Below are 72,089 nucleotides of genomic sequence, written 5' to 3'. Positions count from 1 at the left end.
GCCTTCGGCTCGGGTCATGATCACAGGGTCCTGGGATGGAGTCCCACCTCGGGCTCCCTGCTCGGCAGGAAGCCTGCTTCTCTCTCTCCCGCTCCCCCTGCTTGTGTTCCCTCTCTCGCTGTGTCTCTCTCTGTCAAAATAAATAAATAAAATCTTTAAACAAAAAGAGAGAGTACCAAAAATCACACCACCATAGATTTCTCAAAATCCATTTATTTGGTTCACAATGGAGTGGAACTTATACACATTCAGGTTTTCATCCTGTGTGTCTGTACTCTGAGGGGTGGGTGTGGGTGGAGTGCATGGGAAAGTACTCTTTTATTTATCTTTTTACCCTTTTCCCCGGGTTATGAGGCTACAGATTTAATGCAAAGAATCCCACCCTGGTGATTTAATGGCAGTGAAGGAGTTTTTCAAGGATAATTTTAAGTGTATGTGATTTTTGTATTATGTCCTTACTTTAGAATCTCACTTTCTCATTAGATGTGTGAGTCCACCCTATTCACCCTATTATGCACTTACCTCAAAGTATTCTGCTAAAATTCTTTTTTTTTAAAGATTTTATTTATTTATTTGACAGAGAGAGACACAGCGAGAGAGGGAACACAAGCAGGGGGAGTGGGAGAGGGAGAAGCAGGCTTCCCGCCGAGCAGGGAGCCCGATGCGGGGCTCGATCCCAGGACCCTGGGATCATGACCTGAGCGGAAGGCAGACGCTTAACGACTGAGCCACCCAGGCGCCCCTCTGCTAAATTCTTGCTGCTTCCATTTGCCATCTCAACTGACGCAAATTATTTTTGACCAATTGCTTAATGTTAAGATTTAGAAAATAACAAGTCTTTAAACAAAGTCTTACATTAAAGAAGCCCCTCATGTTTTAGGTTGTAACAATGTTTTAAATGTAACTCCTTTGTCAGATTCTTGGACATCAGTGTTCCCTCTGGTTTTCAGGAATCACATCACATTTTTTAAAAGATTTTATTTATTTATTGATTGATTGATTGCTTGATTGAGCGAGCATGAGCAGGGGGAGGGGCAGAGGGAGAGGGAGAAGGACAAGCAGACTCCCCGCTGAGCAAGCAGCCTGACATGGGGCTTGATCTCCTGACCCTGAGATCATGACCTGAGCCGAAACCAAGAGTTGGACCCTTAACTGACTGAGCCGCCCAGGCGCCCCTTCACATCACATTTAAAGGAACATCAGCTAGATTCTCTGTTTCAGGAGATATAGGGAGCCCAGTTTCTCTCCCACTACACAGGACAGGTGAGGTGAGAACAGTTCCTCATCAGCTTCAGTTTTTCCTCTGCTAAATTCTCTATTTTTCCCCGAGGGCCTCTTTATTCACCAAAGGATGGGATGCTGGTGAGACGTCCCATTCCTTTCTTTTCCCAATGTCCACCAACTCGAAGCCATGTGAATAGGAATTTTATACAAGGTTTAGAACAAAATAGAATGATGTTACTAGTGAAGGACAGCAAACACCTTAAAATTTAATATTAGGCATCCTTTATTTAAACTCCCAATTACTCTCTCCTCCAATGAATGCTTATACTTATGGCTTCTACTTGATTTCTAGAACATCTTCCTTTCCCCTGCTCCCCATCTGCTTCTCCAACTTGAAAATTTCTGATTTCTTATAAAAGACATTTTTTGCTGTCTCTGTGTGTATCATTCTTGGCTACCCAGCCATTTCCTGGGGTCTAATAAGCCAGAGAAATGAGAGGAGAGAGAACAGTACTTCCATAATCAAAATAGTTTGTTTCAAGATGGTTGGCTAAACATAGAGAAGTCTCTTATAAATGATCTGAATGTCTACAGGGGGCTAAACAGGAGACAAACGGGACAAATTAAGTGGGCTACAGACAACTGGAGCTTCGGCACCCCACCCAGGGGAGGCAGTGGTCTGGGTCACCAGCCCCAGCTGTTCAATTCCCTCTGAATTTTGATCCCCCTTTGCTAGTGTTTACCATTTTTCACAAAAAGGCCAAAATTTCCGAGTATTCTGTGAAGACTCCCAGTTTTTAAATATTGGAAACTAATTCTTTTAAATGTTTTAAAACACCGTACAGAGCAAATGTAATATGTTTACAGTTTATATCTAGCCTGTGGGATACTGTTTCAAGAGGCAAAGCTGTTCACTGTTATCACAAACGTACACACACATGTTAGTTGAAACTTCCTAATGAACAGAGACACTGTACTTAATATCACTTTAATTACACGTGACATTATAGATAGCTAACAAGTTTCAAGACCTCTCTTATAAATACACAATTTTACCCTCCTAGTTACACTATTTATAAACCTCTATTTCTCATCTTCTGAAAGGAAGAAGATCAATTTAAAGTAGAATTATGAGGGAGAAATACATTTCATTTGTTTTCCCCAAATCCTCTATTCTTCTGGGCTCATTTTCATAAATATCTAAATTAAATAAATCAAGTCCATGTCCCCCATGCTAAGGGACATTTCAGAATTCCAAGATTTTTCATGATTCCCCTGAGGATTACAGTCATTGTCCTCATCACCTCATGATGAATTACAACAGCTGATACTTGCTATCCTCTTTTTGGTCACTATGCCCCACACAAGGCCTTCTCCTTCATTCTCCAAGGAAACAATAAGACAAGACCATTGCATATATGCTTAATATTAAATGAGAGAGAATTCCATATACTCAAAATAGGAAAGGAGTCTAAAAAAATGTGGGACATTATTTTCCTTGGGTTCTTCTTAGACTTTGGCCTTTATCATGAGTTGGAAAGAAATTCCCTTGGCTTGTTTTGCTTCTCTCCAGTTCACCACTTCTGATATTAGCATTTTAAAACACTCATATTTTTTTACATTGATAATCTTGTCTGTGACAAAACCCATAGTAAATAGAATCCACAATAATTTAAGGAAGATATTTTGCCATGAGAAAACTTTAATAATTTTGTTTCACATGGCAAACATAGTTTCCATAAAAACTCACATCAAGACCAAACTAATACAATGTTTTAAACAACTGGATTTTTGGAGGGGGCTCACAAGTCAAATGAACCAGACTTTCAAATCTCAGCAACATGCACCTGTAGATTAAGGAAAAATGTGGATGCCATTGTTTATTATTTCTAAATAATTAAATGCTGAGGTATTATGGTTTTTAGTGAACATGAAAAGTTGTTTCTTTGGATTATTAACAGAATCATGATGCTGTATTTAGGAATGTTTTGTAAGCAAGAGAAATGAAAGGTCTCTTGCATACAAACAGAGATGAGAATGATATAGATTTAAATATTAAATTATCCCAGTAGATGGATATTAATAAATTTGGCATTGAAAATCACTGTAGCATCTCAAATTCATCTTAGATGTCAACAGATCATGAATACTGCATCACCAAAATTTCCTGGAATGTTTTCAAGATTGATCATACACATTTCTGTCCTTAGCACATCACAGGTGGAAAGAATATATGGAATGCAATTCCCTTCTCCAGATTTAAGAGGCAACTGGTCTTTGGGGTTTCTGAAGCCTCCTCACACGGAGGAGAGTCATCCTACAGCTCAATGCTGAGACTGTTCTGAAAGGGGTTTTGGCCTGGACCTCTGTGGGGGTAAAAGAGGCCTTTGCAGAAGGGTGCTCAAGAAAAAAGAGAAAGAAAATAAATCTCTTTCAGCTGCTAACTTCCCATATACTTCAAAAATCCCCATTAAAGAAAACAATGTTTTTCCAAATTGCTGTCCATAAGTGTAGGTTTATATTTGTGATGATAACCTTTCTTATCATTTGCTCTCCTGAAGCTTTGTGAGTGAACACAGGATAAGAAATGAATGATCCCAACAATTTACTTTCCTATACACCTCAGAAAGGCAAACATATGTAATCATTTGAATTTGGAATTAAACACAAAAAACAAAACTGTACAGTATGATATAAGAAGACAGGATTGGCCCACCTGCCCAAAACATCCTCCTTTTACTTGAATTGTCACTTCCATGAGTGTGCTTCCTAAAATTCCACCATATTTGCACAATGAGCACTTATTTTCAGTTGATGAGTCTAATACTTATTGTTCAGGATACACACATATACCAAGTTTGAGACTTCCTTGAACATTGCTTTCAACATTTATATAGATAAGAGTTAGTAGAAAACAGAATGATTTAATCAATCAAGAGTATTGCAAAAGTAAGACTTTTCAAACTAATTTAATGGTCTGCTTTAATCAAAGTATCAATACCAGAAAAAAATTCTTTTTGTATTCTTTGTTGAGCAGACCACACTGGAAAATTGGATTAAATTTTGAGAAACATGAATATATGTCTTGTAGATTTAATGATTTTCAAAAAATTATTTTCAATTTTATGTTCATCATAAACAAGTTTCTTGCTAAATACATCTTTCTGTAAATCTTGTCAACCATTGTTTATCATCTATTCTAGACATTTCCAACTTGGAGTGCCCAAAGGTCTAGATATTCTGGAAGGTATTAAGTTCTACCATACGACCTTGCCATTTTTGTAGCTCAAAAATGGCCAAACATCAGCAAGCAATTTCATATTGTTCAACCCAGAGTAAAAAATGACAGTAGTTAGTAAATTCAACAAAACAAATAAGTGATTTTTACTATTTTTGAGTTTTAAAAATTGGCACATTATGGGCTGACAAAAATTCTGATTATTTTATGGTGATCAGAAGCTATGAGTGTTAACTAAATTTACTTTCACTTATTAAAACTGAAAAAACTATTTAATAAATAGTTTGATAAATATGAAAACTTTATTTAGCAACCTTAAGATTTGTCATAACAGTAGTTCAAACAACTCAGATAATCAAAAATAGAACTTTATTTTCCTCTTAATAAATCCACATAATTCTCAAGTACTCATTTCTTTCAACTGGAGGCAACAATCTAGATAAGAAATATGTTCACTTCCTGTTTGTATAGAAGTTTCTTTTTGGATAGAGGGTTCTCTCCCTCTCCATTCTCCTTTTCTGGGAAGTAATCTAAGCTTCAGAGTCTTACTAGCATGACTTTGAGGAAGGAGAGTTTACTTTGTAGATTCACATTGTATGGGACAAAGAAGTTTCCCTTGACCCTCTTAGAGTCCCTGGCTAGGGCTGAAAATTAAACTAAGACAGATTAACAGGAGAAAAGTGTACAACTTTAATTGAATTTTTACAAGTACACGAGAGCCTTCACAAGAGAATGAAGACCCAAAGAGTTGACCAGTGCAGGCAACTTTTATACCTTTTAGACAAAGAAATAATAGATTTGTGAAGAACTGGCTAAACAAAGGGGTTTGGGCAAAGGGTGGTAAATGGTGAAGAAATAACTAAGAAGGTAAAGGTTAGTTTGACACGGTTTATTTGTATAGAAAGGCTTTGTGATCATTTCTTTGCTCCTCCTCATACAGAGAGGGTACCTTTCACATGGGATTTTTATCATTGGTTTCAGAGAAGAGTGAGGGGGCAAAAGTCAGAATGACTGCTTCTGCTGGTTTTTAAAATTCCTCTAGCTTATGATATTTAATATGCCCAGCCATATTTTTGGATAGTGTCCTGCCCCACCATGATCTTCAGGTAATCATTAGTAATCAATTCCTCCACTCTTTCCCCAGCCGGGGGCAGGCAGTATGACAGAGGGAGAACACCCAGCAGTCTCGTCTGATTGTCCCAGCATTCTCCTCAGCTCCCACAGCCTCCCTTCAGAAGCCAACTAGGCCTTTTGTCCCATACACTCTATTAAGGAGTCCCTCATCCCTTACTATGACACGTCCTTGGCAAGCATAACATCTTCACTCTTTCTTTTCATTCCCTATTTGGTGTTGCTATGAATATTTCCAGATCTCTTCTATATCCGGTAGAAAATTTAAATGGTGAGTGGAAACAGGGGATAGATCCCCGAACATTTTCTAGGTAGACATGCTCTGCTAACATTTTTTCTGCATTGCAATGATTCTATGTTAACGTAGAATACTCCACAATGAGAAATTTTGTCATAGTTCCAGACAGAATCTGGGGCAAGTATCACATCCATCCACAGATTCTCACATCTAGAAGTTTCCATCTTCCCCGCTGGGAGGGTAATGGTAGCAGAGAATGACAGGGAAGGGAGCTCCATGCTAGTGGTTAAATTCTGCTTTCCTTTCTCAGTCTTCTCTAAACCTCTCCCCTGAGCCCAGAAATCATTGTTATCTTTTTTTTTTTAATGTGGAAGTATAACCAAGTATGTGTATGATACAAATATTTTTCATTCATTTCTCTTCATTCTTTTGTTTATAATATATATAAATATATGATCTGAGGTGTGCAAATTTGCTTTTTTTAAAAGATTTTATTTATTTGAGAAAGTGAGAGCTCAAGCAGCCAGAGAGGCAGAGGGAGATGGATAAGCAGACTACCCGCTGAGCAGGGAGCCCGATGCCGGCCTCGGTCGCAGGACCCTGGGATCATGACCTGAGCGGAAGGCAGAAGCTTAACTGACTGAGCAACCCAGGCACCCTCCAAATTTTGCTTTTGATACTCAAAACCAAATCGAGAAAATCTTAAAAATTAGAAAAGTCAATATGGAAGCTTTCCTCTCTCCAGTTGCAGGCAATTTAAATCAAAGGCCATTTGAGGGTGCCTGGATGTCTCAGTCGGTTAAGTGTCTGCCTTTGGCCCAGCTCATGACCTCAGGGTCCTGGGATTGAGCCCCACATTGGGCTCCCTGCTGAGTGGGGAGCCTGCTTCTCCCTCTGCCTCTGTCGCTCTGCCTGCTTGTGCTCTCCCTCTCTCTCTCAAATAAATAAATAAAATCTTCAAAAAAGCCAAATAGAATTTGTGTAATTATAGTTCTGAGACAGATACACTCCTCTGCTGTAGTGAATACAACTGAGTGAATACCAGAATAGTTGTAAGGTAATATTATTAAAAACAAAATTATCTTCATAATACTCTCATTTATATGCTTTCTTTCTAATATTCTTATATAACCCTGTAAGTTATATCAAGTAGAATTAACATGTTGACTATGACTAAACACTGTGATTTATGATTGATATCATTGATGCTTACAAGAACACTATGCATACAGAATTGCCCCATTTCACACATAAGAAAGCTAAGGTGCCACGATAACTTCAGTGAGTCTTCAATTTTATCTCACACTAAATGCTAGAGCTAAAATCTAATCTAGAGCTTCCTTGCCTTTCCTATATCACCATTTTTCATGTAATACAGGAAATATAGATATAATCATTTAAATAACTATTAAAATATTTGGGAAAGAGCAAATAATATTCTGAAATGATACAACTACAGGTTTTAAATTTCAAACCATTAGACCAACAGAGATGTATATTGAAAAGAAAGATTGAAATCTCCTTTAATAACTTCTGCATCACAGGACACAATTTATGGCTTTCTGCCATTTGATAATGAAAGTTAAGTTTTCTGTGCTATTACTGGAAATGGACACAATAATTCATTCTCCAAAACCAATTTATATAGAAAACATATTCAATACTGAGATGATTGAGTTCCTGTATTTCTCTTTTGTCGTTTGGCAGCAATTTGTGTGAGACTCAAGGAGATAGAGTGAGAACTGATGGTAGTTATTTCTTCAAGATACATGGAAAAAGACCAATGGTACTGAAAGTATGTGTCAGTTAAAATCATTCATTTTAGATTAAACTCATGGTCTGTAGTGACAGAAATCCCAAAGAAGATATCTATCTTTAAGGATTAATAGAGTTTTATCTGAGGATTATTCTTGGTCAAAAAAACATGGCTTGTTGTGTTGTTACTTATTTCTTTAGTAGCTCATTTGACAGCCATTGTAACCAATGATGGCAGTAGACATTTGAATCTATTTTTTCTGAGGTATGTGAATGTTGGACTGAGTCTTTGGTAACTTTACAATTTATTTTGAAGGCACAATGGACTTTGTAATCTCTGTTTTCCAACACTCAATAAATCTGTCAGTTACCTCTATCATTGAAAATAAAAGTTTTGTGAATGCAATAATTATAAGGTGGTTGGCAACTCCATTTGTGAAACTGACAATTTCTATTTCTGAGCCTTAGTATCTTTTATAAACTTTCAGTTAAGGTCATAAAGTCATGGGGGTTTTGTATATATTTCAAACTTTTTAGAGTATTTTTTCAGTAATGGACATTGGGGTAATCTCCTCAACAATCCCTGAACATTCTTCATCATGAAGCAACTGTGAAGTCTGGGTGGGATTGGGTAGGACCTTGAGAGGTCCACATCCTTTGGGTTAATGTCACATTCCTTACTAAAACCATTGTCACAGCAACCCATACAGCAGATGGTCTGGCAATCTAAGACAAATTCAGTTAATGTGTAACAGTTTCTTGGCCACTGAAATTAGTTGAAGATTAGCCCAATCATCACTAAAATTGGTAATAATGAAAAAAACTCTGGAACTTTGCCCATCTTCTAATGATATGATTGGTGAATGTGACATCAGTCTGACAGCCTGAAGGACACCAATTTAGTCAATTATGATTGCAGAGATTAGAAAAGGAACTGTGACTCTCATAATGTCTTTCTAAAATCCTGTTATCCTAAATGTAGTGATCCAAAGGGGCACATGCACCCCAATGTTTATAGCAGCAATGTCACAATAGCCAAACTATGGAAAGAGCCTAGATGTCCATCAACAGATGAATGGATAAAGAAGATGTGGTGTGTGTGTGTGTATATATATATATATATATATGTATATATACACAATGGAATATTAGGTAGCCATCAAAAAAATGAAATCTTGCCATTTGCAACAATGTGGATGGAACTAGAGAGTATTATGCTAAGCGAAACAAGTCAATCAGAGAAAGACAAGTATCGTATGATCTCACTAATATGAGGAATTTGAGAAACAAGACAGAGGATCATAGGGGAAAGGAGGAAAAAATGAAACAAGTTGAAAAAAGAGAAGGAGACAAACCATAAGAGACTCTTAATCTCAGGAAACAAACTGAGGGTTGCTGGAGCGGTGAGGGGTGGGAGGGATGGGGTGGCTGGGTGATGGACTTTGGGGAGGGTATGTGCTATGGTGAGCACTGTGAATTGTGTAATACTGATGAATCACAGACCTGAACCCCTGAAAAAAATAATACATTATATGTTAATAAAAAAATAAAAAATAAAAATAAAAAGTAATAAGACCACAAAAAATAAAATAATAAAATAAAATCCTGTTACCCTGTTTAGAGGTCACTAAGCTTTCTGGTAGTGTAGTTAAAAGTGTTCATCAATTTTGGAAAATTCTTGGTCTTCCTCTCTTCAAATATTTTTTCTTCCCCATTCTCCCTCTGCTCTCTTCCTTCAGAGTTCATTTATAAACAAATTGAGAATTGTTACAAATCTCTTTCATTTCAACCTTTTTTCTTCTTGTTTCAGTGTATGTATTCCATCAACTTCTCTTTAAGTTCACTTATCTTTTTCTCTGCTCTTTCCATGCTCCTGTTAAGTCTGTTTAATGCATTTTCATTTCTTTTTTAAAAAACTTTATTTATTCATTTGAGAGAGAGAGAGAGAGCGTGTGTGTGTGTGAGCAGGAGTTGGGGGGAGGGACAGAGGGAGAAGGAGAAACACACTCCCCCCTGAGCAAGGAGCCAGATGCAAGTTTTGATCCCAGGACCCTGAGATCATGACCTGAGCCAAAAGCAGATGCTTAACCAAGTGAGCCACCCAGGTGGTGCCCAGAATTTTTCATTTCTGATGATGTTGTCTTCATTCTAGTATTTCCATTTTTTTCTACAGCAGTTGCTTCTTCCTCTTGCCATTCTACTAGAGGTAAAAGTGACTGTAATTTTCTCTCCTGTTAAGCATACAATACTTTTGGAGTTTAGTTCCTTTTGTTTTTCCTTGAATACTCAGATCTCTGATGGGTTTATAAAACTAGATTCTATGTAAGTTATCTGGATTGTTTTTGGTTGTTAGGGTAAATCTCCTGTCATTTCCCAAATCTGAACTAAAACCAAAAGTGCCATATGGTTTTGTTTAATTTTAAAAATCATAGAATTATGATATCCACTGATATGATTTTATTTTTAATTCAGCCAATAATTAAATCACTGGTCTTGCAGATGGAAGAGTATATCAAGAATCTAGAGGTCTAAGCTCTGAAACTTGCATTGTCACTCATTACCTGTGTGGTTTGTGGGAATACATTGAAACTCGGAGTTTCTCCATGTGTAAATATATCAGAGTGAGTTACCACTAAGAAGAGAAGGAAAGAATAGCATTCACATAAGAAATATTAGAGGGGCACATGGGTGGCTCAGTAGGCTAAGCGTCTGCCTTTGGCTCAGGTCATGATCCCAGGGCTCTGGGATCAAACCTTGCACAGGGAGCCTGCTTCTTCCTCTCCTGCTCCCCCTGCTTGTGCTTGCTCGCACTCTCTCTCTCTCTCTCACAAATAAATGAATAAAATCTTCTAAAAATAAAGAAATATTAGAGATTTCATGTTTATTTAAAGCTCAGTTTCTTTGAAAAAATAGAAAGAAGGAATATAAAACAACTATGACATAATATTAGCAATTATTATTTCTAGAAAGTCAATAATACCATTTTAGCATTCGTAATTTTCCATGTTTTTTCTATATTTTTCAAAATTAAAAAGTGTAATAGTAATACATCACTCCAACCAGTGTAGCAATAAATGATATAAAGGGGAAAATATACTGATTACAGATCAGCCAGAATAGTGGGTGTAATAAAGCAAAACTTATAAAAATCATGAAGAAATTCCTGTCAGGTATTTGACTTGTCTGATATGAAAGTTGGCAGATCCAGTTGCAAAAGTCCTAGAGAAATAAGAGAAAAAGATTTCTTTTTTTAATTGCTAAGGCTTCGTAGAATCCCAAAAGTCTCCCCCAGAAAGGGCCCATAACATGTATAGGTATATAAATAAGCACAGTGTATTGTGTTATTTGCCATCTTCCAAAGTACTTATAAACATAATTTTTTAAAGATTCTACTTGTAAGTTATATGGTATTTGTCTTTCTCTCTCTAGCTTACTTCACTTAGCATAATGTCCTGTAGTTTCACCCATGTTGTCACAAATAGCAGGATTTCTCTCTTCCACATAGTGGAATAATATCAAATTAGGTATATAAATACACCACATATTCATTTTCTATTCTCCCAATGACAGACCTTTAGGTTGTTTCTATTTCTTGGTTATTTTAAATAATGCTGCAATGAACACAGAGTTGCAGATATCTCTTTAAGATACTGATTTTGTTTCCTTCAGATATATACCCAGAAGTGGGAATGAAGGATCATATGGTAGTTATATTTATATTTTTTTCAGGAATCTCCATAGTGTTTTCCATAGTGGTTGCATCAACTTACATTTCTACCAATAGTACTGAAGGGGTCCTTGTCCTCCACATCTTCACCAACACTTGTCATTTCTTATCTCTTTGATAAATGCCATCCTCACAGGTGTGAGGTGATATCTCCCTGTGGTTCACAGTAGAATGGTGATCACTAGGAGATGGTGAGTGGGGGAAGTAGGGCGATGCTCTTCAAGTGGTGCAGGGCTTCAGTTACAAGAGTAAGTTCTGGGGATCTATTGTACAGCATGATGACTATGGTTAATAACACTGAATTGTATACTTGAAATTTGCTATAAGAGTAGACCTTAAACATTCTCACCGTGCACACACAAAAATAACTATGCGAGGTGATGAATGTACTAATTAACCTGGTTGTGGCAATTATTTCACATAGTATATGTATGTGGTCAATAGTTACATTGGTTACATTGACCGGGTGATGGGTATTAAGGAGGGCACGTGTTGTGATGAGCACTGGGTATTATACACAACTAATGAATCGTTGAACACTACATCAAAAACTAATGATGTACTATATGATGGTTACTTGAACATAATAATAAAAAAAGATTTAAAAATCATTACATTGTACAACTTAAATATATACAATTTTATCTGTCAATTATACCCCAATAAGGAAAAAAAAACTATAAGAAATGTAAGCAATGCAGCAAATATATAGAGTCCAGGAAAATAGCAGACCAAGCTGTGATATTTAGCAATCACACAGAGGCACAGAATAGTGGGACTTGAAAGGATTTAGAGTTCTGGCTCATCATATTCATTTTAAACAGGAAACTAAGATTTAGAAAGCTAACATACACAAGAGGTTATTAAAATTAGAAGCTCTATAAATCTATTTCTTCAGTCTGTTAATCTCTGCACCATTCCACTGACTTCTAGACAAGTTCCACTGGAAATTTCGTGGAGAGCTTTCATATTTCTCTTTCTCTCACTCTTGACCTACTTCTAGTCAGCAACCACGTTTTATTAGTTCTTCATTGCAAAACCCGTGTTTTCCAACTTCAAGATATATTATGTAATTGTCAAAAACATGAGAAACTAGCAAAAGTACATAAAACTATGTGAATTGTAAAACCAAAATCACCATTTAGTTTTTTCTGCTATGATAATCATAGGTTATTAAGCAATGTAGACAATAAAAACTCAACATCACAACCTCCACAAATTTGGGTTCACGCCCTCTAAACATTTTAAACATTTCATCTCTATGCTTCAACAAATCTTTGACTTTGGTCCTTTCTTGTTCTCTTTCACTAGCCCTTCAATGTGTGCACTTTCTATTCCATTTTCATGCTGCTTCCAAACTTACCAAGCTAAGACATAGATTAGATCCTGCTACTTCATTTTTCAAAGGTATTCAAAGGTATTCACTTTCCAGATAGCTACACACACACACACACACACACACACACACACACACACACACACACACACACACACACACCCTAAGATGCTCCAACAGGGCATATAAGAGTTTCCATGGGATAAAATTGAGAATCAATTCTTCTGTTTGATCCGAGATGGAGTAGGGACTTGAAAAGGAAAACAAAACAAAATGAAAAGGTGCTTAGCTTAAGATGAGAATTTTGATCTGGGATGTACTTGGACCAGAAAAAGGATATTGTGAGGGGCATTAAGTTCCCAAAAGCAGTGACTAAAATAGGAGGTTAAGCCTAACACCACAGCTTCGGGCTAACAGATCAAGGAACACGTGTTCCTTAGGTACATGTTCCACAGTGTGTCTAAAATCCTCACTCTATTTGTGCTTGAAACACACAGTCATCAGTCATTTTCACTGTTTCAGTAGAATAATTTATCTTCCTATTATTTAAGACACTGTCTACTAACCATCTCAAAAGGACATACTCCAGCAAGCCCCACCTCACTAGAAATAGCAAGTGATCATTGCAACCTACTGAAGTAGGAGGAAGGCTCAAATGGCATGTATTTTAGAGAAAGTGAAATTGATATGCCACATGTTGAATCAATGACTGTTGCCAGGGAAAATAGGGTATCCTGATTGGCCTTTTGCCATTCCTTATTAATGCATCCAATTCAGAGAAGGTAGAAGGAAGCAATTCACTGAAGCAGCAGGAAATGGGTTCCCCAAAATAAAGAGGTATTTTTATACAATAAGAAGAGAAAAACAGAAAAGAAATAGTTCTGGACACTGTATCAACTAATATAAAAGAGAATTTGATAAAAGACCTGCATTACCTACAAATTTGTTATTGCAGCCAAATGGTTAATTTTTAAATACACAGAATTGAGCATAAGTATTTTATAAAGTATACATTATGCAATGATCAGATTCTGTATCTTCACCTAAATAATTTTGGTTTTGTACTCTTGGCTTTTATTTTCTAGTTGCAACTGATTATATTCCTATTTAATAGTTAAGGTTGACACACTCCAAACTATTCCAGGTACCATGTAACTTCTCTTTACTAGGCAACCCTAAAACATAAGTTTGTGGGTTTCTTCCTCCCTCCACTGGTGATGGCAATTATAATAACATTTATTGAATACTTACTATGTACTAGGCACTGTTTTAAGTACCGTGTGTGGTTTTTCTAATTGAAGCATAACTAACATAATGTTATATTAATTTCAAGTGCACAATATAATGATTCAACAATTCTACACATTACTCAATGTTCTTCATAATAAGTGTATTCTTAATTCCCTTTATCTATATCATCCATCCTCTCTCCAATCTCACCTCTGTCAATCATCAGTTTGTTCTCTATAGTTGAGTCTGTTTTCGGAACCCCCGGTTTGTTTTTCAGAGTCCATCGTCTCTCATGGATCATCTCCCCCTCCGATTGTTTTTGTCTTTTTTTCCCTCTGTTTGCTCATTCATTTTATTTCTTAAATTCCATGTCTGAGTGAATCATATGGTATTTATTTTTCTCTGACTGACAATTTCACTTAGCATTATACCTTCTAGATCCATCCATGTTGTCGCAAATGGTGGGATTTCATTGCTTTTGATGGCTGAGTAATATCCCATTGTATACATATATACCACTTTATTCATTCATCTATGGATGGATACTTGGGTTGCTTGCATATCTTGACTATTGTAAATAATACTGCAATAAACATAGGAGCGCATATATCTTTTCAAATTAGTGTTTCCATTTTGGGGGGTAAATATCCAGTAGTGGAATTATGCAATCATATGGTATTTCTATTTTCAATTTTTTTAAAGATTTTATTTATTTATTTGACAGAGAGAGAGACAGCAAGAGAGGGAACACAAGCAGGGGGAGTGGGAGAGGGAGAAGCAGGCTTCCTGCCGAGCAGGGAGCCCAATGCAGGACTTGATCCCAGGACCCTGGGATCATGACCTGAGCCGAAGGCAGACGCTTAACCGACAGAGCCACGCAGGCGCCCTCTTTTTTCAATTTTTTAAGGAACCGCCCTACTATTTTCCACAGTGGTGCACCAATTTGCATTTCCACCAACAGTGCAAGGGTATTCCTTTTTCTCCACATCTTTGCCAACATCTGATATTTCTTTATTTTTTTCTAGTTTATTTTAGCTATTCCAACAGATACAAGGTGATATCTCATTGTGGTTTTGATTTAAATTTGCCTAATGATTAGTGATGTTGAGCATCTTTTCATTTATCTATTAGCCATTTGTTTGTCTTCTTTGGAAAAATGGCTATTCAGGTCCTCTGCCCATTTTTTAATCTAATTATTTGTGTATTATGTATATATATTATGTATATGTAATATATATAATATATAACTCAACAATTCACTGAAGCAGCAGTGAATACACACACACATATATATATATATTTCTTTATATATTTTGGATATCAACCTGTTATCAGATAAAACATTTGCAAATATCTTCTCCCATTCAGTAGGCTGCTTTTGTGTTTTGATGGTTCCCTTCACTGTGTAAAAGCTTTTTATTTTGGTGAAGTCCCAATAGTTTAATTGTGTATGTTTTAACCAGTTAGATCACATATCCTAATGCAAAGGAAAATTTGGCATAAGTTTAGAGTAATTATTTGGTTAATTAGGCATTAAGTTGCAAAATTGGCTCTCACATCTCAACACCACTTAAACTAACAGATTTTTTTCAGAAGGCTTTTTTTTAACAAGCTCATTTGCATGTGCGAAATCTTGCTGTGACGCTGCATAAGGCAGAATTAAAAATAGATTTAGGGTACATTACATCTCTATCACATAAGAAAGACCTAAATGAACTCCCCAGGTCTGTCACACCATATGGTTATTCAAAGAACAGAACTAAATTTGTGTGTTCAGCTGTGATATCTCTTGTCAGGTCATCCTACAGTGTTCAAGAATAGGTCATCTGATTATTGTGGCATATGCATGGAGTTTATCCACTTTAAAATGGTGACAAATCAAGTTAGAGTCCTGCAACAGAAAGGCAAAAGCCTTAATGTATCAATTTAATCTATAAATAATCTATTATTGAAACAAAGTGAAAAGACTTTCATTACAATGACAAGCTACAAATGCAAACCATGAAAATAAATGATGGATCCATTTCATGGTTATGGAAAACATAGACCCTCCTATCATTATTTTCTATATTAACCTAATTGAGCAACCAAAGTAATTTAGTAATAGCATTGCTTCCATTTGGATAAAGACTGTAAGTATTTCTATTCTGAAAGAGCTGGCAATTATATCATTTGAAAAGTCAGAACTTATGTTCTAATAAGTATTCATGGAAAATTATTAGACGAAGTCTTGCAATGAAAAGACAGTTACTATTTACAGACGCTACTTTTGAATTCACAATATGCTTATCTCTAAAATTTGGAGAGAAATCAATACAAAAACCTAATAAGAATATATGTTGACCATGTTTTCTGAACTAGTAATTCATAAACTTAAAATAACTATTTTATTTGTGGTTTGTGTTTGTGATTATTCTAAATGAGAAGCCATAAAAGTAAAACATGTCAACTAACCTTTTGTTTGGAGAAATATAATTATATTAAATTAAATTACATCATACAAACTATATCTAGGACCTATCAAAGCCGTACTTAGGGGATTTCTCCTTTTGGGCATCTTAGTTTAACAGGGACTGGATTCACCAAATGGCGCTAGAACATTTGAATATCCAAATGCAAATAATGAACCTCAAACCGTACCATGTACCATAGAAAATTTTAGCTGAAAGTTGATGAATAATAAACCTAAATGAAGACCTAAAACTATAAAATTTCAAAAGAAAACAATAAAATTGATGTGACCTTGGGTTAGCAAAGATGCATTAGTTGGACACAAAAAGCACTACCATAAAACAAAATATTGATATCAAAAAGTAAAGGTTATTTTTCCCCCTTTCAAAGACACTGTTAAGAAAAAATGAAGACAAGCCACAGACTGAGAGAAAATATTTGCATAGCATATGTCTAATAAAGGACTGGTATACCAAAAATACAAAGTACAACAATAAGACAAGTTACTTAAATAAGATATGGATAAAATATTTGAATAGAAAATTCACCAAATAAGGATATATAAATAGTAAATTAGCGTATTAAAAGATCTCCAATATCATTAGTCAATATGGAAATTCATAATAAAACATCATAGTACTGCAAACCCCCTAGGATGGTTAAGATTTTTTTTAAAGATTTATTTATTTATTGGAGAGAGAGAGAGAGAACATGAGTAGGAGGAGGGGCAGAGGGAGAGGGAGAGAATCCTCAAGCAGACTCCCTGCTGAGTGCAGAGCCCAACGTGGGAATCAATCCCAGGACCCCATGACCATGACCTGAGCCAAAATCAGGAGTCAGACGTTTAACCAACTGAGCCACCGAGGTGCCCCTAGGATGGTTTAAGTTTTTAAAAACTGACAAGTGCTGGTGAGGATATAGAGCACCTGGAATTCATACATTGCTAGAGGAAATTCAAAATGGTATACAATTTGAAATTTAGGGTGACACTTTCTTATCGAATTAAACTTACGCTCATACAACCCACTGATTCCACCCCTCATCATCGCCTCAGAAAATGAGAGTTTATGTTTCCAGGAAGGCTTGTCCATCAATATTTACAGGACTTTTATTCATATAGGTAAAAACTGGAGACAACCCACATGTCCATCAGTTGGAGAATGAATAAACTCAGGGTCAAAAAAAGAAGAAACTAATGATATACACTAGAACATGGATGGGTTTTAAATCATGAAGCTAAATGAAAGAGGTCAGGCAGTAAAGATAACCTACACACTACATGATTCTATTTAAATGGTATTCTAAAAAGGAAAACTATAGTGACAGAAAGCATAGTAGTTGCCAAAGGCTGGCTAAGAGTGGGAAACAGGGATTCACTGCAAAGGGGCACAGGAAGTTTTGGGGGTGATGAAATGTTCTAATATCATGATGCTGCTGATGGTTCAAACCATGTTAACTTCTACATTTAACTTATGGTACATAGATTGTAACTCACTGTTATGGACAGAATGTATGTGTCCCCCTAAAATCCACATATGGAAACGCTAACCTCCAATGTGATGATTTAGGAGGTAGGGTCTTTGGGGGTAATTAAGTTTAAATGAAGTCACGAGGGTGGAACCCCCATGTTGATATTAGTGCCTTATAAAAAGAGGAAGAGACACCAGACCTTGCACTTTCTGTCATGTGAGGATAGACCAAGAAGTTGTCCATCTAAAAGCCCAGAAAGAAGACCTTCACCAAGAGCTGAATTGACTAGCACCTTGATAGAAGAACCTCTCAGACTCTGTAACCATAAGAAATCAATGTCTATCAGAGAGGCCATCCAGTCTATGGTATTTTGTTCTGACAAACTAGAAGACTAAGACGCTCCCTGAAGCGTATATTAATAAACAAATAGACAATAACACAGTTAAGTATTGACCTAAAATTATTAAGGATGTGGAATAATATATACTTGATGTATACTTCAAGCCACTTAAATATACTTGAATCTGCCTCTGTGTGGTCAAGTGGCCAGTCAGAAGGCTACTGAGGATGAAGCTTAGAGCAGTCTACACAGGAAGCTCTGGACCATGAATGTAGAGGAATGCCTTAAAATACTAAGCCCTGGTGCTCCAGTGGTATAGGAGGAGGAGTGCTAGCGAATGGAACGTTTATGGAGGAAATAGAAGCCAAGGCTGAGGTCAATTTCCCCTTTCGTAATTCCCTCTTTGTCCATCTGCCAAGAAAAACTGAACAGCAGCAGCACCCACTGTTCTTGTTGCTCTGCAAATTGCAAGCCATGTTTCCCAAATTAACATCTCACCAACGCAGATCCATGGAGTTTACATAAGACAGGAACCGAGTCAAGATGGGATCTGGGAAGAGTGAGAAAGTAACAAGGAAGTCTGATTACAGAGCAGACCGCAAGAAGCTGTCCATCTGAAGGACCAGCAGCACAGTCTGCTGAGAAATTAGTGCAAGGTCAACTTGCGGAAGCAGGGAAGGGGGCAGGGGCTTGAGAAGTGAAAGTATGGTACTAAGACTATGATGCAGTACTTTGCCTCCCTCATTTCAGAAACACAAGTGAGAAAATGAAGAGTAAAACAGCAGAGCTTTATTAGTTCTGTCCATATGCCAAGAAATGAACTCAATGTACTGCATCCCATTAGGCAGATGTTCAAGAGTTATAGATGAAATGAATATGTCAACAGTAGGCACTACCTCAAATATTAAAATGGCAGTTCTTCATATCTCACTAAGAAAACTCCTTGTGATCATATAATAAAAGGAGTCTCGTTTATTCTGTTTGGAGAACTGTATCCCTGAACCCGCATTCCTCTGGTTCCTGGAGTAGGAATGCTTTCCTGTAGCTAGTGGCTACCCTAATAGGACCAGCGTATTCCGAAGTCACTTGCCTGATATAGGAAGTCAAAGCTCTTGAAATGGTAAATTTTCTTGGGAAAATGAAAAAAAAAGCCACTTTTTCCTCTCTTTTTCTTTTTACCTTCCTCTTCCCTCCTTACTTCCTCCATATTCCTCTAATTTCCATCTCCTCTCCACAAACCAACAAAAACGTTGGGCTTGCACTAGACACACAGAACAGGCTGAGATAATGCCCATGCTGTCTTTGGTGGCAATACAATGAGGGGGCATGCTCTCATTTGAAAAATATGTCCATTTCAACATCCTCTAAAGTAATTTGTCCTGAACACAAAACATGATGAGGACATGTGTACATCATTCTGTGTCATATCATTTGGTAGGGTGGCAAAGGGGGGGGGGATTAACCAATTTCACAATTTTAATCTTGAATATAAGAAGTTTAAAGCATCTTTTGCTGCTCCCATGGTATGTTTTCTGAAAGCTTTAGGAGAAAAAGTTTAGAATTTACTTTATTTCATTTATATCCACTATAAACAAATCAGAAACATTTATGGCTTTCTTCTGCCCACTGTGTAAAGGTTAACATTCCATTTGCCTGTGTAAAGACAAATGAAAATAACTTATAGGCATGGAAGAATAATCTAAGTGATGGCTAAGTATATTTTAAACAATATACATATGTATTTTCTTGTTTAAAACATTTTATGCATTTCTTATTTGCAAGATAAACAAATATAAACAACTAACTTCAGTTTATAGGAGGCAATAGATACTTCTTCAGTCAGCAAACAATATGTGTAATTATCATGTCACTACCCTGCTCCTAGTTTTATTGCTCAGAAGTTATTTGGGTTAAGGGGTCAGTGCGAGCTTTGATTTATTTTCTTATCTGCATTCTGAAAGGACTACATGAAGAACATATTTGTAACAACGTCTTAAGAAGTCATTACTTTTCTTTAAAAATAAAAAATAATAAATATAGGAATAAAGTTTCTATAATTAATGTCTACAAATAAAACTAAGAGATATACATAGCGCTGTGGTTCAGATGTATTGTTCCTATCCCCCCAAAAATATTGATTTCATTGGTTTTATGGTATCTGCAGTGTTACGAAGGGTTTTAAAGTGTTTACGAATTCTGCTGTTGGAGCAAATAGCAAATTCCATTTGTAAGTATTCACACCCTAAATAAATTGTGCTTGAGACATGATTATGAGAATCTTTTAAAGATTAAACTTAGGAAAACAAATTTATATCCTCCCCCAAAATCTTAATAAAATATAGGTTTCAGGTAGGTAGTACTATTGTGGTTAACAGAGTGAAATAGTGCTAAGAGTTTGATCTGTAAGATTTGGGCTATCAGAGTTTACTTCCTACTCCACTGCTTTCAAGTAATATAATCGTGAAGTATTTTGAAATCTGCATAAGTTTTCCCTTCAGCAAAATGAAGAGAAGCAGATCCACTGCTTTTATTGTGTTCTTGTGAATAATAAATGATACATGTAAAAAGCAGTTAAAAGAGTGCATAGCAGAGAAGAAACATAAATAAATGTCAGCTATTTATTTTTAAACAAATATTTATGGAGTGATGACTGTGCTCTGGACATTGTTCTGGTCGCCTGAGAGAGTAAAGAACACAGATTAGAATAGCTTCCTTCATGAAGATGACATTCTAATGGGAAAATTGACAATAACCAATATTTAAGTATATATTCTGCTGGTGAAAAAGTACTATATAGAGGAAAGACAAGATATCTCAGGGTGAGGGAAGCAATTTGAGACAGGATGGCTAGGGAAATAGCACTGAAAAGGTGCCATAGGTGAGAAAAGGCTTGAAGGAAATGAGAAAGCAAACCAAGAAGTCTTTTCAGGGTGAAAAGTTTTCTAGGCGTGTCACAAAAGTGGAGAGAAGATCTATGTTTGATCTGTTAGAGGAACAAGGAAAAGATCAGTGTGTCTGGAAGGGAGTGAGCAAGGTGGTGTGTGATACAAGAGGTCAGACAGGTGAGCTGCACATGGGGAAAATAGGGGCGTGGGAGTCGATCACGTGGGCATTGAGGGGAAGGGCCATTCAATCACCCATACTCTGAGTGATGTGGAAAGCTCTTAGAGGATTTTGAGCGGAGAAGTGGCACGACCTGACCTTCAGTTGACCAGGATTTCCATAGCTAATAATAGACGAAAGTGCCTTCCAATCTTCACACCCAAATATGCTGTCTACTCCAGTTACAGCATTGCTTCTTAGTCCTCTTCTAAAACGTCAAGGACCAATGATAAAGAGCTCTATATTCCGGTGACTATCCACGTTTTAGAGGAGAACCCCCCATCCATTCACACACACCCAGTAATTGGGACTCCTAATTTTTATCTGTGCTACATCTCTAACCACTTGGAAATCCAATTATAAAATGTTGGATTATGAAAAGTATACAGACTTTGTATTATTCAAACCTGAGAATGTGAAAGGACTCGGAGTAAATACTCTGTTAGCCTTATGTAGAACACAGGCAGCTTTGGGGACTTTTTTATTGGTAACATGCACAGCTCAGGGATAACTCAATGTCCCTGGTCCTTCAGTTAACAAGCAATGAATATTCAAAAGAACAAGGAGGGCATCGGGCAGTATGGGATTCCTAATGGCAGTCTACACCACAAGTTAGTGCCCCTCCTGCTTTTCACACGAGCTAATTCATCAGGGAAGCAGAAAAGTCAATCAGGCAAGGGTTTGTGTGGCTTTCATTACAAGCTTATGGAGCACTTAAACTTCCCAAGGAGAGATTGTCCTGGCCTTCAGCTTCTACTACTTTTACCAGCTACTCTCCATGCTCCATAAGGCACCCAGCTTAGAGAATTCCGATTCCCCGTAAAGACCAGTCACAACTGCTAAGAAAGACAAGCACTTCAAAGTAACAGAGAAGTCTGGTGAATGTTCGCATCACTTCAGGAAACACTTCCCTGCTCAGAGATAAGGGGGACGCTGCATGATTGTGAAAGCTTGCAGAATCAAAGCATTGCCCTCACCTGCTTTTCTGTTTCGCCTGGAAACTTACGTCAATCGAGAGGCATGCTTCTTGCACAGTAGAGTACAAATAGCAACTGGCTGGGAAAATAAAACAACAGTAATCTCCACTATTGTGATTTGGGGTCTTGAGCATACATGTGAAACAGATGTAATACCAAAGACTCTGACTTCTGGGTCTTGAAAATCTTAACAGTGCTTTTGACTGCCAATTCTGTAACTGTCTGGCAAGACTGAACTCCAAGGTATTTTCTCAGTTTAAGAGAGCACATTTCTCTCTACCCTTTACCTTTTCTGTGAATGAAGATTCCTCTTGTCCAGAATGAGCCTACTCCAAATTGCAGTTCAATGCTTAGAGTTACCTCTGAGAATATTCCATCAATGGGGAAAGAGATTAACTGGACCTGATGGAAATTGTCTCTGGTTAGGGGCTAGCACCACAGGAAACCAGCTGGCCCTTTTTGTTCCACAGAATAAACAAAGCTTATTTCATTTAATCTCAGATCATATAACGTAAACAATTATATACATACATTCCTTTTCCAAAGACAGTCATGAAGAAAGACATTCTAATGTTATTTGTGGGCTACTATGTTCTGGGAACATGCCTACCGAAACCAATCCACTAAGAATACACAACTGCTTTTAAGTTAGTGTGTGATAAAGTTAAGTCATCATTCCCATAAAAATACGATATCCCAAAATGAAGAAACACCTGGATTAAACAATTTCTACTCTTATTATTAAATCAATGTCATAAGCAAAACAGTTTTCTTCTAAAAATTATCTGTTCTCTATCTTTAGAATCTTCCTGACAAATCTCCTTCCCACACTTATCACCCCAAATAAATCTTACACAGCCCACATTCGCCCACATCTAAATTATTTGGGTTTGCCTGACAGGCACATGAAATGTTAATCAAAATAAATAGTCATTTCTTTCTGAAGAGAGTGACAACTGGTGTTTTTCTTTCCTCACCACCTCCTCAAAGACCTCTCCTTCACCAAACTTACTCCTTTTTTTTAATCCTTCCCATCAATGATCAGTGGCTTGCATCATTTCTGTTCATTTAGATTATTCAAAGACAAAGATGAATGTCATTTTAATATCATTATTTTATTTCAGAGACAATTCTATGTGACCTAATATAATAATACATTGACATGCAGCATTAGAACAATATGATGTAGCTTTCTGAAAAAGTACAGCCAGTTAACAAGCAAAGAGGTGATGCCCCCTTCTCTGAAGTGTCACCTCATCCCTGGCTCTATCCATATCCTCATTCTGCCCCTCAACGTCTCCTAGTTATCACATCCCAAAGTTCTACTCTACCCATCAACAGTTCTGACCCTCAACCCATCCACAGCCCCTATTCTACCCATTACCCTATCCCACATCCTCTCCTATCTGGTCAAAATGGCAATTTCCATTGAGCTAAATTCTCCACTTCTCATACATCATAGGCAAAATAATTATTAATATGCCATTTTTAAATGGGTTCCCTTATTTCATCTTAAGAAATCTTAAATTCATAATTACAGTATATATAAAAGAACTTCAAAACCAAAAAATATTTCGTCAATCATTTAACTCAGACCCCTAATTTTATTTTTATGTACTTGCCTTTTGCTGGACATCTAAGCATGAGCTCAATTAGTCAAACCCCTCAGCTCATGACATACTCTAGTTGTCCATGAAAGATATTCACATATATAATTTTATTCTTCCCTTCATTCCTGATATCACTCTCATTTTCTCAATGGGTGCCCACTATAGTATCTGTCATTGAGTATCTATGTATCTTTAAAAACACAATAGAATCCTGTGGCATTTAAATGTACATAAAACTACAGGTTTATGTTGTTTCTTTTTTCATTCAACACTGTTTGTAAGGTATAGGATGTTGTTATAAATATGTCTCAGCTATTCCTTTCAGCGATGGAATAGTATTCCATGGTCTATATCACCATGTTTTACATAGGTATTCCCCTGATGACAGACAAGTAGGTGTCCTCCATCTGTCTACTTTAATAAACATGTGTGATTATTACTCATATAAGACAATTTAAGAGCAAATATTTACAAATGGACTTTTTTTTTTAAGGTGTGGATAGGATTTAAGGGAACCACAAAGGTTATTTTAATAGCCCAAGGTTAAAAGCAGAGTTCTACAATCCCTAGGTTTAAAAGCTTGAGTGCAGGGAGTGGTTGCTGAAACCTGAAAAAAGATGACTATGTTGAAGTCTACCTCCCGACAGAAGCAGTGGCCTTGGGTAGAGGAACACAGGAGCTCAAGCCACTGTCTCATGTCTCTGAGACTCTATCCATTTTTCTTCATTCTTTTTTCTCTCTGTTCCTCAGACTGGATAATCTCCACTGATTTATCTTGAAGGTTGCTGCTGCTTCTGCCAGCTCAAATCTGCTCTTGAGCCCTCTAGTGAAATTTTCATTTCAGTTATCATAGAATTTCGACTTTTTTAACAATTTCTATCTCTTGGTTGATATTCTCTATTTGGTGAGACATTGTTCTCATGCATTCCCTTAATTATTTAGAAGTGGTTTTCTTTAGTTTTTGAACATAGTAGAAGTAGCTGATACAGAGTTTTTCCTGGTAATGCCAATATCTGGACATCCTCAAGGACAATTCTGTCCTACTGCCTGCATTTTTCCCCCAGCATATGGGCCATGCTTTCTTATTTCTTGCTACTCCTGTGATATGTTTTTATTAAAATCTAGATACTTTTTTTTAAGATTTTATTTATTCATTAGAGAGAGGGAGAAAACACAGGCAGGGGGAGAGGCAGGGGGAGAGGCAAAGGGAGAGGAAGAAGCAGACTCCCGGCTGAGGAGGGAGCCCAACGTGGGGCTTCATCCCAGAACCTGGGGATCATGACCTGAGCCGAAGGCAGATGCTTAAACATCTGAGCCACCCAGGTGCCCCTCAATCTAGATACCTTAAATAATGTAAAATAGGGATTCAGATCCCACTCACCCTCAGTGTGATTCAGTTGTCGTTTGTTGTTGCTGCTGCGGTGACTTAGTTAGTGACAGACTTAAATTCCGTAAATTATGTACTTTTTGTCGCAAGTCGTCACTGAAGACTCAGCTGGATTATTTTAGTGGTCAGCCAGTGATTCAACAGAGATTTCCTTAAATGCCTTGAAGCATTTCACCACGGGACTATGTTTGTGTGATGTGGCACACCTTCAGTGATCCCCCTGGTGGTCAAAATTCTGCTTCAGCCTTTACTTTCCGCTTGCACAGAGCTCCAAGATCCATCGAAGACTAGAGATCAGAGGCCTCTCAGCTCTTTCCTGGACACTCACATAGCCTTGCATTTGCATGTGTGTGTGTAGCCTTGTAGACTCCCAAGTTTACTTTGAAGCTCTCCAAAGCCCTTTTTGGTCCTCTCAGTACCCAGCATTTCCTTTTAAGTGTTTTGGTCAGCTTCTTGCTGATCCCAACTGTTATCACCACTTTAGGCAGCTTCATAGTTAAAACTCTGTCCCTCGATTCAGTCCAGATTTTGTAAATAGTTCCTCTATCCAATGTCCATTGAATTAAATTTTAGATGTGGTGAAATGCATTTGGTTTTTGCCTGAGGAAATCTATGCTTTAGAGATCTTGTTTAAAAACTCCTCTCCCAACCCAAATGCCAAGAGTTAGTTTCCAAATATTTCTGTCGCTAGCTTCAGTCCATTTATTGGTTTATGTATACGTTTTAATCCTTTTAACATTCATCATTATATATGGTTTAGATGTAGATGTCTGTATTAGTTTCCTGTTGCTGTTATAACAAACTATCACTAAGTTAAAGACATAAAATAATACAAACTTATCCTCTTACAGGTTTGAAGAACAGAAATCTGAAATGGGTTTCACTGGGCGAAAATCAAGATGTCAGCAAAGCTGGGCTCCTACTGGTGGTTTTAAAGGAGAATTCATTTCCTTCCTTTTCAGTTTCTAGAGCTGTATTTCTTACATTCTTTAGTTCATGGACCCTTTCTCCATTGTCAAAGCCAATAACATAACATCTTTAAGTTTCTCTGCCTTCATCTTCACACCATCTTTTCTTTTATAAGGACCCTTCCTATTACATCAGACCCATTGGATAATCCAAATTATCTCAAAATCCTGAAGATATGCACAGTCTCCTTGGACCCCTTTCAGAGGTGATATTCACAGGGTCTGTGGATTAGGACTCAGACATCTTTCGGTGAGCCATTATTCAGTACGCCAAGTATCCTGCCTTATTTTACTCTATATGGGAGCCAGTTTTCTTAATGCGATCTATTAATCTTTCCCTCCTTAGTTTATACTGCCAATTTCATCAAAAACAGGGTCTTTCATAATGCACAGCCTTATTTTTGAGCAATCTAGTCTAGTAGTTCTCAAATAGAGGTAATTTCACTTCCAAGGTTTTGCTTGTCAAAACCAGGGTAGGCTGGGTGGAGAGCGAGGGGGTCCCACTGGAATCTGGTGAGTAGAGGCCTAAACACCTTACAATGCACAGAACAGCCCAAGCCCCACCCCACCAACAGTTTGGCTCAAAATATAAATAATACTGAGGTTGAGGAACCTGGCTTTAGCCTATCGCAATGGTCATTGTGCTTACGGCTATCTCAGTGCCACATTATTTTTATTACTATGTATTTGTATAGTATATCTTCATATCATTTAGGATATAGGCTCCCGCTCTTTAAGAAAAAAAAATAGGTTGTAATAGATAAATGTTAATAATAAGTGTTCAGTCCCTCAAAATAACCTACTGGAATTTTATGTGAAATAGCATATTGATTTTTTTAGAATAAAATTGGAAGAATAAACATTTTTATAATGTTAACAATGAGAGACAACTCTGGCTGGCCCTGGAGACTCCTTTTGTGCCCTCTATCACTAGTTTATCAGAGAACTGGCAGAGCCTTCAGCTGATGTCAGTATTCTTGGCATGCAACGCTGTTCCCACGACCCTTGTCTACAGACCTTGGCCTTTCATATGCATAGTCCTTAGGGTTGCTCTTGACTAGAAAATCATTTAAATATAATTCTTGTTACTTAGAAAAGCTAGGTATTCCCTATTCTTGTTAGGATAGATTACAGATATATAATGAAGTTTAGGGGCAGAGCTTGCTCTTGCTCTTGGAGTACACTCAGTTGCACATCCAACTTATTGGCCACAGCAGGTAACTCTCTGTGGGATCATTGGCCACTGTGTACACAGACTATCTATATACACTACCTTAGGCTGTATTATCATGAAGGTTTTGCACAAGTTCTGCACTACTCAGCTGTAAGTTTTCCTCCAATACACTTTATATTGTACTTGCACCACTTGGCTCTAATAGTGTATGTCCATGACCTTCTTGAATAAACTCTTAAGTCATTCTCTCCGTAAACAAGTTGCATTTCTTTTTTTATTTCAAATATTCCTGTATGTCTTTTAAAAGAGTGGATTTTTTTTTAAAGTTCTTGTTCTTTTCATTAAGTAAAGTCCTAGGTCTTTTATGTATTTTTATTGCTAATATAACTTTATTATATTTTTTAGTTAATTTTGGCCAATGTAGAGGAATGCTTAGCTTATATAGGTTGATATTGTATTCAATTTTGTTGCATTTTATATTTGTAAAAAAGAGTATGTAAGTAAATTTTTTGTTTTATTGGTGAATGATCATATCATCTATAATAACAGTTTGCTTATCTGTCTACAAGGATATGCATTGTACTTCTTCACATGCTTTGTATCTTACTGCATTAACCACAGACTTCAGACTCCACTACTACTTTGATAGTCCTGGTGATAATAGGTACCTTTCTCTTTTTCCCACCACCCCCCTGCCCATCTTAATGATAATACATTGAATGTTTCTTGATTATAATTTGTGTAGATTTATCACACAAAGGAAACACTATTATAGCTTGTGACACCGTAAGGGAAAAGCAACAAACTATTATATAGCAGACAAAGAAAAATAAAGGACCAGAGAGAACAAGTATTTAAAATAAGCCTATCATCATCAGACAAATAAGGGAGAATCTTGAAAATAAAATCAAGGACAAAAAGTCTTAAAGAAGAACCAACTGGATGTATTCATAATAAAATATAATATATGAGAAATAAATAATTTGAAAGGCAGGTTGAATATGAGAATGGATATACCTGAAGAATAAATTAATATGCAACACTTTACTAGGAACACCTACATAAGATATCAATATAAGATTAAAAAGTGGAAAATATAAGTGGAAAACTAAGAGCTCAAAAGGATAAGAGTACAGATGCCAATATCCTTTTCAATAGAGTCCAAATAAAAGAGAGAACAAAAAAAGTAAATAAATGAATAAATTGATTAAGAAGAAATAACCCAAGTAAATGTCTAGCAAAATTCCTGAAGTTGAGAAAGATATTAAAAGGGATTATAAAGAGCCAAATTACATGGATACATTTTTAGAAAGAAGAAAAAGAACACTGGATAAATTATAATGCACTTTAAGGACATTTGAACTTGTCAAGGGACTCAATCAGGGAAGCAAAACCATTGTAGGTATTTTGAAGAAAGTAACTTATTACAAAATTAGACAATAAATAATTGTGGAAAGATCATGGAAAATAAGGTCCAAAGAAAGGAGCTGAAGAATCAGAGAAGGGTCACTAACAAGCACCTACATGAATGAATGACTCAAAGCTAGAAGAAAAATCTGGAATTTATGCATGTCCAGCTGCTAAAGAGTGACTGCAAAGTGGACTGGTCTCTGAGTCTATGAAAGCCTGTTTATTGTTTACACTTACCCTTCTGTGAATTCATAGCAAAGCATCTAGTGATGGGCTTCTGATCACTGCAGGGCAGCTGGGCAGCATTTGGAAAAGACACTTGGATCTAGAACATAATCCAAGATTGGCTTATTATTTCTAAACCAAAAATATACCCAGTTACACTTTATTACAATTACACTTTATTATATTACAATTATACACTTTATAGTAACTATATATCACTCATTTAAATGAAGTAATGACTAAGAAAAGTATGTAGATAATGAATGTCACTTGAGTCAATCAGATTTCTCCAAGTGACAACCTGACAGATGGCAAAGTTCTGAATTACCAGTGCCTTTGAAAATGTATATATATTTTTAAGTTAATAATATTTTTTCCTCTTCTCTTTTCCTCCAAAATCGCATCTTAGACTGAGACCCCTGGAAACAGATTCAGAGACACAGTTTATGCCTATAAGAGATCTGGGAGATCTGCGTATAAGGAAGTGAGGAAGGCACATTAGGAAGAGGGAGAAGCTGACCCACAATGTGGTTGCAACCAGGATATCAGCTGATCTCACAGGGAACTAGAGTGAGAGTTGTCTCCAATCAAAGCTACATGGCCAGGGCTTTGTATGCTTGCTTCGGCCAGTTTTTAGCTGAGAATTGCTTTCTGGGTGGGAGAGAAACACTGGGTGGAGCTGTTCTCAGCAACCTGGTGAAATTCCTATAAAAGATACATCTGTGAACCATCAGAAATCAATATTTCTAGCAACAGAAGGGTGAGTGTCTTTGACTGGGAAAAGTATCCACTATAGCGCGTTCCTTGGGCCACTAACAACCACTTGCTTCTGTTAGTAATTTTGCCCCATTTGGGGTAGCTTCTTTAAGATCTGTTGTTGCAGTTGATCTTGAAGGCATAACTGATACTTAGTCATCCCCCTTCTCTATCCGTGCCTAAGTCCCCTTCCTTCAGCTAACACCTCCCTTAGTCTGGGCAGAATTTTTGGTGGGGTGACCCTCATCTCTGAGTAGTCTGAGCCCCTCGTTACCATGTTCATCTCAGATGATGGCCATTCTAGCAATGAGATTCTTAACACTGGTAGCCTACAGAATGTGGATATTCCCTGGCATCCTGTGATTGTACAATGGTTACAAATTTCACTGGTTATAAATTTGGATGCATACTGGTAAAGAGGTCCCACCGGTTGCTATAACATATCTAATATTAGAAAGAAACTAGGAAAATTATAAAAATAAGGGCCTGGAATTATGTGGATACTCCTGAACTGTGTTAATTTGTTGAAGAGAGATAACGAAGGCTGTCTATGATTAATCATCAATTCAAGAAAAAAAATGAGAAAGTACTTAAAAAAAAAGTCAGCACCATCCTTACCCAACTTTATCGACTGACTCCAGGCATAGAAACATCCTTTGGCCCTCAATCTTTTTAGAAGACAATATCCCTCTAGAACTTAGTTTCTTCAGATTTCAATGCATCCACAGCTCTCCAATGACTTTATTTTTTTTCTTTTCTTTTCTTTTAATTCAATTAATTAATATAGAGTGCATTGTTAGTTTCAGAGGTCGAGTTCAGTGATCCATCAGTTGCATATAATACCCAGTGCTCATTACATCACATGCCCTCCTTAATGCCCATCACCGTTACCGTTACCCCATCCTCCCATCCCCCTCCCTTCCAGCAACCCTCAGTTTGTTTCCTAGAGTTAAGAGTTTCTTATGGTTTAAAGAAAAACGTGATTATTTTTGTCTATCCAGGATTTCTTGTTATTACAACAATTTGGTCATTTTAAAAATATTTCTACAATTACTCTGAAATTCTTTTCCCTTCAAGAGATGAAACTTCATTCCGCTCCATTTGAATGTCAGCTGGTTTCAGGACCCACTTTTTTAATAAAATATGGCAAAAGTGTTATCATGTTCCCAAATACTGCAGCTTCTAGCTTGGGGAACATATTCTCTCTGGCTCTTTCCCTTGATCAGATCAGTTGCCTTGTGAGAATTGGTTTCCATGGTTTAAGAATGTTCAGGGAGTCTGTGTTAGAGGCCCACATATTCAGAAACTGCAGACTCAATAGCTGCACTAATGCACTTTCTTGGAACTGGACCCTCTACATTGAAGCCTTAGATGAGTGCAGGCCCAAGGGACTTGTCTGCAAGATCACGAGATACCTGGGTCTGAACTACTGAGCTAAACCACTCTTAGATTCCTGAGCCACACAAAGTGTGTGGGATAATAATGTTTTAAGCTGCTAAGATTAGGAGTAACTTGTCATACAGCAAAAGATAACTAATGCAACAGGACTGAAGACCATTCAAAGCCTTCTACATCCTAGAAGGATATAGTACATCCTAACTCACTCTAAGCCATTCACTAGAGGATTTCACATACCCACATGGATCGTGCTCAAATTTATATCACTAGTCCAGAAATCTCAGACAAGCTTTCGTACATTATGATGTTTTCCGTTTGTCCTATCTGCCCACTTCACTGTCTTCCTCTCTATAACCCTTTTTATGTCAGAGAGGTTGGTGGTAGCTTAATGTCCTGAATGTATCTCTATCATTGCATTTAGCACTTTGTATAATTTCTAATATTTCTTTCCAAACTACTAGACAGCGAGATGCCTGAAGGTAGGAAGAGTGTTCATCTTTGCATCCCCTTGGGCCTAGCACATATGGGTCCCCAACACATTGCTATTAATTAATGAATGGATAATTAATTGTCATGATAGAGTCAGTCACAAACTGTCTAAGACAACTGTGAATTGCAAAATGTGGTTTAATAGTAATTAGAGTCACCAAGCATGGAAAAATATGATAAACATTAATTGCATTTTTCATTTAGACTGGTGTTGATTGAGCTTCATCTAGAATCCTTCATCAGTGTTTATGAAACACCTCCCACAGGAAAAGGATCTTCAATGAAATAACTAAATCTAATATATGCCATCTAATAAAGAAAAGATGAAGGGAAGATTAAGATCATGTCTGAAATGCCAGATGAGTATCTCTATCTGATTTACTGATTAACTTAGTCCAGAACTAATTTTCATCATCATGGTATTTGCTGAGACTCTAGACACAGGAGGTCTGTGATGCCCCATAACTAGTGCACTAATGCTTCTCAAGTTCATGAACCATGTCCCTTCAACCTTGACACTAGTCTGAATAGAGCAAGGCCACAATATATTTTCAGTTTCTAATCCCTTGTTATCAATTGCTCAAGTACTTTGGCATTAAAAGGAGGGGGAATGCCACTCCTTTATCCCCTGCTGGTTATACCTCTCCTAAAGTCAAAATCCTTGTGACAAAAATCGATTGAAGAGGGCATTGCTTTGATGAGGCTTTTTAACCTCAATCCTTTTACATACTGTTTGTAATCTGCACAGCCATACAATTATTCAGCTTCCCTTGCTTTTTATGGCATCTCTCTTCACACTTGCAAAGCTCCCCAAACTTATAATTCAGCTTCACTGGCATAAAGACAAAAAACCCTCCCAACTGTGGTTTAAAATCATGCCACTGTTGGCCTTAATCTCGTTCTAAAGCCCTCAAATATAAATTAGGTCTGTATTCATTGTGTCCCAAAGAGCTTTCTTTTCTGAAACCAGCTCTTGCTGCCGCGGGGCCTCCCCAGCAGTTCACAATGGCCATCTGGTTGGTTTGCATTCCCAGATGGGCTCAGTCAGCACAGATTCCAGGGTCTAGGAAAAAGGATAGGAAAAATACATTTGGTAGATGACTAAATTTAAAATTTACAGTATTGAGACAGTCTGCATTTCCTTTTCTCTCAGCTTCACCATCACCTGCAAAAGTTATTTGTGCCTGATAGGAGCTGCCATCTTGGTAACAAACTTTATAACAGTTTATGATTTCCTGATAAAAGAACACTTTGAGACATCAAGAAATTGTATTAAATGTGACAGGTTCCTTGAGTTAAAAAAAAATCTGTTACAAAAATATAAACAGATGCTTGATTTATTGTGAAATAGTAAGTTTGAACAATGTGCTCTGTCCTACAATAGAAAAGTGGAAGAACGAAAAGATATGTTGTGCATTCTATTAAATAATAGTAGAATATGCTTATCTAGGGCTTAAAACATGCCAAACAAATGTCCTGAGTAATTTACATATGTGAGCTCATTTAATCTTCATAATAATCATGTGAAGTACTGACTATTGTTTAAAAACAGAGAAGCATAAAGAAGGGAAATAATTTGTGCAAAGTGACACAGATATTGACAGAACTAGGATTTGAACTGATGCTCTAGCTGCAAAGTCCATGGTCCACTCTTGACCATCATACAATCTCCTCCACATTTTATCCTATATTCTTGATCAGACTACCTAGGTAGGTCCACATTCCAACAGTTGACCTTTGTAAAGTTATTTCCCCTCCAGTTAACTGTCACAAGTGGCAAGCAGGGCAAGTACTTCTGATGTACAAACAGGGGTGAAACCGCCTGTTGGTGATCTTCACTATCCGCCATGTTAGAGGAACCCAGAACTTTGGTTGCTGATATTAATTGCTCTTAGGCTGAGGGATCAGGGTGACTGGTCAGTTCAGCCCATGCAGCCCTGTGGTTAAGCAAATAATTACTCACTGTCCCACAGTAACGTAATCCAGTTTCTGCTGCACTGGGTTCCTGGTTGCACCAAAAGCTTTCTCAAACTTACAACACCACAGACCACAAATATGTGTCTAGGTCTAAGAACATATGTGTTTTAAATCAATTCAGTGTTAATAATTTCGTGTCCATCCCATTTAGTACATCATTTGGAGACTTGATAAAGTAAGTAACTATGTTTTCATCAAAATACAAAAACACAGTTTAATGTCGGATATTAAATCCTCTGCCCCCATTAAGCCGGATCATGAAAACAATGCATGATACGTTCAGGGCTATCGGATTTAATGCCTTCTACACATCAGGTGATCAAGAATTTAACCAAGAAACCCTATTTTTACCTCTATCGGATAAAGTTTCAAAATGGTGGTCTTTCTAAGGAGGCTATAACTCATAAGAAAAAAAGTCAAAATACGTGATTGGGCTACACTTGCAGGGGTGACCAGCAACAGGGAGAATCATGCTTCAAAGGAGGCTTTGCCATGACCATGACCATGGTAATTAAATTAGAAGGTGGAACTTTACAAGGAAGTGAAGTCTGGGAATTTGGGGTTGGTTTTGAGCTACTAAATATAGGTATGTAGAGTTTAAGTCTAATTTGCCTGGATTTCAGAGAAAAAGGAAGCAAAAAGAAACACCTGGGTTACAATGGGAAATAAGTCAGGCTCTCTTTCCTCCCATGATGCTAAAAATCTTCCCAGGAAAATCGCAGGTCTTTTAACCACCCTAAACTTTCCATGGTTCTCTTGCAAAAAGCACTATAAACAAAGGATAGAAATTTCCACAGTATTTTTGGGCTCCCTAAACATTAACAAGAAAAATTACAAGATATAAAATTCTTATCTTTTAAGGAATACCCATAAATCTTGTAATGTAAATCAGTATTTGCTATCCAGCCAGAATTAAACCACACTAATAATCTCAAAGAAATATGCATTTTAGCATTTATATTATTGTTTATCCTACGTATCAGTATGAATGTAAATATTAATTTTCAACCACTCAAACTACTATATAAAACCTAAACAAGTAACAATAAAATGTTTTAAATGAGAATTTGAGAATAAATTTGATTTAAAAAAAAGAGAGAAAGAAATGTAAAGGTTGTACTGCCTATGGAATATCCTCTTTTTATGTTGGCAACCTTTATGTTGGCACTTTAGCAACAGCCTCCTAAGTGGACTCTCTCCCTCTCTGCATTCATGTTGAGCCCACAAATGTGAATTATGATACATCACTGTTCCAAGCCATCAGGAGCCTCTCATTGACTAAAATATTAAATAGAGGCACAACATTTTATTATGGATCACATGATAATAAAATGGTCATAATTGGAATTTTGCCAAGCCAGAGTTTCCATGCTGGCTGTTTTAACTTGCATAAGTGTTCTTTTTTTCTTTTCCATTAAGATAAACAATAAATAATAGTAACTTGGCAGTGAAATGACATTAATGATAATTTTTCCCAAGGAGAGTAAATGCATAGGTAATAAGAACTGATATTCACTGTTACAAAACTTGGCCAGGACTATTTTACAAAATTTTCTTGGCAGTAGAAAGGGATCCCAAGTTGGAAAGCAATAAGAATTCTTGATTTTGAAATATTGACCAGATATTGAGGTTACAATTTTTTGCAACGACTATATTCAGGAGTTTTGTCTAACACTTTTTTTTTTCAGTTTAAAATGTTTCATACGTAGTCTTTATAATCTTGGAAATAGAAGAAAAAATATAATATAGAACCAAAAATAGGAGTGAGTTAGAAGAAGGAAGAAGGAGAGATAAAATGGGTAAAAAAGTAGAAAATCATGGCATCAAGATGAAAAAATGGGTAAAATGTCATGTCTGAGGATCGTGGCTATTTTAAATCTCAGCAAAAGTACATTTTTAACTGAAATTTAGAGAAAATTGTACATTGATTTGATATTGTAAAAAATAATGTGTAGCCTTTACCCAGTTTCCTCCAAAGGTAACATTTTGAATCACATTGTTGATATTGATTATAATCCACCAATCTTAGTCAGACTTTCTCAATTTTACTTAGTCATTCATGTATGTGTGTATTTAGTTCTATATATTATTTCACATGTGTAGATTAATGTATCTACCACCAACAGTCAAGAAACTGAACAATTCCATCATCAAGGTGTTCTTCCTGATTTACTATTAGAATCGTACCTACCTACTCCCCACTATTCTTATTCCCTGGCAACCACTGAGCCCTCCATTTCTGAACTTTGTCATTTCAAAAATGTTATATAAATGGAATTACAAAGTATGTAACCATTCAGGGTCGCTTTTTTCACTCAGCATAATTCTCTGGAGAGTCATCCAAGCTGTTGCATATATATATCAACACTCTATTCCTTTTTATTGCTGAGTATTCTATTTCTTCTAAGTTGTCTAATTTTTTAGCATACAGTTGTTCATAGTATCCCTTTGTTAATTTATTAAAGGCTACAGGATCTGTAGTGATATCTCATATTTCATTCCTTATTTGGATGACTTTTTGCTTTCTGACTTTTTATTTTTATTAATGTTATTGATTCTTCAAAAAGAACAATCTTTTTGTTTCATTAACTTTATTATTTTACTATTTTCAATTTCATTGATTTATGCTCTTTATTATTTTCTTCCTTCTGCTTGCTTTGGACTTATTTTACTTTTCTTCTTCTACTTTCTTGAGGTAAGAACTTAGGTTACTGATTTGAAAACTTTCCTCATTTGTAGTACAAATGCTACTACAGAAGTTTTTCTTTTAGCACTGCTTTAGCTACATCCTATGTATTTTGATAAATTATGTTTTTGTTTTCATTAAGTTCTATGTATTTTTTACATTTTCTTTTTTAATACATTTTAAGGATTTTATTTATTTATTTGAGAGAAAGAGAGCATGAGAGGGGAGAGAGGCAGAGGGAGAGAGAGAGAAGCAGACTTCCCACTGAGCAAGAGTCCCACGGTGGGCTCGATTCAGGACTGGATCCCAGGGCCTTGAGATCAAGACCTGAGCTGAAATCAAGAGTCAGCTGCCTAACTGACTAAGCCACCCAGGAGCCCCTTTTTTACCTTTTCTTATACTTATGGATTATTTAAAAGTGCTGTTAATTTTTATGTGTTTAGAGAACTTCCTGTTTTTATCCTGTTACTGATCTAGTTAGATTACATTCTGCTCAAAGAGCATTTCTACATTATTTCATTTTTTAAAAATGTGTTGAAGCTTTTTTTGTGGCCCGCATTATTTTAGTGAATGTTACATGAGTGATTGGGAAAGATATATATATGTATATATAAAATATATTATATATATAATATAAATATATATTTATATATCATATAAAATATACAATATATATGTATTAGATCCTGTTGGCTGACTGTTCCCATCTTCATTTTTTCTTGATTTTTTTGTCTAGTATTTATATCAGTAGCTGAGAAGGGGACTTTGACACCCCTAATGCTAACTGTAAATTTGGATATTTCTCCTTTCAGATCTATCAGTTTTATTTTATGTATTTTGAGGCCCCATTATTTTGTGCAACACATTTGGGATTATTATGTCTTCCTGATGGACTCATGTTTTTACCATTATATATTGTCGCTTTTTTGATAGTAATTTCCTTGAGCTGATATCTACTTTAATATTAATATAACCAATCCTGTTTTTTATTTTATTAATGTTAGCATAGTGTATCTTTTTCCACATTTTATTCTCAACTGACTTTTGTCACTGAATTTGAAGTGAGTTTTATGTAAACAGTATATAGTCATTCCTTCTTTTAATTCACTCACGTCAGTCTCTGTTTTTTGATTGGTGTATTTAGACCATTTACATTTTAGGTAGTTATTGATATGTGACTTAATTTGACACAAATGTGGCTTAAAACAGTCTGCTGATAGTAACATTTTACCACTTTGAGTGAAATGTGGAAACCTCATTTCCTTTTAGGTAGATCTTCAGTCTCTCCATCTTTAAACATCATTGTTTAGAGTAGCAGATGGGGTTATAATTTTCTTTTACTCATCAAATATGATTTATAAAATTTATGAAATAAAGGATGTCCATTGTATGTATCTATAATTTTACACTTTCTTTTGTTTTTTCTTCTTTATTAATGCTCCAAGTTTCTTTTATCATTTCTTACTTTTTGAAATTTTAAGAGTAGGTCGAATAATGACAAATTCCCTTAGTTTCCCTTCATCTTTGAATATCTTTATTTCTTCTTGTTCCTGACGAAATGTTTCACTGGATATAAAATGCACAACTTAAAAATGATCCAACTCCTATTGGCCTCCATGTTTTCAGATGAAAAATTCATTGTTGTATAAATTGGATTTTTTCCAATAAGTAAGTGTTCTTTTTCTTTGACTGTTTTCAAGAATTTTTCTTTTGTCTTCAGTTTTCAAAAATAAATAATGGTGTGTCTGGTGTGGAATTTTGGGAAATGAAGTGTGTCTTATTTAGGGTTTGCTCAGTTTTTTGAATCTGTGGATTTGTATCTATCCAAAATGTGGGCTTTTTTTAGACATTATTTCTTCAAATATTCTTTCAGCCTCATTCCCTTTCTTCTCTTCTGGGAATCCAATGATATAAATATTGGATCTTTTGTTATAGTCTCACAGATCCACATGTCTGTTCAACTTTTTTTCAGTTTATTCTATTTCTGTTTCTCAGATTGGGTATATTATATTTATTTTTCTTCAAGATCACTGATTTTTATCCTCTGTCCCTTCGATCTACTGTTGAACCTATCCAGCTAGGGTTTTTAAAATTATTATGATTATTATATTTTTCAATCTTATATTTTCCATTTGGTTCTCTTTTACAATTTCTATTTCTTCATTGAATTTTTTTTATTTTTTCATTTGTTTCAAAAGAATGTGTAATTTATCAATAAAGTATTTTTATAAATGCTGCTTTAGAATCTTTGCCATATAATTTGAGCATGTGATTCATCTCAGTTTTGTCATCAGTTAACATCTTTCCTAATTCAAGTTGTGATTTTCTTGTTTCTTAGTATGATAGGTGATTTTCAGTTATATCATGGAAACTTAATCTCTCATATGAGGAGATTCTAGGTCTTACTTAAGTATTTTATTTTAGGAGACTATCACCCTGTTTAGGTTTACCACACAGTTCTTGACCTACTTTTACATGCTTTGGTTCCAATGTCAGTTTAATTTGCAGAGTTTTTGTGGTATACTTTGGTCTGCTTGATTTTTCAGATGCTACTGAGACTCCCACTTGTCACTTTCTGGTGCTCTTGGAGGTGGTGGAAGGAGTTTTCTTGGGACTCAAAGTGGATGAAAAATATAGTGGGGTTCCCTCTTACTTGTGTCCCTGGTGGCCTTGGTATCTCTGGACAGGGAAAGACGTCTCATGCCCATGGAGTCAAAGAGGCTTCTGAGGTCAGGCTACTTGCTGTGAGTGAGTCCTTCTTTCCTGTTCTGCCCACCTGCCCCATGTCTGTGCATGGAGGAGAAGAGTCTTATGCTCTTGAAGACAAAGAAGATCTATCACCAGCTACTTATTTTGACTAGGTCTTTCCTGTCCATTCTGCCCACATGCTTTAGTATCTCTGGGTGAAAGATGCCCAGGGGAATAAAGTGGCTACCCAGGCTAGACCATTTGCTATATCTGTGTTTTTATTGCCAATTCTTCCCACTGCCTCTGTATCTCTTGGTGGAGAAAGGAATCTCAGGACCACTTATTGGTGGGGGAGCTCTCCATCAATCACCTTTGCAGGTGGTGTTCAGCTCACCTCATGCTGCCAGAGAGACTCCCTTTAGATATGGAGGAATGATGAGTCTATCTGGGTGGCTTCGGTTGCCAAGTTGGAGTCAGAAAACACTAGGTCTGGGTGACCTTCTCTGTTGGGAAGGCAGATGCATTGCCACTATGTGTTTCTTCTGGTCTTGAAGTTTCAAACCAGTTTGTCTTTTTCTTGCCACATTTTAGAATTCTCCTTGAGTTGTACCCTGAACCATGTCCAAGACTAATAGTTAGACTTAGTGGGGAGAAATAGGTCCAATGTCATCTTGTCTGGACTATAAGCCCAACAGTACATTTAAAACATAATTTTCCATATTATCGGTAATATTTTGCGTTTTTCTCACTTCCAATTTGCCCCCCACACACAAAATAAATCAACAAACATAATCTGTGATCTTTATGACTGTTGATATCTTTTTCATTAATTTTTAACATAGCATTGACTCTTGTGTAGATATGAAAAATATAGAAATTCCACATAGAAATATAAAATTCTGGCCTATATAAAATAGGTGAAATTATTCACACACATATAGAAATCATTTATCTATGGAAACACTATTTTTAAAAGCTTAATATAGCAAATTACAATCTTAAAATATTAATCATACCTCTAAATGCATTACATATCATTTAAATAACATTGCATGATTCTAAAATCTTGGACGACACAGATACTATATTCATTATTGAATGGCAAAAAAAAAAAAGACGTGAAAGTCTAATATCTTTAAAGGGGAGTTTATTTTTAAACAGAATTTAAGAAAAGGATTAACTGCTAAACTTTAAATTGGTGGGAAAAGATTTTTAGAATTATTCATTTTTAATTCCTTTAGACATTCTTACATTGGGTGACTTTATACAAGACTGAGTCCTAAGCAAAATTAGATATATGACTTTCTGAAGCAGTTGTATTCAAACAATTCTAGCCTTAAAATAGGATTTATCAAATAATATTAAAAATTTTTAACATGTCATTTTGTGTCTGTGGTCTATAGAAAATACATTCTTCACACTGATTTTTTTATAAAAGACTGTTATTTTTCTGAGGGCTCACAATCAACACTCCATGGCTTAAACAGTCCATGTATCCAGTGAATCAGATATGTTACCTGATATGTTCTCAAATTTAACTCTTCTTTGACATTTTAATATTTTAATAAGGAATTTTGTTTCTTTAGATAAGAAAGCTGTCATTGTGAAATTGTGCTTTTCAGCTCATTTAAAAATAGCATTGTATCCGAGTTTTGGGAATAATGACTAAGGACAACAATGTTGAAAAATACATTGAGATAGGACAAAGTGTCATTTAGAAAAATTTAAGTGGAATGAAAGCAAAAGAGAGTGGTGGATTTAAAATACATCCACAAATTCTTTGATATGCTTCTCTTCAAGAGGTAGAGTTTAATTCCTTTCCCTTTGAATGTGGGCTGGATTGGTGACTTGCTTTTACCAAACAGACTATGAAAAAGTGATGGTGCATGATTTTCAAGATTAGATAATTAAAGAATTTGCAATTTCTCTTCACTCTCATTTGAATTAGTGGCTCTGGTGAAAGCTAGATGCCATGTCATGAGGACACTCAAGCAATTTTACGTAAAGGTCCAGGTGGCCAGGAACTGAGACCTCCTGCAAAAAAACCCATCAAGGTATTGAGATCTTCTGCCAAAAGTCATGTAACTGAGCCATTTTGGAAGTGAATCCTACAGCCCTGGTTAAATTTTCAGATGATAGTAGCCCCAGCCAAAAACTTGACTCTGACCCAGAACCATGAAGCTTAGCCATCTTCAAGTCTTTGACCCCTAGAAACTATGAGAGAGTAAATGCTTATTGTTTTCAGTTCCTAAGTTTCAAAATAATTTGTAAAATAGGAATAGATAACTATTAGAAATAGCTTCCCTTGAGGCACCTGGATGGTTCAGTTGTTTAAGCACCTCACTGTGGCTCAGGTCATGATCTCAGGGTCCTGGGATTGAGCCCCACGTCATGCTCCCTGCTTAGCGGGGAGTCTGCTTCTCCCTCTCCCTCTGCCCCTCCCCCTGCTCATGAGCTCTCTCTCTCTCTTCCTCTCTCTAAGTGAATAAATACAATATTAAAAAAAAAAGAAATAGCTTCCTTTATAGACTTTGACAAAAGGATCATATCCTTCAATGTCCAGAAATAAACATGGCCTGACATGTGCTAATCTTTGAAAACATTCTGGGGAAACACGTAACTGTTTCCTTCTAACAAACCCAACTCTTCTTACCCATTTCACCTTACCAATATTCTTACTCTAATCCTCTACTCTGTTGGATTTCTCTCCGACTGAAATTGGCATATTAGAATAAAAGATCTAGTACATTTTTGCTTAGGCAGACTTAAGTCAACTTCTCATATTCCATTTTATGGTTTTCAATGAAGAGATTCTGCAGCAGCATTGTCTGTTCCTCAGAAATCAGACCATTAGATTTTTATTCACAAATAAGTATTTTTTTATTCCCATGCCTCTGAATCTTCTCGCTCTGATCTTAACATGAAATTGCATGAACCTGCGGTCTTCTTACATAAATTATTTTAGTATCACATTAAAATGGAGAATGATCTGTATTTAAAATTCTGTTTGAATGTATCATCTCATTCACCTTTTAATACAAATTCTTCAGTGAAAATTAATGTGAAATTATCTGCAGCAAGGAAACCCACTGAGTTCCCTGGTAAGCAAAACTGTAAGGCAAATAATGACTTCCTAACTTGGACAGTCTTAGGAGTGTCATAATTCTGTCAATGGTCAAATTATCTTCTCTGAAATCTCACTGTTACATGCAAGGAACTCCCAAACAGAATGCCCAAAGAGTAATATTAACAACCCTGGTCAAATCCAGTTTCTATATTTTTTCCATCTAACCCTTCATATGTCTTTGGGTTCTTACAAAATGGCAAAATTGTTGTACTGTCTTAGACAGATAGTTCTCCTTGAAGGGGAAATAAACTCTATGCCTCTATTCTAAACTGGACACATATTTCTCCCACTAATTATTTCATTGCTGTTTTTTGGCTTGGCCAACTACTGTGTGCTTCATGATGGCTTTTTCTAGAATAAATTGTTTAAACTCCAAACTTGGAAGATATTTTTCTTTAAAAAAAAAATGAACTGCTCTTCACTAAAATGGCATGGGAAAGGATAAGTCATTCCAAATATCCAAGTTATTGGTAGAACACTTTAAAAGTTGCCTATAATGTCTATGTTTAACTAACTTTCCAAATTTTATAATATTCTAAGTGTGATCCAAATGAAAAAATGAAATAAATGAATGTGCAAATCACATTACATGTCTTTAAGAACAATACAGCAACTCAAAGACTGCATTAAGATAAGAATTAATAATTCAGAGTATTTCATCAGAAAAAGTCTGCAAGTTGATTTGAATATTACTTTAACGTTAAATTGGAGTAAGGTACAACCAGAATGCCATGTATAAAGACTCCGTGACAGTTATTAATTGCTAAAATGAAGTATTGTGGCATTTTAAAATTAAGATTAACAATTTGCCATCGCACCAATCACTCTTGACACTTAAGGCTGAACTGCTTCTCTTACATTACCAAATTATGACAATACCAGCTCCTGTGTTATACTGAGAGGGACATTTCAAAAGGTTGACAACTGATCCTCAGGAATCTGAAAGGAAATATCAAGTAGGTGTTACTTATCCACATGTGAGGCTTCCAGGAAGACGAGGGAAATTTGTAAGGCTCAATATTGCTGGAAATTCGCTTAATGCATTCTGTCCTTCTCCCTAGTGTCTACAGAGGAATGATTTAGGGATACCGGCTGCCATGTCTTGATTTAGAACTAAGATCTTAATCACAATAAAACCCCTGCCTTGGCAGACCTTTCCTGTTATCTTCATAAAGACCTCAGCAATAACAGCTACTCAACTCCTCACAATTCTCACAGAACCACCTTATGGTTTTTCTGGGCATCCATTCTCTTTTTGGAATTTGCATTTAGACCAATTGGAGATAAGATCTGGTGCTTTGGGGAGCAGGTGCTAACAGATCCAACAAAAAGCGGAGCTGTGGAGGGCTGGAGAGCAGTGTAGGTTGAAGCAATCAATTTTATTGCAGGACACTTTTCCTCCTGCTACTAACAGCTGCTCAGAGGATAGTGGGGAAGCTACCCTGCTGAGAGATTTAAGTCAGAGGATGGAAAATCCACCTCATTTCCAGGCTGAAAGGTCCCACATTAAAAGACCATAAAGCTAGAGTCATTTAAATAGTAGCTCCAGGGGCATATTAACTTTGCCTTCTTATAAAATGTCTGTTAATATAGATCTCAAAGACAAGTTCCTGGTCACTTGAACATTCAACACAACATAACAGGTTTTTTAATTTGGTTTCCTGCTTCAGACATTTGTGTTTGCACGCACATGCACGCATGCACAAACACACACACATACACACACACACGCACACGCATTTGATTAAATGAGGGAAAAGAACACGCCATCACTTTTTATGCATGTGGAAGCCACCGTCTCCAAAAAGCTAAGACTGGTCATTTGAAACCTTGGCAAAGCATTTAAAGTAGTGAGAGGGACATGTCATCATTTATGTGGGAAAAAAAAATAATTTATTGCCACACATCGTGCTACAAGCTTCATGAGGTTTTGAAATTTCTGGATTGTGGATTTGGAATATTTCTGTCGTGGAGGAATGCCTTAGAGGAATGGATTTGGAATATAAATTGGCCTTTGAGAAGTCCAGTGAGTTAGATGGCTGGATGCATGTCAACTTGTTAAGTGCACCACAGTCTTGGTGGAGAGAGAGACCCGAACAGCGGGACGGCCTGTTCCTGCTGCTGTCAGCCGGACGTTCCCTTGAGAGAGGCAGCTTATGGGTGCCACACTAGAACTGTAAACTACTTGAGAAAAGTGGAGAGAGTGGGATTTAGAAATGTCTGGCAGCTCAAGGATCTGGTTTGAATGCCAAGTAGCAGCTGAGACAACTGTGTAATAGCTTTACATTCCCAAAGGAGAAGGGGATTAAAAAAAGAAAGACAGCTAGGTTCTTGTCGACTGTTTTGAGAATAGATAATGCCAACGCTTCTCAACAAGATCATTATTTTTGCGTTTTAAAAGTAATATATAAGTATGTTTCACACCCAGGGCAAATTAAAACACTGAATTTATAATCAGGGTGCCTGTCTAAATGGAATTATATAAATCTGGCCGTGCAATGTGCTAGCTATTAATTTTATATCCTAAAGAGAGCATGATGAATAAAATATTTGGATTACTGTAGTCAATTATTGTAATACTTTGTGCAGTGTAGACATTGGTATAGGCAAATTTTATGCAAGATTTTTAAAGTATTCCCACAATATAAAAATACCAGCATCATTTTATTTTAAGTAATCATTGTTTTCATTAAATTATTTAGGTCAGCAACATTAGATATTTAAGTAGAAAACTGGAAGACCAATAATATAATTCATCAGGTTCTTGAAATATAGCATTAAATGATCATTATAAGCAATGTACTGCAACATAACATTTACTGATATCTCAAAATTAAGAAAAGTGAAAGTTGACAATTTTGTAAAATCAACTACTGATAGAAATGTATGTGATGTCTGGAGATGGATTTTTTCTAATTTTTTTTTAATTTTTTAAGTTGTTTTGTTGTGACATAACTGATTTGTCTAGGTAGGATTTGAACAGTTTGCCTAGATGAGATCTTAGTAATCTCGGTTTGAAGAAAATCAAGATATTTATTTTAATACATACTCTACTTTCCAGTTTTGAAACTGTAATCAGAACTTGCAGCAGATGTGCCTTCAGTTCTAAGAACATGAATCAGCTTTCAGTTAAAATCAGAGTATCCTACTTAGGGAAACTCCTCTTGGAAAAAAAAAAAAAATCTGATGTGATGTCTTGGGTGCAGACGAGAGGCAAAAGAACTTGCCAGAGCCTGGGCCTAGGGGTTTGTGCCCTGAAGGTGAGTCAGCGTTCATTCTTCCACTCTGGCCATATTTCCACTCTTGTCCTGATTTCCTTTTGTACCTGCCCATCTCTGATTCCTATAGCTCATCAGGAAAGCAGCAGCTGTTCGACTATCTTCCTGAAGATGTTTAAGTCTTAAGCCTGAAACTTCACGGAAAAGGAAATACTAATTTGTAAACATCATCACCCTTCCATCACTTTATGAATGAATCATGGGGGATACCAAAAGTGATTTGTAAATACACCAGCATATAGAAGTGTTCCCTATTCCATACCTTTTGCTCTATCTTAAGGGAGAACAGGCTCCAGATGCTTATGTAATTCCCACCTCAACTCCACACATTTTGAAAATTACCAAGGGTGAGGGTAGAAAGGAAAAATACTTGGGTAGGTATGATGCTTACCATATGTACCAGATTTCAAGTATCTTTCATCAAGCATTAAAATATTCCAGATATTTCAACATTTTTTGCCTCAAAAGTGCCTATTCCATTCTGACACTTACACCCGGAAAGCCATGTTTATGCTATTCTGTCTCCATTAGTTTGGAAAATAGAGCCCTGACAGGGTTGGGAGAAAAAACGGTGACTCTGAGGCATACTGTGAAGTCTCTTCTTATCAAATTAGCACAATCAGTTAGACACAAATGTATTATTTTGGACACAGTACTTAGTTATTACTAATTTTACTTGATTTAGCACAATGATAAAGGTCATATGGACAATGATGCCTGATCATTGTCAGTCTACATCCCTCAAGCATATCGACTCACTGAAGTTTAAAGATCCATGTTTTTCACAAGGGAAAATTGCAAGCCAACCAGCAAACAGGACATTTTCCCATAAATAATGAAGGTCACCTTAAATGATCTTATGCACAATGACAAAGAAATAGTCAATAAAAGACCACATTTGCGACATAACTTCAAGGTTCCTAAAACTCATATAATCCTCCAAAGTATGTATCTTGCAGTACAAACAACTTCCATTATTTTTGCTTCTATTATTAAATGTATGCATTTTCAGAGGGTCCTTGTGTAAGGGAATACATTATCCAGAATGTGTAGCAGTTTATCATCTTGGCCCTCGCGATCTCATTGGTACAACTAGATTTTTTTTTAGATTTCCACCAGAGATTAAGAACTATAACAAGATAAGTTTTTGAGAGGAGGGTGTGCAGCTTGGTAAAGTCCTAAATGCAATGCACATTGTAAAATGAGATATGTAGGGGTGCCTGGGTGGCTCAGTTGGTTAAGCGACTGCCTTCGGCTCAGGTCATGATCCTGGAGTCCCGGGATCGAGTCCCACATCGGGCTCCCTGCTCAGCAGGGAGTCTGCTTCTCCCTCGGACCCTCCTGCCTCTCATGCTCTCTCTCTCTCTCAAATAAGTAAATAAATAATCTTTTTAAAAAGAAAAATAAGGGCGCCTGGGTGGCTCAGATGGTTAAGCGTCTGCCTTCGGCTCAGGTCATGATCCCAGGGTCCTGGGATCGAGTCCTGCATCGGGCTCCCTGCTCCTTGGGAGCCTGCTTCTCCCTCTGCTTCTCTCTCTCTCTCTCTCTCCCCCCACCTCTGTCGCTCATGAATAAATAAAATCATTAAAAAAAAAGACTGCAACAAAAATAAATAAATAAATAAATAAATAAATAAAACAGAATAAAATGAGATATGTAATTGGGGTGGTAGAGGGAGATCCCTTGGGCAGCCAGAAGGATGAGCTCATGAGGACACTGGATTTCTATTAGAGGTTATTCAGGAAAAGGACAAAGCTCTACATCAGTATTTTCAGCTGCATTGTGTCCCCTCCAAAGTCATATGTTGAAGCCCTAACCCCCAGTACCTCAGAATGTGACTGTATTTGGAGATAGGGCCTTTAAAGATGTAATTAAGATAAAATGAGATCATATGAGTGGGCCCCAATTTAATATGACTGATGTCCTCATGAAAAGAGGAGGTTAAGACACAGACAGACCAGAGGAATACACCATCTACAAACCAAGGAAAAAGACTTCAGAAGAAGCAGCCCGGCAGACATTGATCTCAGGTTTCTAGCCTCCAGAATCGTGAGAGAGAAAAAAAAAATGTCTGTTGTGCAAGCCACCCAGTCTTTGTGTTGGCAACCCTGGCAAACTAATAGGGTCTTTTATTTTTTTTTTTTTTCAGCATGTGGGCCAGAATGGGAAGCCACCCTTAGGCCTAATAGCATATTACACATAGTTTAAAATTTCAAACATAATATAATGCAATTCGACAAGGTCAAAGAAGCAGCATTCAAAAAACACAATAGACTTGAAGTCAAGAAAAAGAAGGAAATGACAAAATAGGAAGAAAGACTCCAAAAGGCCAAGTCAGAAAAATTGTGAATGGGATGGCTTAAGCCAGGAAAAATGAGACAAGGGAAATACATATTAAGAAACAAATAGTATGTAGTATGTGGTCTCTAGTGGTGATATTGAGTTGGCATTGCCAATAGCATAGAGAGTATAAAATGAAGTAAGACATGATGTTTTGTTGTCCTGAGTAATGGTCCCTTGGGCAAGGTATCCAAATTATAACTACGAATATTATATTTTAGTTTAAAAGTACTATTATTAAGTAAAGTTAAAAAAAAAGCTTGGAGTTTTGGTTGAAAGGCCATTTGGCATCAATGAATGAATTGAATATGTTTTTAAAACATACAACTACATTATGTACTTATGTACTTATCCCTAGCGATTTATCAAAATAGGCTGACAAGAGAGCAAGTGAAAAAAGAATTCAAACATAAAAGAAGCATAGTCTATAGCATCCTTTATTATACTATATGCTAAATTCCATGCTAGTAAGTGATTTACTGAAAATGGGGCTTTTTTTTCCTATTTTTTCTGCTATTACTTGCACTATTTGTGTTCATCATAACTAAAGAAAGAACTAACAAGTTGTGGTAGTTAAGCCTACCTGAGGAATTAACCATCCCTTAAGACGTGACAGTAGACATGAACACCAGTGTGGGAGGCATAATAAAGAGGATGGTGGTAAAGAGTGTTTGGGGGTTAATTTAAAATGAAACAGGGTTTAAAAGGTAACAAAATGTAGCTAAAGTGGTTTTCTAATAAATCCATTGTTTAGGTATTACTGAGCACAAAATATATAAAAGTAGTCAGACAACCCTGGGGGCACCGGGATAGCTCAATCAGTTCGTCGGACTCTTGATTTCAGCTCAGGACATGATCTCAGGGTTGTGAGATCAGCCCCACATTGGGCTCCATGCTGAGCGTGGAGTCTGTTTAATATTCTCTCTCCCTCTCCCTCTGCCCCACAACAGCACCCCCCAACTCCGCTCACACATGTGCATGTTCTTTTTCTCTCTTAAAAAAAGAAAGAAAGAAAGAAAAACAAATGGTAGAACTAGTGCTGAATGTTTTAAATAAACATTATTCCAGACCATCAACACGTCTTAGGAAGATGCTATAGTGGAGCCAAAAGCTTAATCAGAGAAAGTGATTATGATGCTGATGTTCTCCAGGAAAATAAAGGTGATGCAAATAATGTAGCTGTAAAGTATGATTATGAATTTGAGTGAATATCTTGAGATTGTTAATACACTCTATTTCTTTATATTAGGGTATCATTGTTTAGAAGCTTATTATATGCCTGGCGGTATATTACATGTCTCCCAAAGATGGTCTTCAACCCTCAGACCAACACCATAATGTAGATACTATTATCCTCTTTGCTACAAACTGGAGGACAGAGAAAAGATTGTCAATATTGGAAACATTATATATATTTTCTTCTTCCTGCAAACCATTGTTGATTTACCAGCTCCACCTTATAGAGAGGTGCAGGTCTAACTTTCTTCGGAAAATATTTCAGAGTTTTAAAGGTTGTCTCATTTACCATAAGTAAGAAAATATAATTTTAAATCCCTCTATTTTGTTCACTATGTAACTCTATAAAGCATAAGCCACTATTGCTTGTGCCTGCAAGTTTCATTCGGAGCCTAACTTCTAAGTAATAATAAATACAGCTCAACAAAGGCCTAGCACAAAAGTCATTCTTGGCGTATATGAATGATCCGTTATGGAAATACTGAAGCTTCTCTTAAAATTATGTTCTTGCCAGCAAGAATTATGTTTCTTACTCTCAAGCTTGATTTTTTTTAAAAATTGAGATTATTGAGGAAATAAATGTCTTCATTCTTTTAAAAAAGTACTTTATAGCTTTAAGAAGTTACCTACATAATAAATAAATCTTTAAAAAAAAGTTACCTAAATAGCACACTAGATTACATTCTTAGAAATATTCCTTGAGCATTTTAATAATATATTTTGAAATTTCTCATCCAACTGTTACCTTTACAATATTCCTGCCAAGGGGGACTTCTTGGCTACACTTCGTTCTTTTATATTTATCTGATAACTTATTCGGGCAAAGACACTGTTAAGCCCTTTATTAAAATTCCACAATGGACTGAAAAAAGAGAATTTCTCAAAGTGCCTCACCGAACTAGAGAATGTCTGAAAACAGAATCAATAGCCATAAAATCTAATGCATAATGAAAAAAATGATTTTCTACTAAGTCAACATTTCCAAATTCACCTGCAGCATTCTACAATTTTTTTTTTAATCTGTAGAATTCTTCTCAATGTCTTCTTAGGAAAATTTATGTTATTGTTATTTTCACAGTTTAAATGTGTTTCCCTGCACCCTTCCTAGTGCAATCTAGAATTAATCAAATGCATGATGAAAAGAATGAGGGAAATAATAGTAAGATGGCTTCATTTCATCTCCATGATTTCAGCCTACTAGGGGTGACCAAACGGAGAAATGATGACTTCCAATGACAGGTCACATGAAAGTGTTAAGATAATAAGAACCTCATTTGCTTGAAGCCACCAAAAATCGGTAAGCTGGCCAAAATGTTAAATAATAACTGCATGATGAATGTGTCCCACTTTTGGCCTAACCGTAAGATGCTCTTAAATATTTAAATAGAGAACATGCATATAAGTAGATATATATGTCAAATTTAAAGATTCATACCCAAAATATTTTGAGTAAGTATTAAAAGGTTTTATTCATTAGGATGTGGTAATATAATTTCGTAAAATTTTACTACATTTTGGTCTACCCATGTCTTTGAAAACAACCCATTGAAATTCTGTGAAAAATCTTTTTACAAATGATCAAATAAGAGACTTACTGGGCGCCTGGGTGGCTCAGATGGTTAAGCGTCTGCCTTAGGCTCAGGTCATGATCCCAGGGTCCTGGGATCAAGTCCCGCATCGGGCTCCCTGCTCCTTGGGAGCCTGCTTCTCCCTCTGCTTCTCTCTCTCCCTCTCTCTCTCTCCTCCTCTGTCTCTCATGAATAAATAAATAAAATCTTTAAAAAAAGAGAGACTTACTAATCTCAACAATTTATTATTCCACAATGTTAATATATCATACAAAAACTACAATTAGAAAAAATTTTCAACTTTTAGATTGAAAAAGAAAGACAGAAGTTAAATATTTCCTTTTCGATCAAAGTGCTATGAACTTGAAAGGATTTGCAAAGTGGAAACAGGTGTAGTCAACTGTTGGGAGTATTTTTTAAAATTGTTTGACACGTCATGATAGTGTGATCCAAAACTGAAACTTGACAGTACTATAAGCGTTGGAAGATCATAAATCACTTTAGACAGCGCACCACAGTCTTAGTTTTTGCACACTGTAAGTATTTTGTGATACTTTGTATTTTTAATATAAGAAAACATTAATATTTTTAACACAAGAAAGCTCTTTATTAATTTTATTAAAATGAAAAATTTTGTATTATTTTCCTTCCTAATGTATAATAATATTACAATTACTTATACACACAATAATTGTGATATTATTGTGTATTAGGAAATATAATAATACCAAGTCTAAAGAATAAGATGAAAATTTCACTTTCTTCCCATATCCTCAATACATTATATATAATCCCATAGTGTTTGTAAAGCAGTTAAATATTTTTTCTGCTTTGGCATATTTTATTAAAGGATGGACATTTATGAATGATGATTTCAAGTGGACTTCATACATAACGCGTGCATTTTATAGTTGACTTAATTGATGCATAATTAAAATTACAAAAAAATTAGAAGACTTAAAACAAAAACTTTCATACTAATTTCGGTTTTGTAAGAACTTACAATTTCATGTAAATGGTAACAATTTCATATTTTACAATAGCATTTTTCCAATGTTCCCAATTTTTTTTCATAGAAACAATTTCAAAACAACTTTATTTATCACCATAATCTCATAGTAACACTGTGAGTATAAAGTAATCCAGGTCAGAAAAATGGCACACAGGATGCTGGCTCCCTCTTCTGCCCCCTGCATCACTCTCAGAGTAATGTTCCCACTCCAACTACAAAGTGTCAGAAGTTAACAGTCATGATGATTTCTTAAGGTTGCCTCATAGTGACTCAAAAGCAACTTGTTATTGCCTTTCAGCATGTGAAGAAGCAAGAATAAAGTAAACCTATTTTATATCAGAAATGGATATTTTAACATGAGCCAAAAATGTTTAATTATTAAATTTAATGAAGCAATTTGCTTTAGGTTAGCCCAAAGGGTGTCTTTGAAAACTTGACTGTTGACATACACATATCCAATTCTCAAAGAAATAATAAACAATTTAACATTAAAAAAATACTTTTGTCAATGCTCATCTGTTCAAGTTTTTACCCCCCTCTGGTCCCAAGAGATTTCTGCTGTTTTCCATTTAATTCCTTCATCTCTTTTTAATTCCTACTTCTACTAGAAATTTTTAACATTGAACTATGCTTTTTTAACACTTAGTGATGCTAACAATCGATGCTAGGACTTGATTTTTTTTTCTGTTCTCCAAGGAGTCCCTTTCTGTTGTGAAGTTTTCAAAATCTGAATACATTTCATGGATTGAAAACATCCACACAGTCTCTAGCAGAAAAATATATAGCCCATAGTCCTTTAAACATGCGGACAATAACAGCTGGGATTTATAATAACAAATGAAGGGAAAGATGAAGGAAATATACAAATCATAAGCTCCAAGAAACACATAAATCTTTATGACGTTTTATCATAACTCAGACAAAACGTTATCCTTTCAAAACCTGCCAGATCACGCCAGACATTATACCCGGTTTAAAACTCAGGTGCTTTGAAGTTATCTTTGAAGTCCTCTCAGTTTTGGAGTTTTGGTCACTCCTCAGATCACAGCAATGCCTGCATTAGTTCTATGCAGTCCTTTTGTTTCCCTATGTCAACCATTGTGTCTTCTTCCCTTTAATACGAAAATACATGGTTCTGTTACCTATAATAGACAATTTGAAAGTGTTATTTCCTGCATGAAAATGTTAAATTTATAAAAGATAATAGAGTAAACTGAACTTGGTAGATTGCAAAGAGAAACCTTTTTTTTTTCCCCAAACTACTGTCCCCTTCAAATTCACTCTGTCTACTTAATTTTTCTTGCCTGCAGATGAAATTTGGGCCAGAATGCATACCTTTTCTCCTATTTATTTATTCATTCAAAAGTTGTTTCAAATGTCTAAGTGCCTAACACTGTTATAGATGCTTAGACACACCGGTGACCAACACCAAAGTTTCCTAAAGAGCTTATATTCTAGTTGGAGAAAGGCATCAAAAGTAATTCTATGGAAAAAATTAAAATAATCAAGCATGGTAAAGGGAGTCGAAAGATCCAGTTTGGGGAAGTGAGGAGCAGTAGGGGAGATGTGGGAGGAGGTCAGAATTTAGTATTAATTGTGGTGATCAGGTAGGGCTCATTGAAATGGTGAAATTTAGACAAGGTGACAAGTTTAACCAAATTGATATCTGGTAGAAGAACATTCCAGAATAGATAGAGCAAAAACCTTAAAATAAGAATATATCCAGTATGTTCACATAACATCAGGGAAACCAGTGTGCTGAAGCTGACTAAGCATGTGTGCAAATGGTAGAAGTCAGAGAGGTGGGGTAGGTGACAGAACATGAGAGACCATATAGGCCATTTTCTGGGCTTCGGCTTCTAACCTGCATGAAATGGAGATATGACATAGTTTGACTTATATTTTACAGGGAAAAGTCAGTATACAGGCAAGAGATGAGAATAATTCAGACCAGGGAGATAACAGTGGAGGATACTTTTTGACCACAGAGCTACCACCATATCCTAACAGATTTGATACAGAATGTGAGAGAAAGAAAGGAGGTAATTATTGCTCAAGGGGAGCTTGTACATGAGGAAGAATAGAAGTGAAGCAGATGTCCAGAGGACAGATTATTTGGAATATTAAAAGTTTTATACATGCTACATTTGTGATGTCTATTAGACAGTCTAGTAGAGATGTTGAGTAGGCAATTGGACATATGAGTCTGTAGTTTAGGAGCACAATTTGGCCAAGAGGTATAAAAAGTTGGGGAGTCATCAGCATATGTTTTTAAAGTTACAAGACTAGATGAGATCACCATAAATCTTTAGCTAAAAAAAGAGAAGTCTACAAGCTAAGCTCTAGGCCAATGTGAATGGGTCAGTTAAAAGAGAATGAATTGACAAAGGCAACTGAACAACCAGTAAACTGGGAAGAAAACCAATCAAGTGCAGTGATTTGGAAATAAAATTTTAAAAGGTAGTGTAGAGGAAGAGAGAGATCAACTATACCAATGTTGCCGATAGGTTATCATGTTAGAATTCAGATATATAGCCAGAATTACATTTTTGTTCTGAAAACCAGTGATCAAATTACCAACCAGCATCACTTTTAAATAAAAGACCTATCAAAAATTACAGAGTTCCTTTTAGCATCTCTCTGCTGTCTGTTGAAACTCTTGATTTTAGTAAGGATGTTATTATTCCATGCATGAGATGTATCTGAATTGGATTTCAGCACCAAAATTTCCATGATAGTGGTGGTTACTGAACCTGAATCTACAATTTTTGGCATCCTCCAATTGCTTTTTGCTCTTGAATAGAAGAGATTTTAGAGTAAAAAAATCTTTAGCTCATTCTTCATTCTCTGAAACTTTATAGACCATTTCAACATATGTTCAATACCATATTTATGGCTCTGCCTGACTCAGAAAACTGATTGTATTTAATCCTCTTATTATTACCTTTGGGAATAATACAGAAGTGCATACTTTGAAATTTTTTCCCTAATATTGAAGCTTAAAAGACCATAACAAAACTATAACACAATAAAGGATGTCTGCCAAGTGCCAATCAATCATTTTCCAAAGGGGTCTTTTGGGGAAATTACAGATAAAATCCTTCGTAAGTGCTTTCTACACATTAATGCTAGAGTTTTTCAAGGAAAATCTAAAGGCATTCTTAAGACTTTTTGGAGCATGAATTCACACTTGGTATCACTTTTCACTGACTCTCTCAAACCTGAAGCATCCTAAACCCAAGGTGCCCAGACAATATCTTGCCTTATCAGTAAAGATTACATAACTAGATTTTACAATAGTTCCTCTAAGTTCTATTTTAAAAGATTTCTCAATTAAACCTAATCATTTAAAAATCCTTTTAAAAAAAGCAAAAATTTTTCAAACCATGACTTTTATTATAAAATCATTTTAATTTTTAGCAAAATATGATTTCTTTATAAAAAAATGGATTTAATACAAAAAAGTAGCATTTCCATTTTAATAAGAAGTACCAATATAAATTATTAAATATATGATACTATACAGGATGCCCAGAACACACAACTCAATCAATTTTCAAACAATCTTCTGATTTTAGATACAATTATGTCCATTTTATGAATAAGCAATTATGTTGCCCAAGTCAAATCTAATAGGTTTAAGTGAACACTGCGCCTTGGAAAGCCCCTGTGATACTTGTTCTAGAATATGAGTGTCAATCCTGGACCTAATATCTATGGTTTCTATCATCTTTAGAGATTCATTTATCCACTCAAGAATCTTAATTCCTTCACCTGTTAAATAATACATTATTCCATGTAAATTGTCTTTATTTTTAAGTGCATTATAGTTGAAAAAAAAGCATAATGTAAAATGTAAAACTATATTGTAAAAAAAAAAAAATCCAAACACTTCTGAAGTCTACTCTGGCAGACATTGCTAGTTATATTAGTCAGGATTCTCCAAAGTAACAGAACCAATAGGATGTATATATAGATAGAGAGATTTATTTTAAGGAATTGGCTCATGGAATTGTAAAGCTTGGCAGGTCGAAAATCTGCAGGGCAGTTTGGCAGGCTGCAGATCCAGGGAAGAGTTAATTTGTTGTCTAGAATCCAAAGGCATTCCAGAAGCAGAATTTCTTCTTCTTCTGAGGACTTCAGTTTTTACTCTTAAGATCTTCAACTGATTGGAAGAGACTCACCCATATTATGGGAGGTAACTTTCTTTACTCAAAGTCTACTGATTTAAATGTTAATCATATCTAAAAAATACCTTCACAGCAACATCTAGAATGGTGTTTGACCAAACAACCAGGCGTTATAGCTTAGCCAAGTTGACACATACAATTAACCATTAGAGTCTACCCTTTGTCATTTAGGCACCCATATGCATCTCTTTAAATATACTTATTCTCAAAATAAAGACAATAACAAGGCCATATTTCCACCTTCCATTCTCCTGTGTACATTCCACATTCCATTCTCCTGTGTACATCTCCTGTGTACATCTCCTGTGTACATTTACACCTGTGTAAATCTGTACATACACAAATACTTTCCCAAAAGAGTATGTGAAGTCCTTAGGTGATGTTCACTCTTCTCCTTGATGACCTATAATTTAATTATTATGATGTAAACTTAATACATGTTATGTTATGTGAAAAGATGATAAGAAAGGGAAGAAAACAAAGATATTGCCACACACACACACATTCTTTTTTTTTCACACACACATATTCTTAACAAAATAAGGAGGTAATACCCATAACAGTTATTGTCCTTGTCTCTGTAACTGGTCACATGGCCATAGCTGGCATTTATAACTACCTTCTTCAGTAATCTATTCCTTTTGCAATCAGCAGTTGCCTCAGTTGGTCATGGATCTTTACCAGGTAGAATTACCCAAATTTCTATTCCTGAGGGTCTGGTCCACTATTAGTCCTGCCTGAACTGATTTGTAGTTTTCCATTGACTCTAATCACAAAGCATGGTAGTACCAAGAGATGCCCTAAGGCATCTCCTGTATTCCAGATATACTCCTCCTTACCCCCATAGTAGAGTAGTAGTCCAATTTCCTCTTTGATAATCAGAATCAATCCTACAGCCAGGATAGTAAATATCTCCTTTACTTGTTGATTCAAAGGCATCAGAAGCTCAAAGTGGTTAGGTGGCAGTTCTAACTTGAGTTTAGTGAAACATTTCTGTGTCTCCTAGTGGAGGCATTTCTCCCTTTGGAATTAAGACTTCTTGACCAGGAGGGTATAAAGATATGTGGACAAGGAGCAAAAGTTTTACTATCAGATCATTAGAGGTAATAATGAGTGATGCTACTCCCATTTCTACCCCTTAATTTCTGGATCCATGAATCCTAATTGTGGAAGAAACAGCTCCATATGTTGAATACTGATTTAGGGTATGTGCAAACGCCCGAGAGCCTTGCCACAGCCCTGTGAGGTGCTGCTGTCTAGCCAGAACGGCAACTGAATCTTCACAAGACTATTCCACCACTCTATCAAGCCAGCTGCTTCACACAGGCAGATCTTGGTAAGACCAGTAAATGCCAGGAGAATGGGCCCATTTGCTGTGAAGTGAGTTCCTTGATCAGAATCGATTCCATGTGGACTACCATGAGAGTAAATAAGGCATTCTCTGGGCCCACAAATGGTAGTTTTGGCAAAAGCATTGCATTTAGGAAAGGCAAATCTGTATCTAGAGTAAGTGTCTGTTCCAGTAAGAACAAAATGCTGACCTTCCATGATGGAAGTGCTCCAATTTAATCAACCTGCCCCCAGGTAGCTGGCTGATTATTCCAGAGAATGTCTTCATAACAGAAATTCAGTGTTGGTCTCTGCTGCTGGCACACTGGATTCTCAACAGTGGCTGTAGCCAAGTTGGCCCTCATGAGTAGAAGTTCGTATTACCGAGCCATACCTAACCAGCCACCGTGGCCACTTTGTTCATGAGCTCATTGGTCACTGACAAGTGTGGCTAGGAAAAGTAGCCAACTGGTATCCACAGAATGGGTCATCCTATCCACTTGATTATTGAAATCTCCCTCTACTGAAGTCATTCTTTGGTAAGCCTTCACATGGGACACAAATATTTTCACATTTTTCACCCATTCTGAGAAGCCTATCCACATCTCTTCCCTAATCTTTTTCTTATTAATTTTCCAATCATTTTCCTTCCAAGTCCCTAACTATCTAGTCAAACAATTGGCAACTGGCCATGAATTGGTATACAATTGCACATTTAGCTATTTCTCCTTCCACAAAAATGAATAACCAGATACAGTATTGAAGTTCTGCCCACTGAGAAGAGTTCCCTTTATCACTGTCCTTCAGGGATGTCCCAGAGAAGGGCTATAGTGCTAGAGCTCTCCACTTCCAAATGGTGTCTGCCCATCATACACACCCATCTCTAAACCGGGCCCAAATTTTCTCTTTCTCTATCAGTTTATCATAAAGAACTTCCTATGAAGCCATAGCTACAGGTTGTGAGAAATAAGGCAATGTAACAGGAAGGAGTGGGGACTGTGGGCATTTGGGCCATTTCTTAAGTGAACGTACTTGATCCTCCAGAGCTATTTGAACCCAATTTCATATGCACTACTTGCATTTGATGGTGATGTGCTGCTGTGCACACCCAACTTCATGGCTTGGTGGGTCAGACAACATCCAGTTCATGATGACATTTCAGGTTGCCTGGTAACTTAGTGGCTCATTGTTAGCATTCAGTCTCTACTAAGGCCTAATAGCAAACCAAAACCTGTTTCTCAAAAGGAGAATAATTATCCACAGAAGATGACAAGTTTTCCCTCTAAAATTTGAAGGTTTTAAGCTGTTATTCATCTATAGGGGCCTGCAAAGGCTCCAAATGCAATCCTATTTGCCACTGACACACAAGCACCATTGGATCCACCGGAGCATATGGCCCAAGTGGCAGAGCTGCTAGCATGGCAGACTGAACCTGTCACAGAGCCTTCTCTTGCTCTGAACCCCAATCAAAAGAGCAGTTTTTTGGTCACTTGGTAAATGGGCTCGAATAACATACCCAAATGAGAAAAATATGTCGCCTCCAAAATCCAAAGAGACCCGTTACATTTTATGTATATTTTTTGGTTGTTGGAGGGGCCAGATGAAGCAATTTATCCTTCACTTTAAAATGGATATCTTGACATGGCCCACACCACCTGATCCCTAGATATTTCACTGATCTAGAAGGCCCCAGAACTTTTGTCAGATTTATTTCTCACCCTCTGATATGCAATGTCTTACTAATAAGTCTAGGGCAGTTGTTGCTTTTTGCTCAGTGGCACTCCATGGCATAATGTCATCAACATAACTACTGGTGGGATATCTTGTGGAAGGGAAAGGTGATCAAGCTTCCTGCAAACTAAATTATGACATAGAGCTAGAGCTAGAGAGCTGTTATATCCCTAAGGTAGGATAGTGAATGTGTATTGTTGGCTCTGCCAACTGAAATCAAACCACTCTGCTGGTCTTTACGAACATGGATGAAGAAACATAATTTGCCAGATCAATACATGCAGGTACTAGGGAATGTGTTAATTTGCTCGAGCAATGAAACTACGCCCAGTACAGCAGCTGCAACTGGAGTTACCAGCTAGTTATGCTTACAACAATCCACTGTCATTCTCTAAAATTCATGTTTTCTGCACAGCCAAATAGGCAAGCTGAATGGGAATGCAGTGGAATCACCACCCCTGCATCTTTCAAGTCATTGATGGCAGCTGTAATCTCAGCAATCCCTCCAGAAATGAGGTATTGCTTTTGATTTCCTATTTTCCTAGAGGGGCAGTTTTCCTATGTAAAGGCTTCCACTTTGCCTTTCTCACCTTAATAGCCCTCATTCCATAGATCAAGAAACCAATGTGGGGATTTTGCCCATTGTTAAGTATGTCTATTCTAATTATGTATTCCAGAACTGGAGAAATAACCACAGGATGAGCTAAGGGACCCACTGGACCCCCTAAGCTAAAACAAACAACAACAACAACAACAACAACAAATGAACTCCTAAAGCTTCTATTCCACCTGATAGGTCACAGTGGCATTTTGGGTCTCCAAATGGGTCTCACCCCGGTTCAGAGCCAGTGTTTAGGAATCCCTGAAAAGTCTGATTGTTTCTTTTTCCCCAGTGTCCAGTCACCCAGTAAAAGGGTGTAGATCCCTTTGGGAAAGACTAGGAGAAAGAGTAATGGTATAAATTTTGGGTGGTGTAGCTAAGTTCTTACTCAAGAGGATTCAGCTTCCTTTTTTATTCATGGGGTTCTGGGTCTATAAACTGGCTTGAGTCTTAGAATTGATTGAGGGACCATGACTCTCTTGTTTTTATTATTCAAGTTTTTATGATTCAAGACTTTTATTTACTTGGCCTATAACTCTTTTGTGTATACAAACCAAGGAAGAATTTAGTACATTTCACATCTATTTCACTTCTAGGAACACCATGATGCCATAAATTTTTACCAGTCAGACTATTCTGATTACTGGTTTGACTTTGTTGTCCATTATGATAACCACACCCACCTTGCCTTTGGTGATCGAGTGTTGCCTCTTGGGTCTTGCCGCCCCAAGATCCAACAAGCCCCATTGCATTTAGGTTTCCCAATTCATATAATTTCTGACCTACAGAGAATAGTGACCACAGAGCTCTTCAAAGATGCTTGCCACATCACAAATTTATTTCTCACAGTAGTGATGACAGGTGTGTTCTCTAGATGCACCTAGGGTGGGTGAGCAGGTCTTACATGATAACACAATTCTTACATTCTCATCTCTCTAAACCTTTTGATTACTTCCTCTACTATATACCAAGGTACTTCTGGTATTTCAACTTATTTAATATAGGTCACCTTTTGGTCCATATTTCAGCCAAACAACCAAACAAACTGTTAGAGCCTTATCTAACCCTCCGAGCTGCAACGTTAAATCTGGAATCTCTGCTTATTGATATATATCAATCAATTAAGACTGATCCAACTTTATGCTCCTTCTACCATTATTCAAAGCCCTTAATATCCATTCTCACACATATTTCCTGGATTTCTGTCTTTATAAATTGGAAACGTCGGATCGTTTTTGAGATCACCTCCTTATGGTCCACTTTGTACCTCAACTTTCAGTGCCTGCTGGGAAGTGAGTTTAGTCTAGAAGAAAAGAAGTGAGTCCTGAGGAGAATCTGCAGTGTTTTGCAGGGAAACTGCTTCACAGGAGGCCATTATGGGTTCTTCAGGCATATCAGCATTAATCTTCTCAGGTGGGGGTAGGACAGCTGCATCTATGGACAAAAAATACTAGAAGTATTAGAGGTTCCCTGTCCCCAGTCTCATCAGGATCTTCCTATATGGCCCCATTCTAGCCTTCAGAATTCTATTCCTTCTCAATCAATGCCCTCACTTTACCAGTAGATATTCTGTGAGGTTTGGAATCAGTTTGTGTTGTAATTCAGCCGGTAGCAGGATGAGACTCTGTGTCTGGCTTTCAGCAATCTCTGTGGCTACAGGATATAAAGGTTTCTGTCAGGGCAGACATAGAATCTTTCAGGTTACTTACTGGTATTCAGACTGGGAATTCAAATCCTTGAACTCATCATTTTCTTTCCCCACTTTTTCCAGCACAATTAGGGGCAACCAGCCAATTTCATTATACTTGTTAGTTTGACAAAAATGTTGTAAGGTATCAGGTACATGGTCACCCCAAAACTTGCCTTCTATAAGTCTTTGGAAGTATCCAAGATGATATTTTGCATATCTTTATTGCCACATCATACCATGAACTATCATTTACTACTGGAAATTTAGTCATTAATGCTTTTATAACTGATCAGATTAGAGACTCAATTCCAGAAAAGTCAGAATCAATTCGGAAAACTATCCTTAAGATTTGGTTCTTCTAAACCACTCTCAGTGCCAAAATCAGTCAGAATTTTTCAGAGAAACACAATCAATAAGCTGTCTATATAGATAAAGAGAGATTTATTTTGAGAAGGTGGCTCACATGATTGTGGGGACTGGGAAGTCTAAAATCTGCAGGGCAGGCCAGCAAGCTAAAAACCCAGGAAAGAGTTGATGTTGCTAGCAGTCTTGAGTTTGGAAAATTTGTTCCTCTCAGGAGACCTCAGTCTTTTCTCTTAAGTCCTTCAGGTGATTGGATGAGGCCCACTCATACTGTGGAAGATAATCTGCTTTACTCAAAGTCTACTGATTTAAATGTTACCCACATCTAAAATATACCTTCATAACAACATCAACACTTGTGTTTGACCAAACGACTGGGGACCATAACCTAGCCAAGTTGACACATAAAATTCACCATCATACTACCCAATGTCTATTTTTCTTCCTTTTTTTGTAACCAACAGAAACTAGATTTTGTTTAGAACAGCTATAAACAATTACATCTCTCAACCTGTCTTCCACTTCTGACCAGTGAAATTTCAGCAGAAATCTCTTAAGTATGGATTCCAGAAAAACTTTAAAAATGTGAGACTAAGGGGTGCCTGGGTGGCTCAGCTGGTTAAGCATCTGCCTTCGGCTCAGATCGTGATCCCAGGGTCCTGGGATTGAGGCCCACATCAGGCTCTCTGCTCAGCGGGGAACCTGCTTCTCCCTCTCCCTCTTCCTGCAATTCCACCTGCTTGTGCTCTCTCACTCTCTAAATAAATAAATAAATAAGTGAGACTAAGTTGGCACGTCATTTTGTCATTTCCCTTGCCCTTCTTCTTGCCAAGACTACAGAATATGTGGGGGCTGGGAGGCAGTGGAGGAGAAGAAGTCATCTTCTGAAATATAAGATGACAATGTTGACAAGAATGCCTCACACAAAACATGGCAGAGCAGAAAAATAGGAGTTTGTATCCTTGAGGTCAGAGTGGAACCACTTTCCCTAGACTGTTAACTTCTGGGCTTCTTTCATGTGAAAAAAATTGAATCCCTATTTGATGAGTCTCTGAAATAAGATCTCCTAATGTATTACCAACCTATGCTAGACACTTAACTATTTCATTTACAGCCTTAATAGTTTAATTTTTAATATTGGGCAGATAAGTTTTTTCTTTGAAAAAAATTCATAATTAACTTATAGTCAGGGTTTTCTTTAATATCTAGAAATATATTATAGCTTAGATGTAGATGATGTTAATATTTTCCTCAAATGTTTGTTATGAGGATTAGTTATAATAATACAAAGTTGCTTTTGTAAAAGAAATATCATTTAAACAGTTATTAACAATTTTAAACATATATAAAGAAAACAGATTAATTGATATGTTTCATGTTCCCCACTATATGATTGAACCAGGACTAGAGCTCAGATACTCTGAAACTCAACTAGTTTCTTAAGAACTATAGTCCAGGTGCCTGGGTGGCTCAGTTGGTTAAGCGACTGCCTTCGGCTCAGGTCATGATCCTCGAGTCCCAGGATCGAGTCCCACACCGGGCTCCCTGCTCAGCAGGGAGTCTGCTTCTCGCTCTGACCCTCTTCCCTCTCGTGCTCTCTATCTCTCATTCTCTCTCTCTCAAATAAATAAATAAAATCTTTAAAAAAAAAGAATTATAGTCCATCAGGATCTTGTATTTCTTAGGTAGATGATAACCAGATAGATCACAAAAACAAGAAGAGAGGAGAGAGACAAAGATATTGAAGAAATTTTTAATATATACTTTACTCAAACAAAAATTTAGGAAAGAGAAAGATTCTCCCTAAGCTAAAAATTTTCTTAAAAAAATTATTTTCGAGAGGCGGAGCGGGCAGAGGGCAAGCCCGAGGTGAAAAAGCAGCGACTTCTGTGTGTGGAGTTTGCTTCGGTCGCGAGTTGCGACGCCGCCGTGGCTCAGTGCTACCTGGCCGAGAACGACTGGGAGACGGAAAGAGCGCTGAACTCCTTGGAGCCGCCCGGGCAGGAGAGCGCGCCGCAGAGCCGCCCTCACAGGGCGGCGGGGCCCGAGTCCTGTGCTGAACTCACGAATGAGGAGACAACTGATTCCATTAGTTCTAAAGCCAGTACATCTGAAGGGAATCAGCAAGAAGATGGCAGCCTGTTTTCTTTCATTACCTGGAATGTTGATGGATTGGACCTAAACAATCTGCAAGAGAGGGCCCAAGGGGTGTGTTCCTATCTAACTTTGTACAGCCCAGATGTGATATTCCTACAAGAAGTTATTCCCCCGTATTATAGCTACCTAAAGAAGAGAGCAAGTAGTTATGAGATTATTACAGGTCATGAAGAAAGATATTTCACAGCTATAATGTTGAAGAAATCGAGAGTGAAATTTAAAAGCCAAGATTATCCCTTTTCCAAATACAAAAATGATGAGAAACCTTTTGTGTGTGTATGCAAATGTGTCAGGAAATGAACTTTGCCTTATGACTTCTCATTTGGAGAGCACCAGAGGGCATGCTAAGGAACGAATGAATCAGTTAAAAATGGCTTTAAAGAAAATGCAAGAGGCTCCAGAGTCAGCTACCGTTATATTTGCAGGAGATACAAATTTAGGGGATCATGAAGACACCCAATGCGGTGGTTTACCCAGCAACATTTTGGATGTCTGGGAGTTCTTGGGCAAACCTAGGCACTGCCAGTATACGTGGGATACACAGATGAACTCTAATCTTGGAATATCTGCTACTTGTAAGTTTTGTTTTGAGCGAATATTTTTCAGGACAGCAGCAGAAAGTGTCCATATGGTTCCCCAAAGTTTGGACCTCCTCGGGTTGGAAAAACTGGACTGTGGTAGATTTCCTAGTGATCACTGGGGTCTCCTGTGCAATCTCGATGTAATCTTGTGAAATGTTTTCCAAATAAGAGTTCTCTATCTTCTGAGTAATTTTGTTCTGGATTTTTGCAAATGTAATTTCTACCTGTCTGGAAAGGTAGGTTATATGGAGGAATTGATACACTACATCATTGTAACAGGAGAAAACACTACTGTGATTTTTATTTTGTGGATTGTGTACTCAAATTTCAGAACGAAATATTGATGTTTATTTAAACTAAAGCATACAGAATATGAGACTTCTTCATAAAGGCCACCAAGACCGTCAGAGCTCCTAATACTGCTCAGAGCTGCCAGCTGGTTCTCAAGCAGGGCACGTCCCTGGGCTAGCCTTTATATTTTATTTTTAAAATCAGGCACCAAATGGTTTATATTTTAAGTAAATCTTTAAAATAAAAATAAGAGGTTATTGTGTTTGGGGGAATTGGATCTTCAGGTAATCTTAAATGAAAAAAGCCATGATTATGTACATTTAAGTAGATGGCAACTATCCTATAGCAGATTTTATTTTTGTCAGCTAACAGTATGTGATTGGTAAGCTATAAATGAAATCTTTTGATTTGAAATTCCTTTACTTTTTAAAATTCATGTTTGTCAACATGTCGCTGTTCATGTTGCCAACAGAGGCAAAATTAGGCTTGATAATGATTAAGGTTGGTGTTCTAGCTGCATTGGGCTTTTTTCCTAAGAGAAAAATAAATGTTTAAAGAGGACTAGGCTTTTAGTTTTACTTTTTATAAAATTGAATTATTTTACAGGAAAGGGCTAAGGAGCACTTTTTAAATGTGCTTTAAAGAAACTTTTCTCCCCGTAAAAGAAATGTGCTTTAAATAAAGAATTTTACTTGTTTTAAAAAAAATTATTTTCGAAGCAAGAAGTAAGATAATCTTGGGCGCCTGGGTGGCTCAGTTGGTTAAGCGACTGCCTTCGGCTCAGGTCATGATCCCGGAGTCCCGGGATCGAGTCCCACATCAGGCCCCCAGCTCAGCGGGGAGCCTGCTTCTCCCTCTGACCTCCCCTCTCATACTGCTTCTCTCTCTCTCTCTCAAATAAATAAATAAAATCTTTAAAAAAAAGAAGTAAGATAATCTTTGAAACCCTAGAGGTTTTTGTTTTAGCAAAAGCAATATGACTCCTATAACTTGGAATATAGATCTGAAGCTCTAGTTCTGGAAGACATTTTTTGCCAACAGTGTCCAAGAAGTATCACTTTGTGTGAGGTATTAAACTAAGTGTCATGGAAAGGTTGGTTCTTAGAATATTAGAAGAATGAGGATTCTAGACAATGAGAAGATATTTCATCTGGTTGCTTTATTCCCAGGAATCTGAGATTCTACAATATTAGAAAAATGTCATAGGCTCTACATCCCCTGGCTCTTTTCTCATAAATACAAGAGACTTTAACTCCCATGTAAAGCCACTAGCTCTCTTAAACATGACAGTTAGGTAACAAGGTCATACCTGACACACAGCAGTCATCTTTGAGCAAAAGGGAATAGAAAAAATTCTCTGGAAGAAAGATGAAAAGTCAGAACAAACTCTTGCATCCATGAGAAGGTCGTACTAAATCCAAGTTAAATTAACAATAACATTTCTCTTCGTAAGTTGAGCAAATGTACCACACAAGGTACCAATCCCTCTTCTGCGCTCTAAGGATGGGCCAGGGCTTCTAGAATTCAAATGAAGAGGTATAGAGACACAGCAACTAGTGTGAGTCTTTTTAAATAAAAGATCATGCCATATGTCTGCTCAAACCTTTGCTATGATTTCTTATTCTACTCAGTAAAATCAAAAACGTATACAATTCTAACAGGGTATTTACTCCCCATCTCTATTATCACACTGACAACACTTCTGGGATCAGCTAGTTACTGCTATGAAACAAACCATCCCGGGATCGGGCCCCGCCTCCGCTCCCTGCTCGGCGGGAAGCCTGCTTCTCCCTCTCCCACTCCCCCTGCTTGTGTTCCCTCTCTCGCTGTGTTTCTCTCTGTCAAATAAATAAATAAAATCTTTTAAAAAATAAAAATAAATAAAAAATAAATTGCCTTTAGACACCACTTGATTAGTTCTTATGAACCTGCTGGGCAGCTGGGCAGTGTCAAATATCAGCTGTGGGTTCCCCAGGGCTGTCTGGTCCAGGATGACCCCAGGCAGATGCCAGAAGCCTCTGCACCACTCCTCGGGGCTTTTCACCCTCCCTAGGCTGTCCCAGCCTTCTTCCGTCATGGTGGCAGGGTTCCAAGAGAAAGGAAAAGGCTTTTTTTTTTTTTTTAAGATTTTATTTATTTATTTGACATAGAGAGAGAGAGAGACAGAGTGAGCACAAGCAGGGGGAGTGGCAGGCAGAGGCAGAGGGAGAAGCAGGCTCCCCACAGAGAAGGGGAAGCCCGATGTGGGACTCGATCCCAGGACGCCGGGATCATGACCTGAGCCGAAGGCAGTCGCTTAACCAACTGAGCCACCCAGGCGCCCAAGGAAAAGGCTTTTACTAGCTCCCTTGAATCCAATTTGCTGCCTTCCCATTGCTCAAAGCAAATCACATGGCCAAACCCAGAGTCAGTCTTGAGAAGGAGTCAGTCTAGAGAATCACTATCAAAGTGTCTGGGGAAAGGAAGGCATAAAATATTGGGGCCATCAGTGAAAACCATGCACACTTTTTTTTACATTTTTTGCTACCCTTCCTTTTGCTCACACAATCCCAACCATACCAACTTTCACACAGTTCTGTGAATACAACAGACACCTTCCTGCATGAGGATCTTAACTTAGCTGTTTCTTCTTCCAGAACTGCTCTTTATCAGATATTAGCTTGGCTAACTCCTCCACTTCTTTCAAGTTTCTGTTCTAACTGCTCCTCAATGAGCCCTATCTGCCTACTCTATTTAATAAAGCAGTCCACCACAAACCCCCCCTTACTTGTTCTTTTTCCTTCTCCATAACATGGAAGAATTTCTAATATAATGTTATGCATGTATATTTTTTGTTTCTTATATGTCATGGGGTTTTTTGGTTTCTTGTCTATCATTCTTCTCAGTGAAATGTAAGCTCTGATCTTCGCCTATTTTGTATAATGATGCATCTTAAGACACTTAAGTGAATTTAATTTAAAATACTTGTTAAATGAATTAGATAATCAGATTTCTGCTTCTGTCACTTACATATAAGAAATATGAGCTTTGTGTACATCACAAAGTGCACAAAAATCAGGAAATGAATACAACATAAATAATAAATATAAAATAAATTTAAAGGTTCTGTTCAGAAACTTCAAAATTTCTCGAAACAGGTAGCCTCAGTATTGGAGCAAGTCACAGGAAGTACAAGCCCAGGAGGTGAAAACCAAAAAAAAAGATCATTTTATCCAACTTCCTTATTCTACTAATGAAGACAATTAGACTCAAGGACGTTAAGTGTATTGAAGAATGTTAAAAAAAGTCAGCTGGTGGTAAAACTAGGATTAGAACCAAATTTTCTAATTACAAACACCATATCCATTCTGCTTTCTCAAATTAACAAAATCACTGCTCAAACAAAATTTATAACGATCAAATAAAAGTGTGAAAAAAGAAATTTCCAACGTTATTGGGCACTTAAAAATGTAGGGCTTTGAAAATTAAGCTTGCAACTCCTAATTTCACCAAATGGAAATTCAATAGTCTGATATATACTTGTTTCTCAAAAAAAAGGCATAGATGACTGTGGTTTAGCTTGTCTGAATGTAAAACTGTAATAGAAAAGAGCGATGTCTTCCTGAATCTAAATTTACAATCTTATTGAACTAAATTATTGGCTTCTGCCGGTCCATGGGCATTTCATTTGCAGAATTGAAACGAGCATAGTAACAGCTATTACTGGGAAAGGGAAAGATTGTTTCAGCTAGTAGTGTGAAGGAAGCGGAAGTTGTCACTATAAGTAGTGCGAAGGAAGCGGAAGTTGTCACTATAAGTAGTGCAAAAGAAGCGGAAGTTGTCACTGTAAGTAGTGCGATGGAAGCGGAAGTTGTCACTATAAGTCTGTGAAGGAAGCAGAAGTTGTCACTATAAGGGAATATCTTTTTAGTCTATTTGCTATTGAATAGTTTCAAAGAACTTTTTTTTTCTATTTAAACAACCAGGGAGTTAATTTACCTAGGAGAAAAGCATCTAATAATTGTGGTTATGCTTCTACACACTGAATTTTACCAGTGTGAGAATTTGGGTCAGTGTTTTATATCACTGGCTTCTAAGACAAAGTAATGTGATACTCCCTCCTTGCTACAACTGAAAACCAGGAAGTTAATAATTTTGTAGCAAAGTTTATCATTTTCTTTCCCAGACATTTGGCTCTTTTGGTCTTGTGATTCTTCCTCCATTTCAATGTTATAGCTAATTGAGATGCATTTCTGAGGAAGACTGAACGAATCTTCCCTGGTGAAAATATTATATACCTATAGCTATTAATGTCCTTATATTTAATTCCCACTTCACTGACAATAAATCAGTTATTAGGTTTCCTATGCAAGTTGGCAACACAAAGTTCATAAAACTAATCATTTAAAGGTCAATGTTTATATAGTTAAAGAAAAATAGAATCGAGGCAATCAGTTTAATACTCTGCTTTGCACCAATTAAGAAAATGTTCTTCTACTCAGCAACCACTATAAGTCTATTCTGTAAAATAAAATTAGAATTTCAGCACCATCTGCAAATTCTCTCACATTGAAAGTTAATTACATTATCGTTAAACTGATTTGTTAAAGCTTGAAATGTTGTGTTATAGTAAGAAGACATGAAGAATCTTTCAGACTCTGGTATCAGACTGTTCTCATTTTCGAATGAAACTTTGCCTCATGTATTCAATGTAATTTGGTTAACTAACTGAAATGGTAGGTTTCTTTATTCCCATTATTGTACAAAAATGTTAAATTGTCTCCTTGAGAATAAAGAAATAGTTTATGCATTATGTAGAAAAGAGGGCAGATGCAATGACTCACCAAATCTCCAAAAATCTGAACATGGTTTTATTCTCAACCTCATGGCAAGTTTCTACTTTACACCAAGCATCTCACTGGGTAATCAATAACATTCTAGAAAGAGGGTAGATGCAAAAAAAAAAAAAAAAAAATTGCAGAAGATTGCAGTGACTTCTTAAGAAAGAAAAATATCTCTAAGATCTTTGGATCATTCCCAAATTATGCATATAACAATGCTAGAATTTCTTAAAACTTTGAAAACTTGACGGTTCCTCCCCGCCTAACCCCAACCATATTTTCTCCTGGGACCAGCAATGAAAAGACTTATGTTTAATATTAAAAATCTTCCTAAATTTGCATACCAGGTTTCTAAATTATTTAACTTATTAGTTCTTAAAGAAAGAGGGAAATCCCTTTTTCCATTTAATAAATTATTATAAAAAGTAAATACAATAATAACATATGTCAGCATAACCAAATCAACTTTCAGTTTAACCTCTAAAATTTAAAAGAAGCTTTAGCAGCGTGAGAAAATATTGTAGGTTCTGATTATGTGTTTTCTGTATCTCCCTATTTCTATTTGAAATAGGGTTTGAAAATGGTTAAGATGGTCCATTGCAGACTAGAAACATAGAACATCTTTGCATTCCAAAAGGACAGTAACCAAAAGTATGTCTAAAAAATAGAAGTCTACCTGGGTCATCTGCTTAAACTTGCCTTGTAGCATTTCACACAAAATACAATGTATTCTCTAAATTGAGTAACAGCCTCACAAAAGAATAAACTATAAAAATAAACAATACCCCTGCCCTATAGGATCTCAATATGTCTTGCTGCCAAATAAGAGAAAGTACTCACAAAGACAGCAGAAACCCATAACCAAAGTGGGAAATAAACTTTAAAGTATGAATTTCTCCACAAATGAGTAGCAAGAACCAGAGGGAGAAAGAAAATCAACTCAATTGTTTCAGTGAGGAACTACCGAACTGAGCAGCAGTAATTTCCAGAACAAGCCCACCACTGGCGGAAGGAAGGGGATCTGATACTTGGGATCTTTAGGACCTATGAGGAGAGGAGCAAATATTTAAGGATGTCCACACTGATTTTTTTTTATTTTAATTTTTTTTAAAAGGAAGTTTTATGGCCTGCAACATAGAAAATAACAATCATCAAGTTATATTTTCCATTTGGGGGGGCTTGATGGTGCTCTCAGTAATGGTAAACTAAGGCTGTCTGCTTGGAATTAATGATTAGAAAATCTCATCTTACAGTTTCATTGTTAACTTTAGATAGCAATTGCAATAGCTAACATTTATTAAATGTTTATAATGGAGTAAGTAGGTGCTATTCTAAGTACTTTGATTTTTTTAGCTTATGTAAAACCTCACAACATAAATTATCTTACCTGTTTTATAGATGAGATAATAAAGGCACAGAGAATTTACATCATTTACCCCAAATTACATAGCTAGTAATATTAGAACTAATATCTGAACCCATTTCGTCTGACCCCCAGGCCCCCCTACTTATACGGAGATTGCTATGTCTTAGAAAGCCTAATGAAGTCAAAAGAACTTGGACAGTAGCAACAGAAGCCTAAGACAGATTTTATAACTTTTTATAGTCAGTTCCATTTTTTGGTGGGTGATCTTGCATATTACTTTTTCCTCTATTATATTTTAAGCTCAGAAAACAATTCCATCTTGCAAAGATAGGACAAATACTCATTTTAACCAACACTATAAATGACACTACCAAATAAGCCAACATCTTCCTTTGTGCTGATCATTTCCCTTGTCTGTACTTTGAGGGGTCCAAGTACACGGTTACCCCGAAGATGACTGCAATCATTCGGTCATGGACTTGGACCCCTAGCTTATTATTGCCAAGTTAAGAGCTCTACCCACCTTCACATTCCCCATCTCTTTGCAGGGTACACATCAGTTAGAGAAGATGTCTTAGAAGTACAAGTCACTTGGCTGAATAGATTGCCTATTTCCCTGTCATACCACCCTGATTCCATGACCTCTCAACATAGAAGTAGGACAAGAAAATTGCCCTATGCGAAGCACTGAACCTAGCCTACCTGGATGCCCAATACCTGCTTAAATTTAGAAGATGGGCAGCCTCTGAAGCCCAGCTTATATCTCTCTATCACCATGTGTTGCTAACAAATCACTCTGTCCCAACAACAGGTAAAAAGCTGAACACAGTGAAGAATCAAGAACTCTTCTTGGATCCATAAAGGAGCTGAGGACACAGAGAAAACCCCTGCTCCCCAGATTGGAGAGACAAACAAGGGCACATGGGGAGTCACAGCTTACGGGAACTAAGTGAAACTGCCTGGGGAACCAGTGCTGGAGGAGGAAAACTTGAACTGTAATTGACAAATTGCTGGAGGCTTAGTGCGGACAAGTCTAAGAGTTAAAAACTCCACGGAGACCCAGTCATATGGGGTCCCCATGCTTTTGTGAGTCTTACCTCCAGGAGCACAACCAGGTTCTCACAGTAAATATCAGAAAAATCCCCTCTTCCTTACGGCAATGGTTGGGGGAAAAAGAACTGTTCGAAATACACCAGAGCACTTGTTTCTTTTTTTTTTTTTAATTTTTTATTGTTATGTTAATCACCATATATTACATAATTTGTTTTGGTGTACTGTTCCATGATTCATTGTTTGTTCATAACACCCAGAAAGCACTTGTTTCTTAACAAGTCCTGCCCTCAGGGAAAACCAGTTAACCAGAGTCTCACAGGCTGGGGTTTTATCAGAATCTAACTGACCTGCGGTGGGAGAAATACCCAA

At 36.7% G+C, this 72,089-nt stretch overlaps 1 protein-coding gene across 1 annotated transcript; it reads left to right on the top strand.

The window, feature by feature from the left end:
* Positions 1 to 40,954: 40,954 nt before the first annotated feature.
* On the top strand, positions 40,955 to 64,342 carry LOC113915880 (tyrosyl-DNA phosphodiesterase 2-like). Its single transcript, XM_035729279.1, is given in 4 exon segments — positions 40,955 to 41,041; positions 53,458 to 53,590; positions 63,293 to 63,836; positions 63,838 to 64,342. Coding segments are annotated over 4 exon segments (1,269 nt in total).
* Positions 64,343 to 72,089: the final 7,747 nt, after the last annotated feature.

This window comes from Zalophus californianus, chromosome 1 (assembly GCF_009762305.2).
Source record: "Zalophus californianus isolate mZalCal1 chromosome 1, mZalCal1.pri.v2, whole genome shotgun sequence".
NCBI lineage: Eukaryota > Metazoa > Chordata > Mammalia > Carnivora > Otariidae > Zalophus > Zalophus californianus.
Note: the sequence above shows the minus strand (reverse complement) of the source record. Positions and strands in the feature narration are given on the sequence as shown.